This window comes from Bactrocera tryoni, chromosome 2 (genome assembly GCF_016617805.1).
Source record: "Bactrocera tryoni isolate S06 chromosome 2, CSIRO_BtryS06_freeze2, whole genome shotgun sequence".
Taxonomy (NCBI): domain Eukaryota; kingdom Metazoa; phylum Arthropoda; class Insecta; order Diptera; family Tephritidae; genus Bactrocera; species Bactrocera tryoni.
This window is the reverse complement of record NC_052500.1, coordinates 32,542,622-32,614,710: the sequence shown is the minus strand read 5'-3', so window position 1 is coordinate 32,614,710 and position 72,089 is coordinate 32,542,622. Positions and strand designations below refer to the sequence as shown.

General features: G+C 37.7%; 6 protein-coding genes across 6 annotated transcripts; 2 read left to right on the top strand and 4 right to left on the bottom strand.

Moving 5' to 3' along the window:
* The first annotated feature begins 3,072 nt into the window (after positions 1-3,072).
* LOC120768964 (seminal metalloprotease 1-like) lies at positions 3,073-7,595 on the top strand. Its single transcript, XM_040095758.1, has 2 exons — positions 3,073-3,373; positions 6,998-7,595. The coding sequence occupies exons 1-2, from the start codon at positions 3,118-3,120 to the stop codon at positions 7,537-7,539; spliced, it is 798 nt and encodes a 265-aa protein (XP_039951692.1). The 5' UTR covers positions 3,073-3,117; the 3' UTR covers positions 7,540-7,595.
* Positions 7,596-24,035: 16,440 nt separating this feature from the next.
* LOC120769401 (seminal metalloprotease 1-like) lies at positions 24,036-24,861 on the bottom strand. The gene is made up of 2 exons (XM_040096377.1): positions 24,651-24,861; positions 24,036-24,596 (listed from the first exon to the last, which is right to left on the bottom strand). Exons 1-2 carry the CDS (start codon positions 24,859-24,861, stop codon positions 24,040-24,042), a joined length of 768 nt encoding a protein of 255 aa, XP_039952311.1. The 3' UTR covers positions 24,036-24,039.
* A 5,518-nt stretch (positions 24,862-30,379) lies between these two features.
* On the bottom strand, positions 30,380-31,283 carry LOC120767753 (seminal metalloprotease 1-like). The gene is made up of 2 exons (XM_040093967.1): positions 31,014-31,283; positions 30,380-30,945 (listed from the first exon to the last, which is right to left on the bottom strand). Exons 1-2 carry the CDS (start codon positions 31,234-31,236, stop codon positions 30,380-30,382), a joined length of 789 nt encoding a protein of 262 aa, XP_039949901.1. The 5' UTR covers positions 31,237-31,283.
* Positions 31,284-34,444: 3,161 nt separating this feature from the next.
* LOC120768925 (seminal metalloprotease 1-like) lies at positions 34,445-35,474 on the bottom strand. The gene is made up of 2 exons (XM_040095705.1): positions 35,192-35,474; positions 34,445-35,115 (listed from the first exon to the last, which is right to left on the bottom strand). Exons 1-2 carry the CDS (start codon positions 35,403-35,405, stop codon positions 34,568-34,570), a joined length of 762 nt encoding a protein of 253 aa, XP_039951639.1. The 5' UTR covers positions 35,406-35,474; the 3' UTR covers positions 34,445-34,567.
* Positions 35,475-38,399: 2,925 nt separating this feature from the next.
* LOC120768474 (seminal metalloprotease 1-like) lies at positions 38,400-39,371 on the bottom strand. Its single transcript, XM_040095181.1, has 2 exons — positions 39,092-39,371; positions 38,400-39,010 (listed from the first exon to the last, which is right to left on the bottom strand). Exons 1-2 carry the CDS (start codon positions 39,303-39,305, stop codon positions 38,463-38,465), a joined length of 762 nt encoding a protein of 253 aa, XP_039951115.1. The 5' UTR covers positions 39,306-39,371; the 3' UTR covers positions 38,400-38,462.
* A 3,102-nt stretch (positions 39,372-42,473) lies between these two features.
* On the top strand, positions 42,474-43,451 carry LOC120768583 (seminal metalloprotease 1-like). The gene is made up of 2 exons (XM_040095340.1): positions 42,474-42,711; positions 42,775-43,451. The coding sequence occupies exons 1-2, from the start codon at positions 42,498-42,500 to the stop codon at positions 43,317-43,319; spliced, it is 759 nt and encodes a 252-aa protein (XP_039951274.1). The 5' UTR covers positions 42,474-42,497; the 3' UTR covers positions 43,320-43,451.
* The last annotated feature ends 28,638 nt before the right edge of the window (positions 43,452-72,089 follow it).

The window sequence follows — 72,089 nt, the reverse complement described above, 5'->3', positions numbered from 1 at the left end:
CGTCCTGTAATAAAGTAAGTGAAACAGAAAAAAATTTTAACTTAGGTTGCAACGAAGCCATAATACCCTTCACAATTACAAAAGTTTCGCTACAAGAACTTGATCGATCGTTCAGTTTGGATGGCAGCTATATACTATTAAGATCAGAACTGAACAATTTCTTCAGAGATTACACTACTGCCTTTGACAATAGCCCATGGAAAATGGCGTGAAGATATCTTCTGACACGAAAGAGTTGTCCCTATTAACACTTTGTTCCGATCGTTCAGCATATGCTATAGTGGTCCGATATCGGCGGTCCAGACACATGAGCGGCTTCATTGGAAGAAAAGGACGTATGCTCAAAGAGATACCTCAAAAATTGTGGGGCTAATTCGCATAAATACAGACAGCCGGAAAAACAGATAGGCTTGGCTAAAGCGACTCAGCATGTCGTGGTGATCATTTACATATAAATTTTATAGGGCCTCCGACGTTTCCTTGTATGTGTTACAAACTTCTTCACAAGCTATATACACCCTGTTTAAGGTATATTGAGTGATCAGTAAAAGAAACGTTTTGGAGGTGACAAAGGAAAAAACTTTAGAGGTCTGACACCAAGCGTAGTAGTGCTGTAATCAAGCCCCTACTTTCAAAAACACACGTAGATTGCAGCAATGTAACATTTCTAGATGAGTCCACTTTGGTGTTGCTCAACACCTTGCGACGTGCTGGGCTAAGAAAAAGCCAAACATTTATTCAAAGGAGTGTTAAGCATATTCAATATGTAAATGTTAATGGATGCTTCTCTGATCATGGTTTTGGGATTTTGGGGTGATTCACAGAAAAACTGAATGCTGTTATAATGATAAAATTTTATAAAATGCCTTACGGTAAAAATAACCGTATTTGGTTACTGCAAGAAAACAATAATTCAGAACGAGCAGACTCTGGACTCAATGAAAACAAGAAAACCATATAGTTACTTGAGATTGGCCAGTCACCAGACACCAATCCAATAGATAGTCTTTGGGCTTTAGTGGAGTCCAAAATATCAAGAAAACACTCAACGGCAACAACAAGTTTAATTCGGCTACTTCAACATACTTGATGGTTGCTTCCTGTGGAATTTGCGGTTAATTTAATTGCAAGTTGCCAACAAAGCTGTCAGTCGATAGTAGGCAACGTGAGCGGCTGGAGCAAGTATTGGAAAAAACTCAGCTTTAAAAAACAATCAATTTTCTATAAATATAACAGCTTTCTCAACAAACGCTACGTTGGAAAACTAAAACGTTACTGCCCTATTGTACTATTTCATATGCTAAATATTAATTCAATCGGTTGGTAGAAATATGGTAGTGACCTTGGCGCCGCACTCTATACTAAGTTAACCCAATGTAAAATATGTATAAAATTATATGGACATATAGACCCGGTCACATTTTTAATCACAACTCCGTCTCTACTCATCAAACACGAGCAGCTTTCAACTTCATGTTCCCAGAGCTTGTGCTGAGTTTTCCTCGCAATTTGGGATAAATCTAATTTTTGCAATTATAGTGCATGCAATTTCCCAACAGTTGTATATCTCAGAAATTACTAAGGTCCAGACCAAAAAGTAACTTTTCAACCATGTAAGATTTAAAATATCACCTTTAAGTGTAAAATCAGTAGTGGTCTAACGATGGGTCATCAAACTAGCGAAACTGTCGAAACCTCGAAACCTATAAAATTTGTAATGAATGAAATCACTTTTGCAAACGTTCCGATAATCTTACTTATCAATGATTTATGAGCTGAAGCTATTCAACATAAACTATGCTGCTACTTTATGCCAAGCTCTTAACCTGTATAGAAGTAAACTGTTTGAAGTTAGCAATCGCCTAGAAATGGTCTGTGCTGACCAATAAAAAAAGAATATTATTTCATTAGAACTACGCCAGGCCACACATGTTGCTAGGGACTCTCCAGAAGCACCGAGAGTTTGGTAAGGATGTTCTGGATGTGTTTATGTACACACCTTATAGTTTGTGTATGGAAAAAAGCGAATGATTTTGCTGGTGAAAAAGTTGTCTCAAAGGAAGCTGTCACAATGCTTTGCCTATAAGTTACTACAATCGTCTAACTGACTAAATAAATTTGCGCAGAAAGTTAAGCGAACTTACTAAGTGTATTGAAAGCTTATTAAGTGCCAATATTTGATAAGATGTAAGTTCATAAGCTTCCTGTTTAAAACATTTTCTTCTTGCGAACACTCTAAAAGTCGCGAAACGAACAATCAAGTGGCATAAACCCAAAGTTAATCTTGCATTCCAAACGTAGTCTCAGAAATATTTCAAAGCATTAAAAGAGTCTTTAATCAAAGAGACTTTATTGAGATATGTCTACACTTACAAGTACTGAAACAAGCTCGCTAATCAGCTAATTAGTCGCTTAACTAAACTTGTAATTATTGCTGTAAACTACATACATTGTACATTACGATTATACTACTACATTTTTTAATAGAACAAGGTAGTGCTTAAGTAAACAAAATGTACTTGATGTTAACTTAAGTACCACCTTTCAGATATAACATTTTACTATATCAAATGTTAGTTTTATTGATTTCCTTATGGTCCCCATTTAACCACCTGATTTTTACTGCCGCCGTACAGAAGTGACGTCTTTCGATAGCAGATACGAAGACACGAAACGTACACCATTAATAAGTTGGGGAATAGTGCTTCCCGAAAAATCGAACGCTTATCAAACTTTAAACTTTCAACCAAGCGCCAGATAATCAATGAATAGAACGCCGAGGTGCCGTCATATCAGGCGCTGTAAATAATTGCGTGAGGCATGTATTGCTCATATTGGCTCACATGAAATTAAAATATGATTATACTCGTAAATTTGAAAATCATTATCTGATATCTAATAAAAGTGTCGGCAGACATAAATACCAACAAATAAGCGTAACCGCACAATGCAAAGTGACCGCGGAATTGTGGCTATCTTATCTCCCCGATTTGCCTAGGAAATTTTACCAATTCGCAAATATGAATAGGCCAGCTAACGAATAGTAAAGACAGTTACTTTCGCGAGCTGCAAACAAACGCATTGCAAGTGTTAAAATTTAGCAAATCATTTGAAATCATGACGGTGGGACTTGTAAGACTTCTTATTTGGTCAATATTTGGTGTTCTGCTCAGCGCAAACCTCGCTTGTGGCAAGCCCGTATCAACATTGCTGGACGCTGAAGAGATAGCGGGCATGTTTGAAGGCGATATGATCTTAACTGCGGATCAAGAACGTTTGCTACGAAGTCCGCTGCAAGGCCGAAATGGTTTGGTTGACGAGACCAAGCGGTGGCCGAATCGTATTGTCTATTACAAAATTGTCGGCGATTTTGGTATGTGCAAAGAACTATAATGTGTTAAATGTATTTAGAAAGGATTAAGAAAGAGAAGTGCAAGACAGGGCCGTTCAGTAAACCTCGTAATTTTAAGTGGTCGCTCGTTCGATAACAAAAGTCCGTAATAACTTTGTGGACGCAATTTTACTATCAAGTGAACAGAGTTCAGTGACAACCCCAAGTATAGAGATTGGTGCTTTTGGCATAACAAAACAGGGAACTATCGATCTTTGAAGCCCCATACTTACAGGAATTATGCGTAATTTCAGTTCTACACAAATCAACGAAAAATTATATCATTATGTTTCTTAGAATTTACAATTTCGAACCAAATATGCGGGTAACCCAGTGAAATTTTTCAGAATTTGTGATTTTCATTGAAATGCGCATTTGCACCATCTTTGTAGATTCAATTGAAACTCATGTCAAATTCAAATTTTATTTTGACGCCAATGATGTTCACATATGAAAATCGTAAATTAAAATAACTCTCTCAATTTCTTAGTAGTGAATATTTATGGCGCCATATAACGCATTCATTTATGATCCCAACAATTTATATCGCATGGGTTTTGACAAATATTTAGACTTTGATATTGCCTAGTGGAGGGGTTAGAGTAAAGTAAAGATTGGCGATTATTTCATATGAAAATGGAGGCAATTTAGCAATGATTTCATTATAATCAATGGAACGCCGGTTTTTGAGGCTAAGAGAAACTCAAAGGAAAATATTTTTACTCGCAAATTGCTATTTCTTAATGAATTACAGTTGGCCCATCCACTATAAATTGAGCTCAGAAAAGCGCATATCGTACATTAATACATTCATTTATTATACCCTGAAGAGGGTATATTAAGTTTGTCACGAAGTTTGTCACCCCCAGAAGGAATCGTCGGAGACCCTATAAAGTATATATATAAATGATCAGTATGTCGAGCTGAGCCGATTTAGCAATGTCCGTCTGTCCGTCTGTCTGTATATATACGAACTAGTCTCTCAGTTTTTAAGATATCGATTTTGAAATTTTGCAAACGTCATTTTTTCTACAAGAAGCTGCTCATTTGTCGTAACGGTCGATATCGGACCACTATAACATATAGCTGCCATACAAACTGAACGATTGGAATCAAATGCTTGTAGGGAATACTTTCACATTTGACAAGATATACTAATGAAATTTGGTATATATTATTTTCTAAGGCAACAATGTAATCTCCGAAGAAATTGTTCAGATCGGATAACTATAGCATATAGCTTCCATACAAACTGAACACATAGTTACTAACAGAAATGCACTTGTGAAGGGTATTTAGCTTCGGTGCAACCGAACTAACGTTTTTTCTTGTTTTTACTTAAAATTATTTGAGAAATCAATAACTTTAACAACAGCTGGTCTACTGTGAATTGTTTTTGGACATATTTGTATCCACAATTCATGTCCAAGAGATTTACTCTCTTTTTTATTTTTAAATCTTTATTTCATTGTGTGTTACACAAATTAGAAACTTTAGAGAAAATAACAGATATAATTTTTAATATCAGTTTTGAAAAATGTGGATTCATTGAAGTGAACAGAGAGACCAATGTTGAAAACATACGTTATATCTCATTTAAAGCTTTTCGTTTATAATTCTCAAGTTGCAAATTTGTTTTTAAGTATCAGCATTAGTCTGCCAAAATGGGATACTCCCTACGACCTTGAGAACTATCTTCCGTCACTTTTAGATACATTGGAACCTCTCTCTCTCTGTTTCTCATAATAATTGTCTAAATTGTTGAGATACAAGGTAGTTTCCACAGTAAACAGGACAAAAAAAAAAAAACAGAACAAATGGTTTTTTCGGCAAAATCAATTTATTTTATTGAAAATAGTCTCCTTCTGCTTCAATACAGCTTTTTGCACGGTCCGAAAGCATGTCGAACGAGTGCTTTAGCTCGTTGGCCGGTATGACCGCCAGTATGCCGGTGCAAGCCTTTTGAATGGCCTCTACGTCTGCATAACGCTTTCCTTTCATGGGCAAATGCATTTTTCCGAAACGGAAAAAGTCGCACGGTGCCATGTCAGGTGGAGGTTAATAGTTAAAATGTGATTTTTGATCAAATAATCAATTAAAAGCGTCGATCGATGAGACGGATTTTGAGCAATTTTTGGTCGCCAGTCAATTTGTGCGGAACAAAATGTGCACACACCTTTCGTAAGCCCAAATGTTCGGCCAAAATGCGATAAATCGATGTTTTTGAGATGTTCAATTCCATTTCCATGAATTTCAATGATGACTTTTGATGAATTCACGCATAGTATTGAAGGAATTTGCGGTGATCACGGATTTTGATTGCCCCACATGTTGATCGTCATTTATGCCCTCACGGCCACTTCGAAAACGTTGAAACCACTCGTGCGCTCTGCTACTTGATAGGCAATCATCGCCATAAACTTGTTTCATCAATTGAAACCTTTCGGTAAAAGTTTTACCAATTTTAAAACAAAATTGAATGTTGGCTCTTTGTACAAAGCTCAAAATCAAAAAAAAACTTTGGTCCAAGTCTTTAATTGTATCTCAAAAACCTGTATAAAATTCCATGAAGATCAGTTGAGTAGTTCTCGAGAAATCTTGCCGACCGCTTTCAAAGCAACAATTTCGAGAAAAACGCGTTTAAAGACAGCGCACAAGGCTCAAAGCCAATATTCTAGACAGGTTGTAGAATTTATTAGACAATTATTTGACTTTTTGAAACCCGTAAACCCTTAAACCATTTTTATTACTAACTATAATAATAATATAAGAAATGCAAATATCATAAAACATGAGTAAATCCAATACTTTCATGAATAGATTCGTAATGTGCACACTCAAAGCCATCATAATTTGCTAAGATTTCTCGAGCAACAAAAAACAATAGATTCTTTTAGTAGAGCTGTGTAATCTATGCTCTCTTCAAAAAGTTTTAAAGGGAGAAAGTGTCTAAAGTCTGACGACATTACGTTCTTTAATGCCCATCTGTTGAATTGTCTCTCAGAATTTTTTTACGAATAAGAGGCATCGATATCCTGAATCCCAAGTCAGTGTGTAACTTTACTTCAAACCAAACCTCCTGCAGATCACCTCGGTACCACCTTCAAGTTTTACATCGCGAGAATGTTTGAGCAATGCTCATATGTTTATACTGGTTCAACCTCTGTTGGTCTCTGAATTCGCCGTGTTTATGGTGATCTGTTTCATTTTGGAGCTCTCTCCTTCGCTGCTATTCCTGAGCTCTTTGGGTAGTAAGGTTTGAAACAACTATATTTGGGTTAACTAAAATCTACCTCGCCATATCTACCTTCCATCTCCATCGTCTTTGCCAGCTCTTCACCGCCTTTCAGATGCTGAAATGCTGAGATGTTTCTCTTGAAATCAAAACCATCAAAACGGTTAAATTTAGAGACGGAAATTAGAAATTTAAGTATACTTACCTACAAATTATCTATACTATTTACAGCTTTTTTTTTTACTAAAGCTCATAAACCTATAGGTCCGTTTGGAAAACTATATATGTATTTTCAGAAAAAGCTTAGAATTCTATACTTACAGGGCATATTTTTTCAAATACGGTAATATATTTTTATACTTATATTTCAGACTTAATTCATCGCCAAGCCATTTCAGACGCCATAGAGGTTTTGGAAGAGCGTACCTGCTTAAAATTCCATGAAGCCAGCGAAACCTCCAAGCAATACGTGGCAATTTCTTCCATGGCGGGTGGATGCTACACCGCTGTTGGCTATCAGGCCAAAGTGCAGACAATGAACTTGGAGAATTATCCAATTGGTGAGGGCTGCTTCCGAGCGGGCACCATATTGCACGAGTTCATGCACGCGCTCGGCTTTTATCATCAGCAAAGTGATAGCAATCGTGATAAGTACATAGACGTTGTCTACGACAATATTGTGCCGGGTAAAGAGCCAAACTTTGAAAAATACGACGCGTCAGTTGTGACCGATTTCGATGTGGGTTACGACTATGATAGCTGTCTACATTATAGACCCGGCGCATTTTCGAAGAATGGTAAAGATACGATAGTGCCGTTGGACGCGACCGCGGTTATCGGTCAGCGAGAACATTTGAGTAAAAAGGATATAAACAAAATTAATATCATGTACAAGTGTCCCATACTGACCTAAAAGTGCATTACTCCAATAACAGATCAAAGAGACATATATTATAAGTGATACAACTAATGGATTATGTAAATATTTAACATATTTGTGATATCGACTTGCTATTAATTTATTTAGTTTTAAGTATAGTGGTAATTTTCCAATTAAATAACTTAAAATTAATAATACGACTTAAAATCAATACAAATATGTATTTACAGGAATGCTCTCTTATTATAAAGGAAATTGTGTTTCATATAGATCGAGAATCTAATAAAACGTTTTTCTTTCGGAGATATAAATTATCAGAGCGGATGTTTGCTAAGAAATTGGTTGGTGTAGGAGTGTCTGACCTCGCTGTAAATAGCATCGTGTGTCTTCTCTTTTGGCCTAAGACTGATCGCAGGCGATCTAGTGATCTTCTTTTCCTCAATAAGGCTAGCCTCTCCCTAGTTGTGGGGCTTTTAACAAGTCATTGCCCTAATGGGCGGTCATGCAATAAGGTTGAGAATCCTACCAGACACTGTTTGCAGAAGCTGTTTGGAAAAAGATGAGGTGGAAATAACTCAAAACTTCCTTCTTGCCGTCTCGCGTTTAGGAGGGAGTTGAAATTAAGCCCCTATGCAAACTTGTATTGGTTACTAAGCGTTTTGCCAATCTGTAAGTCCGAAATAGGAGTTCTTATTTTCTTTGGCTTCAGAAAGGACTGCATATACCAGTCCACGAACGATCATCGTTCAGCCAGCTAACCTTACCTAATCTAACCACATTTACTATGGATCTTTGTGAAACGTTTCTCGAATCGAATATACCATAAAAAAAGATAAGCAATCTAAGTATTAAATCCTTTTTTTTTTTTTGGAAAATACCAACTATCAAATTTCCTGCGTATCAAAGTTGCGGCACAGTTACGTGCCTCTTCTGTACAACAAAGTCTTAACTGAGCTAAATACAAAAGCTGCCAATCATTTTATTTGGATATCTGTAGACGAGACAAGAGACTCAGAGCAGCGACTAGTCAAAGTATTGGCAAGTGATTTACATGAACGAACAAAAAGTTATTTATTCAATGTTGCAGATATTGGTGCCGCCAATGCTATCGCTGGAGCCGTCTTTGTTAACGACAGTTTGCACTTACTTTGGCCAAACGGTGAGTTAAACTTTATATTCAATTTAGGACGTTCGGTTGCTAATTCATATACTTTCTATTTCGATCAACTTCAATCCAGGTATTCAGTATAACAAAGTCCTACTAATTGTTACGGATACAGACAGCATCATTTATGCTGGCTGCTGGTAATGCGCACTTGTCTTTCGCATGGATTACATAGACTAGCAGAGTTTGTGCGAACACAGTTTTCTACTTTCAACAGTTTCATTCAAGATTGCATTATTCTGATTACTTTAAAGTGATTTTCACCACTAGTTGATTCATTTAATAGCGACGATGTTGAGGCTATTCGATTGTCCCAGGAGTGTTTTAGTCGCACCGCTTATTTACAGACCTATATAAAGCAGAACTTTCCAGCCTTATAATGATATTGTAAGATTCGAAACCCGTAGTATAGAAATCAAATAATCTATTCACCTTGTCGAAGAAGTACGACCATCGATATGTACTAAAGGAAAATAAAGCATATTTTGAAAAGCTTAATGCCATTCTTAAATAAGGTATGAAAGCCACAAATTCATACTTAAAAAACCTTTCTTCAACGAAGCTGACTCTAATTTCATACTGACCCGTGTCATCTGCAGATGTCGAACGAAGTTACTCCGGATATGCAAGTATCTTAACTGAAAATCGAAAATCCTTTGTATTTGATAATTTAAAACACGATTTAATCATGTATTATAATCAATTAAGAATCAAGAAGACAATGCATTGTAAGAATAAAATACATATTTGAAAATTTTTTTTTGTATAACTGAATGCACATTTTTTCGTTTTATGGTCACATTATAAAAGATTGTTTTAATATTCGTGCATACTTGTGTATGTCGAAACTAAAAGAAAAAAGTGCCTAACGACACAAAAAGTATAGATAATTAACTGATATTCGGAGAAAAATATCAAGTGTCTAGAAAATTACAATATATAGTACCATACAAAAATACTGAATTCCATCCTTCTTGACAATTTCAAAAAAAAGATTCTCATAATTTCTTGCAGATACAGATACAATAAAATTCCAAAATAACATTTGACCAATGCAGAACAAAATAGAGTAAGTATTTTCAAAATAAACTGTACAGTTTGTGCGCTCCAAAAAAATGAGAATATTTTTAACACGCAAATATTTTAACTATCATCAAAGTTGCCGAGAATTGAAAATCATTTAAACGATGGTACAGTAGGATTGAGATACTTTTAAGAAGTAGGTCTATTTTATATATTACAGCAGTTGAGATTGCTAGAGGAGTAAAGCCATAGTTAATGGAAACGAATTAAAACGATTTCATAATCGCTAAATTCTCTTCAAGATTTCTTTTATAAGATCTTTAACATTTCTTTAATGGGAATGAAACAAATTATATACAAAAGTTGGCTAAGAACATAATCTCCAGATTTTGTTGAAAGCGTAAGTTGACGATATTGCCCACTACTAATATAATTTAAAATGACAACTAATGCAACAATACAGTAAGAAATATAAGAAAATCAGTTTTTTAATAAGTTTGCGCGAAAACATCCCCCAACACTTACGATCGTACAAAATATTATGGAAATTAAAATTATACATTTGGTAACTCAACTGACTTAATGAAAGGGCTGTATTAGAGGGCTTGTTATTAATCAACAGCAAAACTGTTCGCAGAAGGATTGGGCATTTGGGAACACAAGTACTTCGGAAACTATAGTAAAGCCAACCCAGATTGCACGCGATCTCGCAGCAAAATGATTGCTTCATAATGGAAATATATGTTACTCTGCAATGAATTAATAACTAAAGAGTCAGGATTACAAAACTGTCACACAAAAAAATAATCCGGAATTAAAAATTTCTTTATGAAATAAAATATATTATGGATATGTGCACAAAAATAATTTAGGGATCATCTGCAGTCATGTTCGACAGGGGTTTCATTACGACAATGAGCCAAACATCATTTTCAAACGCATTCATGAGCCTTAAGGATTAGTTTTAACGCCTTACAATGCCTCGAAGATAGGCTGCCGTTGTCAAGTGTAACTGATTCCCTATGTACTCTTTAGTGGCTTTAATTTACAGTTTTTGCTTAGAAAAAAGTTGTTTTAGTTTTGATTGAAAGAAATTTGGTTCAATTCTTATACTCTGAACAGGGTATATTAAGTTTGCCACGAGGTTTTTAACATGCAAAAGGAAACTTCCGAGACCCCATAAATTGCATATATAAGTAAACAGCATGACAAAGTGAGCCGATTAACCTTGTCCGTCTGTATATACACTAACTAGTCCCGTAGTTTTTGAGGTATTGATCTGATATTTTGCACACGTCCTTTGCTCAACAAGGCCTTTTGGATATATTCGGAACCGTAAATATCGAACACTCATCGCTTATAGCAGCTATACAGGGTTAGTCCGGAAAGTAATAAGACTGATTTTATTCCGCCGCGACTGTACTTCGCGCACCAACTGGCTTCAGTAGAGGGCATTCTTAGCTAACGCACGAATGGCTGGTCAGTTGTCTCCGAGCATCTGGAGAGTCAGGACAAACATTTTCACGCGACGTGTTTCTGTGAGTGGTACAAGCCGAAAATGCAGCGTTCGTTAGAGCAGAAGTACGCGGTTAAATTCTGTTTGAAATTGTAAATCTGCTACAGAGACGTTTGATATGATCAAGCAGGCTTACCCATATGTTGCTTTAGCAAGAAGTGGTGTGTTTCGGTGGCACCAGGCCTTTCTGGAGGGCCGGGAAGAGGCCGCAGTTGAAGACCGTACTGGGAGATCTACGACTTCGACAAATACCGACAAAGTGACTTTTGAACGCAAAATTGAGCTCAGACCGTCAACTAAGTATTCGTGAAATTGCTCAGTTGTTAAATTTATCAAAATCTGTGGTCCATGATTTTGTGACGGAGCACTTGAACATGCGTGAAAGTGAACCCTAATTATTGAATAACGTAATCACAGGTGGCGAGTCATGGATCTTTAAGTATGACCTCGAAACAAATGGGCAATCTTCCGAGTGGCACACGCCGGCTTCTCCTCGCCAAGCAGCATGCACCTCGGCTCTCAAGGCTATTCTGGAGAATGCCTTCCCTGACGCCTTCAATGCTTAAAAATCTCGTTGGCAGCGCTGAATCGATGCAGAAGGAGCCTATTTTGAAAGTTTTAAAGAATTGTAACTATTAGTTCAATATTTTTTTTTAATCGACTCAGTCCTATTACTTTCCGGACAAACCAAGTACAATCTGGCCGATGAAACTGAATTCCTTGTATAGAAAACTTTTCTGTTTGAAATGGTACCTTTACGAAATCCGGCATGAATTATTATCAAAGGCAATGCTACAATATCCAATTCAAGTCTTTTTAAGCCTTTTATGCTAAAAAATGCACCTGTAAATGCACTAAAGCTTAAGTGCAGCCGATGTTAACGTTTTTTCAGGTTTTTATTTAAAATATTATTTCAGATTTATATTTAATTCGCTCAAATGATTTCATGCAATTTTTAACCAAAATTTTTAAATCAGGGACCTTGCGTATTTCTCTCTAATATACCTATGTAGCTAAAACTGGCTTTCATAAGATCTAAGTGGCTGGGCGATGGCAGGGAGATTTCAAATGCGCCGCATGAAAACAATTGTTAAAGACGTTCATACCTCAATATCGCTGACATGTAACTGGTCTTTGTATGTGTGTATGTAGGTGCGTGCATTACACGCCGAAATGTATGAAATTTATGCGAAAACTGAATGTCTTATTTTCAATTTACAGTTAGAGACCGCAAAAATACAATAAGCCAGCGCATAGACGCTCGTAAATGTGTGAATTTACTAAAGTGCAAATATGGTAGTGCAACAACAAAAACGCACATAATCATACATACGAGTGTGTGACGCTTGTGTGAGTATTTGTTGGTGTGTTTAAACGCTTTTGCAGCTACTGTTGCATATATTTTATGTAAATATGAGCTTGCGTCGGCAACTTGCAACGTCAGCAGCAAACCCTATCTACACACACACACACACACACATGAACCATGCACATAAGTACTGCGGCATACTGTCTGATAGTGTGAGCGATTGTAGGGCGGTTGTGGAAAGAGCAAGAGCGCCGCAAATCCAGTGTTTTGTCGGCCCAACTTGAAGGCATTCATAAGCACTCTGTTTCAAACACACGCACACACACTCGCACACTCACACGCGCTTTGATGGCATATGTCAAGCCATAAATTGCCATAAATTTGATTTCAACTTCCGCTTCGACATGCTCCGAAATCGCATTCGCACTCATGGCCTCGGAGTGTCGGTGTGGCAAGCGGCAATGGCAATGGCAGTCGAGCTACGCTTTCTGCGGCTTTTATTATTTTGGTTTCTAAACTTTGTCTCAATCTGAATCGCAGTCGCACTTTTGCCTGACTTTGTGTGTTTTATGTAAAATTAAAATGTTCAAATATGTTGCGCCTGAGTTTCGCTTGGGGTAGCCCAATGGCAACGGGCGCATATTGGCTCTTGAAGTTGTTATGCAGCTTCGATGGCGCCTAAAAGTATGCTCAAAATGTTGGAGCACAGTGTGTCGCCATTTGTAAAATATTGAAGTTAATAAAATACCATTATTAATATAACAAAAATACTTAAAGTAACTAATTCTCACTCAAAGGCCATATTTTATTTTTACTCTCGAAGATATGTTGCTACAGAGTACAGTAGTTTTGTTCAACGAACTGTTGTTTGTACGAGTATCTCTGAAGAGTTTGCAAGGTCATCGCAAAAGAAACAGATTTTTTAAATATAACTGTTTTTGGTGACGCCACCTATTGGTGTGTATATGAAATAAAAAGTTTGTTCTCTTGTTGACATTTCTTAAAAATTTTAAGACAATTGGATAATCACAATCGATGTTATCGATCAAAAAGTGACAGCAGCTTTTGGTTATCGGTCGTGAAATACATTTTGAACAAAGAGCAAATATTACATTTTGTTTTAAACTTGGGAAAACTTTTACTGAAACATTTCAAATGATGAAAAAAGTTTATGGTGATCAGTGCCTATCCCGTAGTAATGTGCATGAGTGGTTTAAGCGATTCCAAGAAGGTCGTGAGGACCTCTGTGACGATCGGAAGTCGGCCGTTTTCAGAAGTCAAAAATAAAGACAATGCTGATTTGTTTTTACGATTCCGAGGGTATTGTACACCGAGAGTTCGTCCCACCTGGCCAAACGATTAATGCTGTGTTTTACCTTGATGTTATAAAGCGTCTTTTGTCACGCATTTGTCGTGCTCGACCACAATACCGTGAGGCAGGGTCCTAGCGCCAGTTGCACGATAATGCGCCGTGTCATCGGTCGACGCTTGTCAGATTTTTTGACAAAAAAACTCCATATTAACCATTAATCACTCATCCTACTCACCTGATCTGGCACCCTGTGATTTTTACCTATTTGGAAAACTTCATTTGCCCATGAAAGGACACTTGTTTCAGGACATTTCAGCTATCCAAAAGGCGACGACCGATATTCTCAAGAGCATTCCAAAAAATGACCTTAAACATTCATTTGAAATGCTAATTGACCGGGCTAAACGCTGTATCGAAGCACATGGAAACTACTTTGAATAAAAAAATATAACTTTTGAAAAATACTAATTTTTTGTTGTTTTTTAACAGTCCTGTTTCTCTTGCGACAGACCTTGTATATAGGTTTCCATATATACATCTATATATGAGCAGGATGACTTAACGAGTTGAATTGTGGGTGACTGTCTGCCCGTCCGTCTGTGCAATCGATAACTTAAGTAAAAATAACAATGCCACAAAACGTCATTAATTGAAAACCTTTAAAGAGTCATAACTGTGTTCCACAATGAGATGAAGAAACTGCTAATTGTAGTTGTTACAATGCAATTTTAAAAAAAGAGGGCATGGCCCTACCCCCTAGTAGATTTACTGTATATACCAACCAAACCATTCAAACCATATGACCCTTATTGTAAAGGAAATTTTTTTTTTCGCACCTCATGCAACAGGGTGTATAGGGGGGGCTATTAGCTGATGACCACACTTACTTCCCACATAACCGTTTTTATAAACGCCCCTTAAAGTACTATAAAAAAATTAAACAATAACCCTTTTCACCTTAATTCGGTACGTTACAGTATTTTAAATCTTTACGTCACATTGCGAAAATGCGCGAAATCGGACTGCAACCACACCTACTTCCCATATAACAGAACTTTAACGGGGTCCTGTTTTAAAATTTCTTAAAAAAAATCGATTTTTTTTATTGTACAAATCGAAGGCTTAAATTGTCTAGAATATGTTGGTAAAATGTTTTTTCGATCCATGAATTAGTTCCGCCGCAACACGACTTTGAACGGACCTATGTCCTGGGCATTGACGGACTATTTTCGAACTTTGACACGCGTTTCCTCAAAACAAGATTTTTCGAATCTGCGGGCATTCTCGTTTTTGAACCATTCAACCAATTATCTTTGCGTTTTGCCCGCCTAAAAGAAGACAAAATTTTCCGGCGCTGTAACCTAAAAAATCGCAATATTTTGATAACGAACGATTTTTTACAACAGGTCAAATTGGAAAAATCATGCAAAAGAACGATACTTTATTTTTCATAACTTTAAGGTGGGACGCCTCTACGGAATGTTGTCATTGGGATTCGTTTGATTTTCTGCTTGTAGACAACGAATTGCGACCTATATCGGGCCCGCAGATGATGTCGGTTTTCAAAACACCTTTTGCTGGAGCCACCATTTTGGACGCCATTTTTGACACCCGACACTCAAAAATTCTGATTCTTTAGATGAAACCTGAATAAACATATTGCAGAATAGCGCACATATGTAAGTCAGTTTACTTCTTCAAAAAAAATATCAAATATTAGGTACAAATCAAGCATCAATAAATATGTAGAGATTCAACTTTGCACAAATAGTGGCCTTTAGACTCCTGTTTGCGACACGATATTGGTTGAAAATTTGGCGAAAAACTCACAAAGAATCAAAACAGTATGCGACAAAGCATTATCGTTATGCAAAAACCTTGAGTTCTCGACCCATAATTCCGGCCTCTTTTGACAAATAGCGTCGCGCAAATGACGTATAAAACTCAAATAGTATTTCTTGTTGATAGTTTGGCCGGTCGGAGGGAATTCGAAGTGCACCAAATCTCGATAATCGTCGAAAACTATCAACATAACCTTAATTTTTTGACTATCATTGACCATCTGTTCCCGGGTCGTAAGCATAGATCCAAAACTTTGATTTTAGAACCAATTATGATCTTTCAAATTGGTTTTCACTGATCCTATTGATATTCCCAAGAAACCAGTTAATTGTCGATCCTCAAGCACCAATTCGTTTATTTTATTTGGCGTCATCAGTTAATGTAGTTGCGCCGTTCTGGACATGGTTTATCGTCAACACGTTCTCGACCCTCTTTGAATAAATTTTTCTAATCAAAAACATTGAGCGTTTCGGCACCAGAAGTTTAATACCGCACGCAAAGTTGAATGGAATTTCTTTGTTAATATACTTCAGAAAAACAAGCGTGCACTAAACGCTAATAACACTGGTCAACAAATTTGTAATTTTTTTTTGTCACACGAAAATTTATATCAAATTTTGAATATACTAGGGCCACCAAATAATAATATATGTATCAATGAAAAAAATGTACACATCATGTTTTCTTGTGACATCAAAACATATATTTTCGTAAAAATTACAAAATTCAGCCACACTTACAGAATTATTTCCTAATATCTAATAGATACTTATGATTTTCTTGAATATTTTGCTTCCGGTAGGTCCCTTTTAAGTCTCCAACAAGAGTCTGCTAGCATTCCTGAACTCCATTTCCCTTGATAACGCTTCTCCATTAAGGAAATTTCTTGATGGAACCTCTCACTTTGTTCGTCACTCACAGCACCCAAATTTGCCGGAAAGAGATCCAGATGAGAGTCCAGCATATGTATTTTCAAGGACATCTTACACTCCAAAGCTTGAAATGATATCATAAGTTCATTTATTAAATCTTTGTATTTTTCCGCTTTATGGCTACCTAGAAAATTTTGAACAACATTCACAAAACATTTCCAGGCGTGTTTTTCCTGATCATTCAGTGTTTCTTCAAAGCTCTTATCCTTCATCAATTGCCGTGTTTGTGGGCCTACAAATAATCCTCTTTGATTTTCGCCATGCTGAGTTTAGTGAATTTCTCTTTTAGATATAAAAATCTATTTCCATCTTTCGGACTAGAATTCTTACATTTTGATCGATTTGGAGGCATCGGCACAGGCAGTTCGACACTATGTAGGATGGGCCTCTTGGCCGAAGACAAGTTTGGATACTGGACAGTGTGTTTGGATTTGGTAGTAATACCTTTTGTTTGAGTCAAACAAAAATAACAATCACTTACAAATGTCTAGGTTCTTGTTTAGCCCAACCTAAAAGGATTTAAAGGATCTAACTAATGTAAATAAAATGTAATTCAGCAAACACAATAGTAACACAGGAAGTGACTAGCGTTGTATAAGAGTTATTCTATTTTCGCGCGGCTTTTCGAGCGGATTAACAGAGTATTTTAATTCACGTAAAAACATTGTTCTTAGATAAAATAAAAAGGTGGCACTAACTGATTTGCCTAGTTCTCATTTTTGTACATCTCTTGTTGATCTGATTCCAAAGTAAAATAGAATACAAGACGATAGTATCACCTCTGGCAGTGATATTTGAATTAATAAATGATGGCGTCGACCTTAAAAATAAAATAAAATATGTACGAGTATAACATATAATCAAGTTTAATTAGATTAGAACCAGCGGCGTAGTCGTTAATCTTTATTGATCGTAAGAAATCAGAGACGGCGCCACTGTGCCGACAGTGCTTTTACTAGAAATGAGCTACAATGAGCGCGTAAATTGCACTCACTGCAACAACAACACGGCCCTCTTCTCTGATTGTATGTACGTATATCTCTGCGAAAGGCACATATATTCATATATGAGACCCAAAGCAAAGCCATCGATGCTCTAATGCAACGCTTTTCATTTTCAGATAATTTATGTGGTGCAAATGTGCTTTGCCGCACTGCCAAACTCCTATTACTGTTGCTGCAGCAAGTCGACAAAGCAACGAAGAAAATTTCGCCACAGCCCTACAATACTGTGAAAACCATAAATTTTTGGCTGTGATAAAAAATAAATTCCAAATGGTAATTTCACTGGACAGCCATGCACATGCAGCCAACAGCTCACTTGCTCCCACACACACACACACTCACGCTCACAATTTCGCCTATATGCGAGTAATAAGGCCGACATATGTGTGAGGCTTATTGGCATCAAGTGCAAATGTGCGTAACGAAAAATATAATTTATTACTTGTGAATATTTTTCAATTGGAAAATATGGTTAAGCAGCTCTTACTTAGCATTCAGCACTCACTAGCACACATAGAAGAGTTCTGGAATAAAAATTGGCTTCTAACTAAGTTTTTGCATTGCAAAGTTGAGTGCGTTTTGCTGCAGTTTACATGTCTACCTCGGTTTTGCGGTGCCGCCACGCCTAATTCTCTCTGTGAGCTCTTGAAGAAAATATTTTCCCAAAATCTGTTTTGCTTTTAGCAGCAAGTACTGTTAATTTCCGAATATTTTCCACTGAAATTGTAAGCGTATTTATGTACAAAATAAAGTTGTCTGGAATTTCGAGCAATTATATTCCAACTGAGCAGGTTAGCACAAATTCAACGAACACAACACACCTCGTATTGTAAAGTAAGAAATGCTTTTGGAAATCTTATAGTTTTTATGGCAAATATAACAGGAATTTTAAGGAAAGTCACATGTTTTTGATAAAATTCGATTTTATAATTGAACTCTGTAGAGGCCATTGCAATTTGTAGTAATATTATATTTTACCTGAGTCTCTCTGTTCTGTTCATTGTCACTATATTTTTACTGACGAGCTATGTATGGAAGTGTGACAACAGGAGCTGTACATAGTACGAAATTTCTTCAAACCCCTTTATTTAAAGAGTCAGAATTAGTGTTACTCAATTTACTCTAACATAAAAGTAAAGAAATGTAAACAAGCTTCTTTTGGAAGCCGGACCCGCACTGTTAAACCATCGGGGCTATAATTGCTTCGCTCTATTATGTGCTCTCTTAACAGACCTGTGCTCCTGATGAAGTTCATCTATGCAAAAATATTTATATGTACAACTTTCAATAGTTGCGAATCTCTTCCTATACAAAGCATTGCATTAGCATCAACCAAAAGTCAACCAAACTCTATAGAGTCGTTTTCTTCATGCATTTCCATATACAGTTCAAAAATGGAAGAAATCGGATAATAACCACGCCCACCTCCCATACAAAGGTTATGTTGAAAATCACTAAAAGTGCGTTAACCGACTAACAAAAAACGTCAGAAACACTAAATTTTACGAAAGAAATTGCAGAAAGCTGCACCCAAGGTTTTTTTAAAAATTGAAAATGGGCGTGGCCTCGCCAACTTATGGACCAAAAACCATATCTCAGGAACTACTAGACCGATTTCAATGAAATTCGGTATATAATATTTTCTTAACACCCTGATGACATGTACGAAATATGGGTGAAATCGGTTAACAACCACGCCCTCTTCGAATATAACGCTATTTTGTATTCCATCTGATGCCTTTTCTGTATAATACGAGTATATATGTACTTTAGGAACCAATGATGATAGCGGAATAAAACTTTACAAAAATACGGTATTTGAAAAATATGTAAATGACATATAATGAAATATCGATTATCACTTTATCATGCGAGAGTATAAAATGTTCGGTGACACCCGAACTTAGCCCTTCCTTACTTGTTTCGCAATAATACGGTTGTTGTACGTGCTGTGTGGCATTTAGCCTTGCCATCTTGGAACTAAGTATTTTCAAGATCAACTTCTTCCCATTGCCGCCATAAGAAGTTGGTTATCATAGATCTTTTACCGCTTTTCATTGACAGTAACGGTGCCACCAGCTGCATTTCGAAGGAATTACGGACCGATGATTGCACTAGGCCAAAAGCCACAACAAACTGTCAAATTAGGTGGTTGTTCATGATAAATTGTGGATTTTCTTCGCACCAAAATCGGCAGTTTTTTATATTTACCGCGCCACTCAGATGAAAGTGAGCCTCAACGGAGAAGATGGTTCTCTTAAAAAAATCATTATCGTTTTTTGTTGCTCTAAGGCAAAATCAGCAAATTGACCAATATCTTCAGTCCAGTTTTTTTTTTTTTTTTTTTTGTAGGGGGAATCTTCCAAAGATACTGCCATTAGGTGAGCCTGGTAGCATGCACGATTCATATTATCCGGTAAAGTACACCTCATTCGCGACCACGTCCAGACAGTATTAAATAACTATACTGGACTTGCGAAAAAGTATGCCTATGTACTAAAGTCTTAACTCCGACTGCTGCAGCTTACATTTGGAATAGCGAAACCACCGTTAAGCACTACTTCGCAAGGCCAAGATGGGTGATAAATGTCTCTTCAGATCCTACCTCCTGGGTTATTCATGTGGTCTTCTCCGGTGCCTCTCTTCCATTCTAAGTTCTGGGAGCGCTATTGCGGCACACTCTTTCATTTTACTCCAAACCAGCTCTAATCGCAGAATGTGAATCGGGCGTCATCATTTCCCTTGTTAGCTTTTCTATGGCGTTTCTTTGCTCTACATACCTCGAGCAGGAGAAAAAGGTTCTAGTGTGATCTTTTTCTGCATTTCATTGCTTTTGCCACTCATCGAGACTTGTCTTTCTTTCCTTTTTGCGCTCTTCGGGCGGTTGGTCGTCTATTCATGGATTTCGTTTTCAGAGGCCATTATATTGGCATAAGACCAGATATAATAGCAATCGTTTCGTGCGACACCGTTCTAAACGCACAGGCAACTGCGAGACAACTGCGAAGTATTTCTTATCGCCATGCCTCCATCGGGTGCCCTTTATGGCTTTGGCCGCAATGCCTTTCACTTTTCTAACTGCGTCTAATGTGGACCGATGTCTTCTCTTTTTCTACTTGACATTCTTGACGTGTGCAAATCAATATTTCCAATATTTTGGCCAACATGTCGATCATGCAGAGTGGACGATACGCACTCGGCTCTCCCGCCGGTTTGTTTGGCTTTTGGAGAAGAGCCAGCCGATGTTGCTTCCGAAATTTCAGGAATAGTCAGCTAGAGCGCCCAAGTTCGATAGAACAGTTCACTCCGTTTGTAGCAGCTGCTTTCGTTGTGAGTGTATCTGAACGTACCGAAAGGTACGACTCGCGCACATACCTCCTCATCAGCAACGACACCCAAGCGGTCTATTAAAGCGTTATCACAGTGGAACATCCCACACCTCCTGCCAAATTGTTGGAATAGATCATCCAATTGGCCGCCGGATGGAACAATGTTCCCGTAACGGTCCTGAGTCAACCGATGTGGTGCTGCGCCGAATCGATTCGTGGGTTAAAAGTTCGCTGAACGACAGTTGGTCTGCTCAGTATCGCAGTCCTTAGCACAGGGACAGTCACCAGCACCTTTTTGGGAACTTTCATCATCAGTTCTTAAGTGAGAACAATTTTATACGGATGCAAGCCCAAATCCTTTCTCAAAATCCGTCCTTATTGTTGAGATCGGTCTTCAGCAACACTTGCGTGAACGGTGGCAATATTTTCATTACTTCTAACGGTTCTTTATTTTATTGGCACTTGAACATTATGCAAAGAAAATGTACGCTCGAAATGTTCAACAACTCGAGGAAAAGTAAGGACGACTATTACGACCATAAAATGGCAAAAGTGCAAGAAAAGTTGCAATTGGAGAACGATTATTTCGATAACAAAGTTGAATAATTTGTAAAAGTTGGTCTTATATCTTTCCACAGTGAAATTGTAAACATTACTGAACACAAAGAAAATAAAATTACTACCCAGCTTACCCTAAACATCGGACACCAACATTCCTATGATCCGACCGCGTCGAAACCGGACGTTTCCTGGACTTACCGTTAGATGACCTCGATGACAATTTATTTGAACCTTTCCATCCTAACAGAACGATGTAATAGTTACAACAACAACAAAACAATGTTACAGATCATGATTAAAAATGGCCGAAACGACATTTAGAAGTTACATCTTCCCTTTTAGAAAACCCGGTACTAGATGCTTTTCGCAGCTTTATACTATATATGGTTTATAGTGTATTTCTTTCCCTTTATTGGCCACTAAACCAATATACTTACATCATTTAGGCCCACAATCATTTTACAGGCATAAAGTGCTGTGGCTTCGTGCTTTACCCTAGCATTTAAATTTGGTCTCCAGAAAAGCTTCCTGTCTAAAATTAACCCCAAGCAGCATACTTTTTCTGCTACTGATAACCTCTGTCTTGCTAGCATTTATGTTTAGCCCGCACGAGCCCATCAATTTATGCCGTTTTATATTGTTTGCAAATAGTTAGCGAATGTATTTGAGAATTTACCTATAACCGAAATACAACTCAGTATACTTGGCTTGACTGACCATCGATCGAGGTGGCCTACGAATCAAAACTACTTAACTCAGAAATTTTAATAAAAGGTGATTGCATTTCGCCAAGGGGAATTCAATTTAATATGCATTAACAATCAATTTTGAGAGAACTCTATAATAAAATCTTCATAATATGGTCCACGCTCTTTAAATATGTGCTCAATGCCACCGAACCGTGAGTGCAAAGCGAATGGCTGAATGGCAAGGCCGAGCTGGCGTAAATACTTTGCAAAAATCATTTCGTTTCCGTTTGCTCCTGAACTTTGCCCAACATTATGTGAGTACGCGCATTTGCAATGCTTTCCTGTGCTTGCGTATTCAAGAGTTTGCATACACTTTGCAAAAATATCTTCCAGCGCTCTTGCTTTCGGATACATCAGTACGTAAGTATGTTTACGCAGGCTTTATGGGTTGGCTTAAATTAATGGATTTTTAATTGCTATCACTTGTTCATTTTCAGCTCACACAATCCTCGTCTTCGCTTTCATTTCATATACTTAATGAGCTTACGCGGACAACTTAATCAGCTTCGTATGGTCAGCGCATCAGAATTTCTCTCTTAATGGTCCCTGCTTTGGCACTCTCAACAAAGTTAAAACAACTTGTGACCTTGTGTTCTTTTAAAAATATGCCACCGAATTGTTTTACTTGTGGGATTCAAGTAATATGTGCGAGAAGTGCATATTTGAAAAAGCTTAAAATTATGCGAAAATTCTTAGCCGTTCAACGAAAGATGGAGCTGTAAAATCACTTTTCATGTAAAAAGAAGTATAAGGACTAAGTATAGCCGCTATATACGACAGATTAAGAGCAAGGGAGAGTAAGAAAACACAACACATCCCTTTCAATTGTACAAGCCTTACAAATTTATTCTGTAAAAAGAGTTGGAACGAGACTGCCATGATAGGTTGGGTTAAGTTAATCTGGTAGGCCAACAAGCCAAGCATAGACCAGTTTTGGTCCTTTTCAATACCAAATGGAGTTCAGTTGCTAGGTTTAAGAGGAGTAGTTATCCATTCGGATGCCGGCGCTTGACACGACTCTGCGGTTCACTATCGATACCTCCTCCCGTGTATCATACCATGGGGACCCCAGATGCTTTGGACATATCCTGCAATCTTCTCGATCTGTCAGGCCCTTCCTGCGGGCAGTGACCACTTAGTATTCCCATCATGTTCCTACAGTCTCTTCTATCGAGTGCCTTTGCACATAACATTTGCAGTTTTGCACCCAATTAGCTCATTCCATTGGGTTTTGATTTTCTTTAACATGCTTCTGCCGAGATCGTCGTATAGACGATTCTTGGATTTCCCAATGTTGATCACGTTTTCGGATGTTAACCGTACACCATTATTGGCAATTTCGTCCACTATTTCATTGCTCACGATGCCTTTGTGGCCTGGCACTCAGTAGAAGTGAAGTTCCTTGCTTTTGGCAATACTTTCCACTTCCGCCTTGCTTCCCAAGACACTTCTGCCCGATATGCGATACGAGGTTATTGTTTTGATTGCTTGGCTGTCTTCACGCACCAACTCCAAAGTTCATTTTCTAGCCATCCGTATAGATTTTTAGAGTGTTGCGCATAGCTAACATACCTTTACGCCAGCCATCTTTTTCTATGTTTACTTTGAATCTCGTTCTAGAACCTGGATGTTTTTGAACTACCATGCTATATTTCTGGATAATTTTTTACATTCAAATTAGAGATCTAGATTTTAAAATTGAAATTCCTACAGAAGCTTTTAACTAAAAGGTTTGGAACATATCGGTTTCATCTAGATATATAGTTATATATTATACGGATGTTCCAATTCTCATTCCTTCACTTGTAACTCAGGGCATTTATACATTTTGTTCAACTTGATTAAATCAACTGTACTTAAAACCTTGCGCTGACCCATTAAACCCTCCGGTATTTCTTGCAACGGCACTATAGTTTTTGCACCATTTGCCGAGAAGGCATGCGGCGAATAATGCATAATACTACCGTAGTCATATTTTTCACCGAAGTCTTCAACAAAGTCCTTGGAGTATTTTGTAAAGTCATGCACAAAGTTTGGCTCAACATTCTCATAGGCTATCCGAATATAGTCGTCCCGATCGTAAGTGCTCTGCATGTGATAGAAACCGAGTGCATGCAGCAATTCATGAATTATTTTACCGGTTCGATAGCAGCCCGTATTTAAGGCATGCTTCTGTAAATTTAATACAGAAATGTCCTCCACAAAACCAACAGTTGAATAACAGCCACCAGGATTTCCCGTTATATTGACAAAATACGGCTGGTCTTCGTCCGCTTCTTTGAAACGTATGCACGAACCTTCTTCAACAATGTTCATCGCTTTTCGTATGAAATCCTTTCGTACATCATCTGAATACAAACAGTGTTCATTATTCAATCAAAAAATAAACTGACTTGATATACCAAATCCTTCCCAAAACTTGTAGTAGACAATACCGTCTGGCCAATATTGAGTTGCATTGCTCATACAATTTCGGCTTTTCGGTCTCAAGACGATATCGCCTTCGAAGAAGCCTGGAGTCTGCTCAGGATCTTCTTCCCACTGTGCAACTGTTGGCAGAATATGGCTTCCACTAATCATCGCAAGCAGCGCCAGAATCAGAAATGTACTCATTTCACTTAATCAATATTTAAAATTTTCCAATATAGAGAAATGCAGGCTCGTATAGAGCTCAATGGATCAAAACTATATAAGCCAAAGTCCACATTTGCAGTGCTTTTTATACAAAATAAGTTTAGTCACTGATTTACTATTAAAAGTGGCTAAGTCCGAATTTCTTCAACTATATCTTTTGTCATAGATTTTAATATATGATCTTCAATTTTGAAACCAATAACAGAAACACTTTCCCTGCGAACTAGAACACCTAATGCGCAATAAACGCTTTTTGATCTTTGTAATGAGCTATCTCATATAGTCCCTAATTTTCTCATACGTTTTTTTAGAAAATTTGACTTTGGAGGTTTTTGAAATCTACCCACGGAAAATCAGCACACATTAGTTCCATTTCGAATTGCATGTGCCAACAAAATTTTCGTATGCCATATTAGCGATTTATAGATTTTCACAGCGAAAAGCATATCTTTAAATTAGTTACACTGTTCAATAGCATTTTTAAGCTTGGCTTAGCTTGTAAATACCTTATTCTTATTGCTTTCTTACCTTGAAATAAAAATAACAATAAAAAATTCTGCACTTTTATGTATAAAAATTGAAATATTTCACATTCTTCTTGGCCTTGTTCGAATAAGCTCCGATAATATCTTTGAATTTATCTAAATGAGAATATAATATGTACATCTTTAGAGACATTCTACATCCTTGCCATGGATACATTCATATTAATGTCAGTGATGAGCTCGTCATAATTATCAGCTCTATGGTATCCCAGAAAAGCAAGCACTACCGCATTAAAACTGTTCAAGGCTTTCATTCTTAGTGCTAAGTAACTTCAGAAAAATATCGCAAGGTATAATTTTTTTTGTTTGAGGACTTATGATTGCAGCTTTCACTTATTTTCACTTCTGAAAGTTTTGGAAAAAATGATCCACATGATTCCCTCCAAATTCTCGGCACTGCAAACTTCCTTCATTTTGTTTCACATCGGTACCCTACAATAAAACGTCACATATTAACTCTAATTAATGTTAACAGTAATTAAAAATTGTTATAATAAGTAAGCAAGGGCTAAGTTCGGGTGCAATCGGACAGTTTATACTCCTGCAACTTGCAAAAATCAAAGCAAAGGAAATACTTTAAAGTATAACACCAATCGTATAGGGTAAAGTTTGCCGGTTGTTCAAAAATCTTGATATTAGTTTTATAGCGGCTAGGCCAAATTTTCGACCAATCTATTTTAGGCACAAAGATACACTGCTATGAATAAAACACACTCTCCTATTTTCATTGGGATAACTCACATATTGACCGATATATGCGGTACAAAGATAACCCGAAGTTCGAAAATCTTTATATTAAGTACATAGATATATGTGGGCTAAGGGAAGTTTTGGTCCGATTCATACCATTTTCGACATACATTCATACCATTATAAGTAAGAGAAAGATTATCCCTTCATTTTAGTTATACATATCACACATTGACCGACATTTTCGATCAAAAGTCAACTATAGGTACCGGGGTCTAAATAATCAGTACCTAGGGGCTTGAACAGTATTTATTGGATTTAGACAATTTTTGTTCATAAGGTGGCATATACTATTCGTGCAAACTTTTATCACGTTATATTAATTGCTTCTTTATTTGTGTACTGGAAACTGAACAAATCAAGTGGAAGTTAAAATTGTGCTATATGGGAAGTAGACGTTGTTGCTATCCGTTTTTGTCCATTTTCACAATATGAAATAAAAATGTAAGAAGAATGCCACGTACTAAAAATTTGTCGAAACCGGTCAGTCCGGTCACGAGATATGGAGTTTCACCAAAAAGTGGGCGGTGCCACAACCATCGTTCAATTTTCACAATGAGCTCCTATAAAGCTCTTTCATATCATCTAAGTGGTAATATTTGAGGTTTTGGCGTTCTTAGTTATTGATTTATTGCGCTTTTAGTAGATTTTAGATTTTAACAGTACCGTTATATGTGGAGTGAACGGGGTTATCCTTCGAGTTCATACATTTCCACACTGTTGGTAGAAGGTCTCATAAGATTTGTACTCAGCAATTTTGGTTGTTGTAATTTAAGTTCGGAGATATTTATATTAAACTTTTTAAAGGTCGGGGCCACACCCACTTTTTCTAAAATCTTACCTTCAAGTTACAATATTTCTAATTGCGTAAGTACTAAATTTGCTGAACATGCTCCTCTCAAGCGTGCTATGCGTGAGTTTAACTCGATTTCCGATAAAGTTCTTCTTGATTTTTCTCACTCTGGGGTATCTTTCATTAATACCCTCAATTCTGTTTTTTAGTTTAAGTTATCTACTTGTGTAATTGAAATCTAATTATTTTAGAATTCAAATTTAAATCCTAATTCTCCATTAGTCTGTAAGAATTAATGTTCCTAGACTTAATTAAATAAATAAATGCAAGCAACTATAAAAATATAAACGAGACTTTCTATTTGTCTCTTTTAGATTAGCTCCGTCTGGAAGGAATATTATAATATAACCACATTTTTTACTCTCGGAAATTCTGAGCACCAAAGGCGGTGCAGCAATTTTAGGAGCTACTTCAGAACCAAGCAGGGACAATCATATACTATGTTACAGCCAATAAAAACAGGAGTACCCCAAGGAAGCGTCCTGTGGCCACTCATACATTTTGTTTACCAGCGACATGCCTACGCCGACAAACAGCACAATCGCCACATTTGCAGATGATACCTGCATCATTACTACTGGTAAAAATGTAGTAGAGTCGTCGAACAGAATGCAGTCTTCAATGAACCTAATTGTGGAATGGACACAAAAATGGAATATTACTCTCAACGAGTTGAAGTCAATACATATAAACTTCACTAACAAAACTGATACGTATATCCCCTTATATATTGGGAATGAAGTAATTTCGTACTCCACCTCGGCGAAATATCTTGGTTTAACGCTGGATTCAAAGTTAAAGTGGAAGGGGCATATACAAAGAAAAGTTGCAGAACTAAAACTAAAATACAACAAAAAAAATTGGTTAATCGGCAAGAAATCACCTCTAACAACCTCAAATAAAATTTTAGTCTACAATCAAACGTTAAAGCCCATTTGGACATACGGAATTCAGCTATCAGCGCTGCACCGTTATACATCGAAATGGTGCAAAGATTCCAAAATAAAGTCCTGTGAAAAATTGTAAATGCCCCGTGGTACATACGGAACTCAGATCTACATCGTGATCTTCACATAAAAATGGTTCGGGAAGTCATTCGCGAAATGGCATCGAAACATGCCACAAGGTTGCAAAACCACATAAACGCTGAAGCCCGACAACTAGGAGAGGCCAGAAATAGCAGGCGCAGATTGAAAAGAACAAAGTTCCATGCCCTTCTAAGCAAATAACAAATATTATAATATTTAGTGTTAATAAAAAGTCTAGTTTTGAAAAGGCTCTTAATAGAGCTTTTATTGTTTTACCGTATATGTTATGCAAAATATGCTTGTTAGTACATTTGTCACTAGTTGCAATTCGAATGAAATGTAAAACCATATCTTGTTACGTTTCAATAAAACAAAAAAAAAACAGCATACACTTGTACAAGCATACAATACTATATATAAAATGTTACAAGTGTATCCAAATTCATAATTAGTTATACCCTGAACAGGGTATCTTAAGTATGTCACGAAGTTTGTAACACCCAGAAGGAAGCGTCGGAGACCCTATAAAGTATATATATAAATGATCAGTATGTTGAGCTGAACCGATTTAGCCATGTCCGTCTGTCTGTCTGTATATATACGAACTAGTCCCTCAGTTTTTAAGATATCGTTTTGAAATTTTGCACACGTCATTTTCTCTTAAAGAAGCTGCTCATTTGTCGGAACGGCCTATATCGGACCACTATAACATATAGCTGCCATACAAACTGAATGATTGGAATCGAATTCTTGTATGGAAAACTTTCACATTTGACAATGTATCTTCCCAAAAGTTGTCACAGGTTATTTTCTAAGGCAGCAATGTAATCTCCGAAAAAATTTTTCAGATCGGGTTAATATAGCATATAGCTTCCATATAAACGAAACACATAGCTACCAAAAGAAATGCATCTGTGAAGGGTATATTAGCTTCGGTGCAGCCGAAGTTAATGTTTTTTCTTGTTTTATGAAAAGTTTTTCATCGAATATTAAGGAATATGAATTAACTTATTTTAACGGACTTAGACTCACTTGGATTCGTTACTATACCCTGCTTTGTGTTAACCATATTTATAACACTAAATCCTTATATGCCTCAAACGGTACGATGCCTTGAAAATTTAATATCCGATTTCGACAATTAGACATGGGATATCATATCTTGAAAACATTTTATTGCAAAGTTTTATATTAATAACTCCACTGGTGTTTGATTTGTACATATATTCGAAAGTCATATAATCAAAGGGAATTGAAAATTTTATTCCATGGAAAGTGGGGCGTTTCGCGCATTTTCTCCCCATAACATGAGAGTATTAGGATAATTTGTGGTGGCTTACCTATTGCAAGTTTTTATACCGATTTTAATGAACCCTTTAAGCATCAGCTCGACTATACAATTGAATTGTATGAGCTTTAATGGCTTATAAGATATTTGTATGAACCTTATTTGGGGCACACTTTTTAAAGAAGTTTTAAATATAGATGCCGCTCCGTACTTAGATAACCTATACCAAATTACAATTTTATATCTTAGTTTGCGGCTTCATTAAAGCAAATTATGGTTTCTCGCTATATGACATTTTGTGAGCGTGGCAATGTGCCACATACGCCTCGTAATTGTATTTCGTTCTTGCATGCCACAATGCAGTGGTAGACCCTGCTTTCCTCAGGTTTGAAGAAATTAGCTTTTGGTAAAAATTTCGGTTAGGACATTTGTCCTGCTGAATTGTATGCTAATTGTAAATCTAAATCATTTAAAAGAAATATAAAAATCTAGTTAATAGTTACACCTTTACAGGTATAGTAAAATATGAAGAGTGGCGGAACGGAGTCTTCAGCGGCGAAAAAAATTATATTTATGGTTATAAGAAGTATTGTCGCCATACATAAAACTGACCGGCTTTCCGCTGACTACACGGCTAAATTTGTGGGCTACCTTTTGTTATGAACTCCAAAGTGCTAAATATCGAGAGAAATGAATGCACTATATATTTAGACTTGCTCGATATTGAATTGATAGAATTTACAGATAATTGAACTTTTTAGCAAGATAATGTCCGAACCACAAACGAAGCCGAAAAAATTCTCATTTTAAGAATGCCAACAATATGTCCAGATTTAAATCTTATCGATGATCTGTGGTCAATATTACCAATTAGAGTTTTTTAATATGGATAGTTTCTAGCATTTTTGCAGAACTCTTACTTTCACATATGGCAAACATTTTTATTGAATTTCTGAGTAAATGTTACTGACATCGATAAAGAAAATTGCAAAAGAACTGTTATATCTATTATGTATAACACAGTATTTTGAAATCACTCATGTGTATACTTTTTCTTTTTCTTACTGCAGCCATACATTTTATTCAACTTTTTTTTATCAGATTCGCTAATACTATTGCGCTGCCCCAATACACCCTTCGATAATTTCTGCAATGGCACTAAAGTCTCTTCACCATTTATCGAAAATGCACGAGACGAATAGTGCATTATACTACCATAATCGTAGGCTTGACCAAAATTAGAAGACATTCTTCTGGGGTATTTTTTAAAGTTATGCTCATGGCCCTTTTTAATATTTTTCCGAACAACTCGAACATATTTACTACGATTATAAGCATTCTGCATGTGATAGAAGCCGAGAGAGTGTAACAATTCATGTACAATAGTGCCAGGGCGGTAGCAACCCTCACCGATTGGGTTAGGTTTTAGATTTAATGTTTGAACCTTGTTCCAAAAACCGACAGTTGAGTAACAACCGCGACTCATGGCCGTTATGTTGATGAAATATGGCTGGTCATCGTCGGCCTGTATAAAACGGATGCAGGAAGCTTCTTCAATGGTTTTCATGGCACCTCTAATAAATAGTTCTTGTTGTACCTCTGGATAAAAACGGTAAAATATTGAGTCGAAAAAATTAAATAAATGAAAATAGGATGAGATTATTTACCAAAAGATCCTTCGGAAAACTTAAAATAGACAATACCACGGGGCCAATGGTGTTCCTCACTGCGCAAACAATAACGCGACGAGAGTCTCAATACGATATCGCCTTCGAATAAGCCCGGGTTTTCTTCAGGATCTTGTTCCGTCGAGTTGATGTCCGAGTTTGCTGGTAAAGATCGACTTGTACTAAACACGGATAGCAGCACGAAATTCAGAAATGTCTTCATTGTTGCTTTTTAAAATGCTTGAACAAGTTTAATCCGTTTAGTAATGTTCCCCAGTACTCAACTCGAACTACTGCAGTGAGCGGCCACTTTTAGGTTGCTTTTTATACAAATTGAGCCGATGCAATTACGTAAGTGTAGTGTTAAAAGAAACCAAATATATTTGCAATAAACTAGAACTCTCAGCATCGGTTACAAATACATATACTTTTCTATATACTATATATTTACCACCTGCTTTCAAATTGCTAATATTTGTTTAACTTCTGCTTCGGAGTGTATTTGAGATCATTCGCAGTTGTTTTGGTTGGCTTAAGGTTAGGTTTACATGTGTATTCTAAAGGCATTTACGATTATTGAAGTATTTTCCGATTATTCTAATTATTTATTTATTCTCAGGCTAACATATGTTGAATAACTAATTATACTTTCGTCTGTTAAAATTTCGTGCCAATTCATGTTACGTAGGCCCAACTGCCATGACAACGACATAGAGTTCTCTATTCTGGTTTTTCCGTTGTGTGTTTTCTTAAGTCCGAGCAGCCAGAGACATTAGTATTTGAATCTTGATCCGAAAACCCACAGACGAACTCCGGTCAAGAGACTTGATCCTTATACCGAGGAAATGTGAATTGTCATCGTCGGCTTCTACAAACCTTATCCATGAAACATCTTCTATGGTTTTCATGGCACCTTTAAAAAAATTTTTGCGTTTAATCTGAATAGTTTGTGAGGTCCCACGCACAAATAAACGAGCTCAGTTCCGGGAAAATCCTTCAGCAAACTTGTAGTAGACAATACCGTTGTGTCAACAACGAGTTTTGTCACGGATACCATTTCGCTGTGACAATTCCAACACAGTGTCACCTTCGAAGAAGCTACATGTAGAAGTTAGTTCTGGATCTTCTTGAATCAGTGCTGTAAGAGCTGGGCTTGTGCCACAGTAAGCTGCACAAAAACAAAATTCCTACTTTTTTTCTGAGGCTTACCATATGATCTTCGAACAAGAGTTATCCATACTGTAATGATCTGTTCTACCTGCCCTGTTCTACGAATTTTAGTTTGTGTCTTTATACAAGTTAAATTTCGCATTAGAAGCTACTAATGCTGATATTTTTCATACAATCCCAACTTTTGACGTAGTTTGTGTTACAAATGGGAATATATCACGATTTGTTTTCCATTCGAGCTGGGAAACTGAGTGGGATTAAAATGTATATCTTCTTCGTCATTCATCCTCTGTTCATTTTATAATTGCTCTAAAAAATCATTACACAGTTATATATTTGGAAAAATAAAATAAAATATGTATACATATATAAGCTCAGAGAAAATCAGTATTTTCATTATATGCGAGATATCCACAGAAATAAATCGATATTTAAATGATAACATGATACGTATTTATATGTAGGGTGATCGACTTCGATGTTCTCTATTTTTTCAAAGAAAAACCACAAAAACTTCAAATTTAATGGGGAATTCGAAGGAACACCCTTTGGCATTTATTTTTGGAAGATTATCTCTTTCAAATGTTGGCCGCGGCTGCGTCTCAGATGATCCATTCGTTGAGTCCAACTATCGATGACTCGTTCGAGCATTTCGACTAGTAACTGACGAATGGCACTCGTGATGTTTTGCTCCAACGCCGGAATCAAAGCAGAATTGCCCCTAAAGACCTAAGACTTTACATATCCCCACTGGAAAAACTCTAACGGTGTGGTATCACACGATCTTGGTGGCAAATCGACCAGCCCAAAAAGTGAAATTCTTTGCCCACCGATGTATTCTCTCAATAAATATTTCCCTTCAGTTTGCTTACATAACCATTAAGCTAGAAATTGGCCTCATCGCTCAACAAAATTTGGCTCGAAAACATCGGATTGTACGCTTTCTGATTGATTGATTGATAAACGAGTAATGCAACGCAGGTCGCTTGGCTTAATCGGTAGCAGGTCTATTGTGCTTTCTCCGTAATCACAAAGACTCACCTAGCCCCAGCATATTGATAAAGTCCAATATTCTGCTAGGTGCTAGTGAAGTAATGTGATCTCTATTTGGAAACATGGATCCAAGGGCCTTTAACCAGCGTCTGCAGACAGACAGTTAGCAGGTGCTCTAGTGTTTCAGGCTCCCTGTCGTAGAACCGGCAATTTACGCAAGAAGCTAGGCTCATGTTGTGGAAGTGCTTCTTCAGCTTGCAGTGACCAGTGTAGAATGCGAGTTTATCGATAGAGAGGCTGATTGTATATTTAAACCTGCTGAGATTATAAAGCCTCCCCCCTCCTCTTTAACAACTTCGCATGCCGCATATCTGCCAATACCTCTCTCTGCCTACTCCTTCTTCTTTGCGGAATAGCTCCTTTATGGCATGGGGACCCACCACAGTGAAGGGTCCTACCATGTATGTGGTGCTGCGGAGCGGGCGAGCTCATCAGCCAATTCGTTCCCGGCATTCCTTTGCGACCGGGCAACCAGATGAGGTGCACTTGGTTATATTCCGCCAGGCTATTTGTTGTTATAGTTTTGGTAACTATATTTGAATTGCTTGAGAAGTCCCTATACTGCGTTTCAGTCTTTAGTAAGTAAGTTGCCCGTGTCTCAATCAAAATGTCTCCCTGTGCTAGTTGAGAACGAACTGGAGAGTAAGCGTGAATTAATTTAATTTTAAAATTTAAGTAGGTATAAATAATAGTGTATTAATAAGAATTCTTCACTTCAGAAAACAACTGTTTAGAAAGTAAGCATCCGCTTTTGGTGAATCGAAAATTGGATCGTGACACAACCTCCACAAGAGCAGTCTACAAATTGAAGTCTTGAAACAATTTTCTACAATTTTTACAGCATTTTCATGTTTCTTTACCATTCTCTGAATTAGTTTAAAATAATATAGAAGCTACAGAATACCTCAGTGGTAAGTGTGGTTCCGCTTATAGCAAAATTGACTTTAACAATAGCTGGATCGGCGCTTGTTCCAAATAGTTGTACTTTCCTGAATTTTTTTACTTCTTTACAGCATTTAGCTTTTTTTGTAACTCTTAATGGCGCTCAACAACACCACGGCTCTCTGGCATGGTATGCACTTCACAATACAATGGACATGAATTAAAAAGTTTAAAATAGATGCATACATTTTCAAATTTATTCTAAATAATTATAACAGTTATAAAATTGTTCAATATTTATCCAAAAAGTAATACAGTTATATAGATATTGCTAATATGGCGTAATATAATAAAACTTTATACTTATAACATATACATACTTATGTAATTATTATTTAAATCACCCATCACCCAGATTCATTTAGTTTTTAATGACCCTCATTCGCGTTTTAATCTTTCTCAGCACAGTTATACATCTTATTCAACTTGCTTATATCACCTTCACTTAAAGTCACACGCTGACCCATTATGCCCTCAGCTACTTCCTGCAACGGCTCTATAGTCTTTTCGCCATTTGCGGAGAAAGCAAGCGGCGAATAATGCAAAATGCTGCCGTAATCGTACGCTTCTCCAAAATCCTCAATCATGTCTTTGTCATATTTATTAAAATTTTGCAGATGTGACGGTTTAACATTTTCGAAGAGTATCTGAACATACTCGTCCCGATTAAAAGTGCTGTGCATGTGATAGAAACCGAGAGTGTGTAACATTTCGTGCATAATGGTGCCGATACGGAAGCAACCCTCATTTATGGGAAACGGTTCTAAATTATATTTTTGAATGTCGCCAGCAAAGCCAAGATACGAGTAACAGCCGCCAGGATTGCCTGTTATATTGACGAAATATGGCTGGTCATCGTCGGCCACTAAGAAACGAATGCATGACACATCTTCTATAAATTTCATGGCGCCTTTAATAATAGTTTCTTGTACTTGATCTGCATAAAATAGCAACATGAGAAAATGTTTAGTAAAAACCAAGTTTAATAAAGTAAAGTGAGTGAAATTCCTTACCGAAAAATCCTTCCCAAATTTTATAATACACAATACCGTTGGGCCAATGAAGACTTGTATTGTGCATGCCATTACGCGGCGCTACATCCAACACAATATCACCTTCGAAATAGCCAGCAGTTAGTTCGGGATCTTCTTCGCTCACTAGATCTACTGGTAGAGCTAAAGTTGTACCAAACACCAAAAGCACTACCAAACTCAGACATGTCCTCATTTCAACTGATAAATGTTTCGAATTGCCGAACAAGTGTTCTCCGTATTCCACTGTACCCTGTACTAACACTTCATCTGAACTGCTCGGGAAATAGCGCTTTTAGATTGCTTTATATACAACTTGAGCGTCATCTTTGGTTTAATATTAAAAGCAGCTAAATTCACTTTTCATTAAACCACTGCTTTCGACAAGGATGGAGTAAAGCCAGAGCTAGTAGTTGTTCTAAATTTTGTGTATATCTTCAACCTCTGTTTCGAAGTCGATATCAGTTATAATTTCAACGTGGACTTACACTTCATGGTAATTCTTCAATTTGTATTACGAAAATTATTTTTCAAAAACTTGATAATCGATGTTCTTCAGCACCAGCCGAGAAATATCAGCAAACAGCTGCGTGAATTAGCTTGGGTGTGGAAAACGATTTTCCAATAAAAGTTATTGCCTATAATATTTTTCCAATTACTTATATGGGCAAGTGTTATTGATTACAATTCACAATTTAAGAAAATAGTTTAAAAAAAAGTGTTGACCTAGAAAAAAACTTGTTCGCTGCAAAAGCAAAGCAACATAATTTATTTCTGAGCTCTGCAACGAAGTAGCACAGTTCGACTTTATTCAACTAGCGGAATTAGTAAATATAAAGGCAAAATTCTGTGTTTCAAACGGTAATGCGATCAAACCACACAGTCACCCATCTTAAAACCCAGCATTCATTATTGGATAATATTCGACCGAATAGACCACGTCCATCGCGCATTGAGGAAGATATAGCAGTCATAGCTAAGAGAGTACATGAAGACCGTGGAGAGTCGATTTTCCGCCGTTCGCAACAACTCGGACTGACATATGGAACGACTTGGCGCATTGTACGTCGAGATCTTAAAATGAAAACGTCCAACTGAAGCCGCTCGATCTTTCCAAGCAACATCGCTACGCTCTATGAGTTCCTGAAAAGTTCCAAGAACATCCGACTCTTTCAAGCCAGATTTTGTTCAGCGAGGAACCCCATTACTGGCTCAATGGGTATGTAAACAAGAAGTGCAACCTTAAGATATTCAAGAACTGCCATATCATCCAGAACAATATCCATATTTCTTCAAAAATGATAATTGATTCATGATAACCGACTATTTGATGCCTGCAATTTAAGCTCATGATCTCGGCAACATTTGGTTTCAAGAAGACCGCCGTCTTCCCACACATCGCATAAATCAAAGGGTTTATCGGGACAACCCTCGGTGAGCAGATAATTTCAAGTTTTGGGTCGGTCGTTTGCCTCCAATATCGTGTGATATCACACCGTTAGATATTTATACTCTCGCAACAATGTTGCTAACGAGAGTATTATAGTTTTGTTCACATAACGGTTGTTTGTAAGTCCTAAAACTAAAAGAGTCAGATATAGGGTTATATATACCTGTAAGCTGTATAAGCTGTAACTTGAGTAAAAATTGAGATATCATGATGAAACTTGGTACACGTAAACCTTGGCTCCATAAGAAGGTTAAGTTCGAAGATGGGCAAAATCGGCCCACTGCCACGCCCACAAAATGGCGGAAACCGAAAACCTATAAAGTGTCATAACTAATGGGGTTCAGTACTTGGTCGAAAATCATAAATAAAGATATTAAAGTGAAATTTGGCACAAAGGATCGCATTAGGGAGGGGCATATCTGGACGCAATTGTTTTGGAAAAGTGGGCGTGGCCCCGCCCCCTACTAAGCTTTTTGTACATATCTCGGAAACTACTATAGCTATGTCAACCAAACTCTATAGAGTCGTTTTCTTTAGGCATTTCCATATACAGTTCAAAAATGGAAGAAATCGGATAATAACCACGCCCACCTCCCATACAAAGGTTATGTTCAAAATCACTAAAAGTGCATTAACCGACTAACAAAAAACGTCAGAAACACTAAATTTTACGAAAGAAGTGGCAGAAGGAAGCTGCACCCAGGCTTTTTTTAAAAATTGAAAATAAGCGTGGCGCCGGCCACTTATGGACCAAGAACCATATCTCAGGAGCTACTAGACCGATTTCAATGAAATTCGGTATATAATACATTTTTAACACCCTGATGACATGTACGAAATATGGGTGAAATCGGTTCACAACCACGCCTTCTTCTAATATAAAGCTATTTTGAATTCCATCTGATGCCTTCTCTGTATAATACGAGTATAAACATTAGGAACCAATGATGACAGCGGAATAAAACTTTAAAAAAATACGGTATTTGAAAAATATGTAAATGACGTATTATGAAATCTCGATTATCACTTTACCATGCGAGAGTATAAAATGTTCGGTGACACCCGAACTTAGCCCTTCCTTACTTGTTTCCTTTGGGTATATGTAAAGTCTTAGGTTTATGCGGACAATCCCTCTTCGATTTAAGCCTTGAAACAAAGCATCATGCGTGTCATTCGCCAGTTACCAGTCGAAATGCTCAAGCGAGTCATCGAAAATTGGACTCGATGGATGGACCATTTGGGACGTAGGCGCGGTATTTGAAAAAGATAACCTTAAAAAAATAAATGGTTTTTCAAATGATAATTAAAAATTCCCATTAAATTTAAAGTTTCTCTTGAAAAAAGTATTGAAATACTTAACCAGCGTATGGAGCTGAGCGATTTAGCCATGACCTTCGGTCCATAAACATTTTAGGACATAAAACAGTAGCTGTCAAGCGCTCAATTATTCACATATTCCAAGCTTAACATGATTGACTTGGGTTACATTCTACATACATATATCTAAAATGAAATTCCTTTCTATAGAGGCTTATTCAGGTAAAACTTAATCAGGTACCATTTGATTTCTATAACACAAATCAAATGTCTCAAAAACATTGTATCCTTTAACCCTTAATACAAAATCATGCTTATTCAAACCTTAATTTTAACCGCTTACATTTGCATATCATTTACTCGCTCTACTAGACCCTGAACTTAAGTATGTGAACTCACCCAGAAGTTAAAAAAACAACGAAATTTCCGAAAGTTATTTAAAACTGTACTTTGCCTTTCATTGCAAAATTGTCTATAATATGAGTATTATACTTTCAAAGGACAACGGTACATAATATTCAACTTGTTTATATCACTTTGACTTAAGCTACGACGTTGACCCATGACACTGGCTTCTTCCTCTCTCAAAGGCACTATCGTCATTTTGCCGTTAGCAGAGAACGCATACGCCGAATAATGCAACACACTGCCGTAATCGTATTCCTCATCAAAATCATCGACGAAATCTTCGTCGTACTTATTAAAGTTGTGCTCCGTGCCAGCTTGAATGTTCTCCGTGTCAATGCGAACGTAGTCATCGCGATTCGCGGCACTCTGCATGTGATAGAAACCGAGCGTGTGCAAGAGCTCATGCACAATGGTACCGAGACGGAAGCAACCCGTATCCAAGGGATAAACCTGCAGATTATACGAACGAACGCCGTTCTGCCAACCGACGCTTGAGTAGCAGCCACCACTTAAGCCGGTGATGTTGATATAATAAGACTGATCCTCGGTAGCCTCCTGGAAACGGATGCATGATACTTCCTGCACGATCTCCATGCCGCGCAGTATATGATTCTTATGATCATTATCTAAGGGAAGAGTATAGAAACACGGTTACATATAAAGAATTTCCAGATTTATTAGCCGAAAAAGATTCTCTCATTACTTACCGAAGAATCCCTCACTGAATTTGTAGTAGACAAGATTATCTGGCCAACGCCTAGTTTCATTGCGCAAACCATTACGTTGGTTTGATTCCAAAACAATGTCACCTTCGAAGTAACCAGCCGTCAACTCAGGATCTTCCTCAACTGTTGATTGCAGCGGCAGAGCCAGAGCAGCGCCCAGCGCCGACAAAAGCACAAAACCCATAAGTAACTTCATTGTTCTTCAAAGACTACCAGATTTTCAAAAGAAACTTTTAACTATCACCTGTCCACACGCCTGCTAGCTGTCCAAATTATAACTGAATGATCATTTGGTAGTTACCTCTGGTCAAAATTGCTTAATGGCGTCATAAATATGTTTTCTATCAGTGCGTATTATATTGTGGTCGGCTTATCGCTTTGGCTGTGTGAATTTTGCACAAATTTAATGTTAAATTTTTAATCCAAGAATATTTATGACCTTTATCGATCAGCATCGTTATCGTGCCGTACTTGACGTTCCACTGACTGCGTGGATTTTCCACCAGTATACCATGTTCATTCAATACAATACAATACAATATACGGCATTTCTTCGTGTAATATAATGGTGAATAAAATTGTTGTAAATTGTAGTCAGTATTTATTGTTAATAGTAGTAATTATCTGATACGCGATAGGTGAAGATTCGATCAGCCAGTTTTAGAGATATGGTATCATCGACATAAATATGAGCGAAACGATAACTGTCATTAGGAGTAATGAGAAGCGTTGTTTAATAACAATATTAGGCTGATCCACTATTGCCAATTATTTAATTTATATAGGATTTGCATGACTGTATTCTATGTATATGGTACATAATACTGCATTGTATACCATAAAGTACCCCAAATAGGTCTTCTCTTTATTAGTAAGACTTTTTAAATTAATTTCGCGCGAAAACCCATTAAATTAATCATTTGTGTTTAGTATGCGCTTGTCTTTTTTTGAAGTATAGACAAATGAAAATAAGTATAAAGTGCATTCGACGATTTTTACGATGAGTGAAATTTTTCAACAAAGAAATTCCGTAAAATTTTGTGTGCGGAATCAGATCTCTGAAGCCGAAACGTTCAGAATGTTGGAAAGGACCTTCGGTGAAAATTTTTTGTCACGAACAAGTATTCTTAATTGGTACAAATTATTCAAAGAGGGACTAGATCGCGTTGACGATGAACCACGACCAGGACGGCCATCAACATCAACTGATGATGAACAAGTCAATATAATAAAGCAACTGGCGCTTGAGAATCGACGATTAACAGTCAGAGATCTTACTGGCATCGTTGGAATATCGGAAGGATTAGTGAAAACCCTTTTGAAATATCATTTGAGCCTTAGAAAATCAAAAGCACGATTGGTTTCAAAATCACTCAATTTCAATCTCAAAACAGCATCGCGTTAATATCTGCGAAGCAATGCTTTCCGACTACCAGTATGTCATGAAACATATTATTTCTGGCGATTGGTCTTGGATCTGTGCTTACGACCCAGAAACATACGCTCAATCTTCCGTATATTGTGGAGAAGGTAAGCCGAAGCCGAAAGAACCACGTCAAAGCAGGTCAAAAATCAAGGTTCTGTTGATAGTTTTCTTCGATTATTGAGGTGTAGTGCACTCCGAATTCTTTCCGACCGGCCAATCTTTCAACGAAGAACACTATTTGAGTGTAATGCATCTTTTGCGTAAAGTTCTTCGTGAAAGTATGCCAGAGTTATGGGATGCAAACACCGTATTTGCCTAATTCAACTCCGTGTGACTTCTGGCTATTCAGCTAACTCAACTAAACCCCTAGGGAAAACCGTTTTGAGTCAATCAAAGACATGTAACGTGAATCGCGCATTGAAGGATATTCTGGAAATTGACTTTAACAACTGTTTCAAGGATTGGAAAAAACCTTGGCACAAGTGTTTTGAAGCCAAAGAGAATTACTTTAAAGGGGATAACATAGATTTTGAAGCATTAATTAAGAATTTTAAAATTATAAACAAAGTGTTTGCTCATTTTAGTATATATACAGTTGAACTCCCAAAATTCGAACATCTATAACTCGAAGACTCTTGAATTGGCAATAAAGTAAAATTTCATACAAATTGGAAGGACAACTCGAAGTTTTTTGTGGATTATGCTAATTCGAGTTAGGGAAGTTCAACTGTATATCAATTGCTTGGATTGCTATCCTCTGGTTGACGGTTTGAAGCTTAAAGTATTTGCCTGGCTTGATTAATGCAAATTGCAAGAGTATAAAATGTGCGGTCGCACCCGAGCTTAGCCCTTCCTTACTTGTTTAACGAATATAACTATTAGGTAACGACTTCAGTGACTTAGACTATGCTCCGCGGAAGAAGTATATTATATGTCTTACGTAAATGTGAAAAGACTCAGGGAACCTTCAATTGTGCACATTTCGTCTCTTATCTTAGCAGAGGTCTCATATATTTGCCGAAACACAGAATTTTTGAGGTTTTATTTTTAGCCTCATCGAAAGCATTGTACCGCTTGATACTTGTATGACTTGACAAATATTTCTTAACATTTTTGCTTTTTTTTGTTATTGGTGCCGTAGAATAAATTCTTTTCAATAACCAACATTTCAATCTAGGTTTTCCATGGTAAAAATTATATATTTTGTTACTAACAAATATTTGTAAAAATTCATTAATCCTTTTCATAACTAAGTTAGTTGTGGGCTTAAATTTTAATCAAAACAAGAATCTCTAATGAACGAATATGTTATTTCTTATTACAAAAACGAAAAGTGACAGTCAAGCATCTAAATATTAAATTCCCGAATATACATATGCAAATAAAATAATAAAATTCTTCTTCAGAACTAACTGTTACTATCCATTTAGAATAAATTATATCATTAAATGATGAGCCCTGTCTATAAACGATGTGGGTAAATCACTAAAAAAATTCCCTTAAAATTGTATATGTTTCTTATAGTACCTTCTAAACATGTTTAAAAAACTGGCACCGAAAGAAATACCGTGACCTTTCATATATCACGGACTTTAAAATTGTATTAAAATAATTTAAGCGACATGCATTAAGAAAAAAACTGAACAAAAGAAACCCAAAACAACGAGGTCGAATGCTCAAAAGAGAATGAATTTTTCAAACTAACGATCCTACTTTTGATAGTCCTACCCCAGTTTCATTGATTTCCCTACAGAGCATGTATACGAGTTTCGGCAGCACATTGCCAAGAAGTAATATATTTTATTATCGCAGTAATTAAACAACAATAACTAACTGTATACTTGAACGTACTTAATCTAATGTTAATATTATTTATTGACTCACTAAATGTGTCGACGGAAACTAAAAAATAATTTCAATTCAAATTTGATTGTGGAGAAAAACGCACACGGACAGAAGATAATGAAGTTCTACGTCGGAATATTGCTGCTGGCGCTCACTACGAGTACACAAACTGCACCACTAAGCCAGTCTGACTATGATGATGCTGAACTAATAGCTGGCTACTTCCAGGGCGATATTGTCTTGGCACCTTCGCAGCGCAATGGTCACCGCAACGAAACGCTACGCTGGCCCAACAACACTGTCTACTACAAAATCAATGATGGATATTTCGGTAAAAGATTATAACATCGGATAGTTTCACTTACTTATCACACCAATAAATTTTGTTCCATAGACGAAGCGCATCGCAACCATATTTTACGCGGAATTGAAATCATAGAAGAGCTCTCATGCATTCGCTTTGAGGAAGCCACCGCAGATCAGAAGTATTATGTGAATATCACCGGTGAGGAGGGCGGCTGTTACTCGAGCATTGGCTGGTTGAACGGCGTACAGTATTACAATCTTCAGGATTATCCTCTGGACACGGGCTGCTTCCGACTCGGTACAATCGTGCATGAGTTTCTACACACGCTCGGCTTCTTTCACATGCAGAGTGCCGCGAATCGCGATGAATACGTGCGCATAGAATTCGATAATATTCAGGAGGGTATGGAGTTTAATTTCGAGAAATATGACGAGGATTACATCGACGATTACGATGAGGAATACGACTACGGTAGTATACTACACTACCATGCCTATTCGTTCTCGATAAATGGCGAAAAGACAATTATTCCATTGAAAGAGGAAGGTGAGATTATTGGCCAACGACGCGGCATGAGCAAAAGTGATATCAATAAGCTGAATACGATGTATCGTTGTCCAGTAACAGTTTAAGTGATTTAATCTTAAAATCGCCTCAGCATTTTAATAAGCAAAAGATTCGTGATTTGTGAAAATATGACAAAAAAAAACCTGTAGTTTTCTTCAAACTCTACAAAATAAACTTTTTGTAAGTCTGATAACACATAGGTATGCATTGGTTGAAACTGTCGTTTCCTCAACGACGAACGCCATAAACAGTTCGATTTATATTTCCCAACAATAAATAGCATAAGCTCATATACATACAACTTTATCGAGCAGTTTGTTGCCCTTCAATCATTTCAAGCTATATACTATACGAGTATTCAGGTCGAACTTGTTAATCTGGTAATTCGTTAATTGATACTTCGTTAAAACACTTAACTGTGAACATACTTTTTGCTCCACCTCAGTTGTGTGTGTAAATTTTTTTTTAAAACAGCTGATTCATTTGTATTAAATACTTACTTTTGAAAAATTTATCAAAAGCTATTTTGTAGTGGACAGCAAATGTATTTTTTCGCAATGAATCAAGTTAACTTTTGAAGCAATAACGCAAACCAAACACCCGAGTGATGTTACCAAGTAACGAAAAAACTATCCTGCTTGCTAGTCTAGTACTTCGTTACCCGGTAAAACGGCAAACTGTTAATTTTACAAAAACAAAACGCACGTAATAAACTGCCGAGTAACGACTAACGAATTAACAAAGCTGGTCTGAATACCCTTTATATGTTCCAGTCAAGAACCATGAATTTTAAGTATTTTTTCGAGCCCTCAGAAAAAAATAAATGTTATTCGTTCCCGTTTTAACAAAAAAAAATAATGGAAAAAGTTATTCAGAAATGTTACCAGCTGTGGAATGTTATAAGTCGTCACGATTGTAACTTTTCCAATGAGATCCAAAAGTAAACAGGACTTAAATAAAAACGAAACAAATGTTTTTTTCGACAAAATCAATTTATTTTATTCAAAATAGTCTCCTTCTGCTTCAATACAGCTTTTTGTACGATCCAAAAGCATGTTGAACGAGTGTTTTAGCTCTGATTTTTAGTCAAATAATCGTGGATTCTGAGCAATTTTTGGTCGACACTCAATTTGTGCGGAACAAACCGTGCACACACCTTTCGTAAGCCCAAATGTTCAGTCAAAATACCATAAATCGATGTTTTGGAGATGTTCAATTCCATTGCCATGAATTTCAATGATGATTTTGTCTGATTTTTGATGAATTTACAGTTTCGATGGAATTACCGGTGATCACGGATTTTGATTGGCTCACATGTTGGTCGACATTTATGTCCTCACGACCACTTTAAACACGTTGAAACCAATCGTGCACTCTGCTACTGGATAGGCAATCATCGTCAAATACTTGTTTCATCAACGTTTCTGTAAAAGTTTTACCAATGTTAAAACAAAATTTAATGTGGTCTCTTTGTTCGAAGCTCATTTTCGCACCGATAACACAAACATACTGACACTTGAAACGCGATAACTTCACTTCCAATCTATGAAATTTCATGAAAAATGTCTCACTGGACAATCGTTAAAGATAGCAGATTCTAACGCACCAGTCGACGTATAGATGGCGTCACCAGTGGCGCTAGATTCAACAGTTCTGTTTGTCTTGGAACACACCTTGTAGAATAACAAAAATATTTATGTAGATAAATGCAAGTAAGGTACTCGTTAAAAATAAAATACAAATTGTTGGCCTAAATTGCAGATATCAGAAAAAAATTTTAATTTTGTCCGAAAATTTTTTCACTTTTTTCAATTAAACAAGAGTTCCGTAGTAATATCCGTAAGAAGTATGCTAAGTTGATCAGATATCGGACGTTCCGACAAATGAGCATCAGGAAAAAAGAACATATGCAACATTTTAGATAATAACATATACATACACACACGGAAGAGAAGGACGACGTGAACAAAGATGAAACAACCCCAAATGGGTTGAGGCTGACCGACTTTGCCGGGAACCAAAATATGGTTGTCTGTAGTACTAAATTTCTTGATAGGAAAATTCAACAAGCTACCTTGTTATCTCCGCATCAAAATGCCTCCAACCAGGTTGATCATGTTGTAATAGACGAAAGACACGTCTCCACTGTTTTAGACGTGTGTTCGCTCCGCGGTTCTAACACACGCCAACAAACACATGGACAGTTCGATGTCGAGAAGCTGGAATCATAACAGAGAGCCGAACGATTTTCTACTCGATTTGCACTCATGTTCTGAGTACAAAGAGCTTGACAACTGACCGACAGGTATAATGCTCGGTAGCTCTTGTAGAACCCCCAGAGGTGATCTTGTGACTGATGCCCAGAGCATAAAGAAACTATGGAGGGAACACTTCTCCAACCTGCTGATTGACAGCGAAAGCATAACACCAGCAGATGGTGAACCTGATTCCCCAATCAATGATATTTGAGCATACGTTTCATCGCCCGACCATGAAGAAGTTCGATTAGTTACCTTTCTGAATAACAATAAAGCGGTGGGCCGATGGGTTGCCGGCCGAGCTATTCAAATATATAGTCGGAACAAAGTATACCCAACAATTGCAATTTAAATGTTCTCTGCCCAATCCACAATTGGGATACGCCTCTTCAACAACGAAGTAGAGTTCTATCGAGCGTAGTGTGTGAAAAGCTTAAGTCCAACGTCAACAAACTGATTGGATCTGATCGGTGTGTCTTCAGGCTTGGAAAATCAACCATTGATCGACACACACCACATTTTCGCTGATTTTAAAGCTGCTTTGACAGCACGAAATCTGCCTTCATGCCGCGATGTCTGAAGTTGGTATCCCCGCAAAACCAAAACGGCTATATAAACTGACATTGAGCAATACCAAAAGCTGCGTCAGAATCGTTTGATACCGAACGAGGTTTCAGACAAGAAGATCTGAATGGAGAAGGTACAATCTTCTACAAGAGTGTACAACTTTTGGTGTGCACCGATGATATCGTTATCATTGGCCCTAAACACCGCGAAGTTAGTTCTGCTTTCTCCACAATAGAAAAAGAAGCGAAGTAAATCTGGTCTAGTAATGTATGAGGGCAAGACGAAATATCTCCTGTCATCAAACAAACAGTTGTTACAGTCGCGACTAGGTTCTACGTCACTATTGACAGTCACAACTTCGAAGTCGTAGATAATTACGTCTTCCTTGGAACCAGTATTAACAGTAACAACAATGTCAGCCTTGAAATCCAACACAGAATAACTCTTGCCAACAGATGCTACTTTGGTCTGAGAAGGCAATGGAGAAGTAAAGTCCTCTCTTGACGAACAAAGACCAAACTCTATAAGTCACTCATAATTCCCGTCCTGCTATATGGTGCAGAGGCATGGGCGATCGCAACATCTGATTAGTCGGCTTTACGAGTATTCGAAAGAAAGATTTTGCGGAAGATATGTGGTCCTTTGCGCATTGCCAACGGCAAATACCGCAGTGGATGGAACGATTAGCTGTATTAGATATACATTGGCATAGTTTAGCGAATTAAGAGCCAGCGGCTGCGCTGTCGAAGCAGCACCCAGAAGCAGAGGAAAAAGAGGACCTCCACTCCGTTGGAAAGACCAGATGGAATCTCCAATTGGAGCCAAACAGCCAATAGGAAGAATGACTGGCGAGCTATTGTAAGCTCGGCTGTAACCGCGTAAGCGGTGTCTACGGCCATAAAGAAGATAATAAATTCATTGGTGAATAACCAGATACCACGAGAAACTTCTTCCGTTATTATTAAACAATATCCTTGAGATCATTCCAAAATAAACTTGTTTGTGCCACTTCTTGTTTCATACAAGTACAACTTTTGGCGTGACAACTATTATCCACGGCTTAATGCTAGCTAGTAACTATCATTGCAGTATGGATAACACTATCCTTCTTACTTGATATGTACTATTCTTTAGTTGGACCTAACCTAAAAAATTGCAATTTTCGATGCATTACTTTTAAAGTCTGAATCTGATCATCCAGTAAGTCCGCGCTATCAGTACATAACTCTTATATAATTTTGTGCCAAATTAAATTGAGTTAATTGCTAAGATCCACTGTCTATTCTCTCACTCCTTATCCAAGTAACCAAAGTTCTTATTATTTTACCATTAAGGTGAAGTGTGAATGCAAACTTTACTCTTAAACGCGCAAAATATAATAAGAATCTTCAAGCCTTCGTCCATTTAATAAATGACTTTTAAGTAAAATATAGATATATCTAAGAATTATTGATTTATAACACTTATTACTTGTAACATTCACACGGCATGTGATTTCTTTTTGCTTTTTTCGCTTTGGTGACAAAAAATATTAATTTCGGCAATATTCCCAAAAATGATTGTCATAAAGAAGAGGCGGCATTCAATGCAAATTTCAGACATTTATCATCGTTAGTGAAAGGCCATTCATTGGCCACAAGCCGAGCAAAGGAAAGTAAACAAATATGAAATGTATTTATACAACATACATACATACATACTCGTATATACCCTACACATACAAACATTCGCCGCACAGCTACAAGAACGGTTAATTTTGATTGACGGCCTACGGCTGACGAAGGAAAAAGCCCGAAGCGCCGTATGAAGAATGTGTCTTCATGCATACGCATACCAATACAAGCATTAAATATTTGCCGTTATTTCTCACACTTGCCGAGACACGAGGCTTCTTCATTTTGCCCCATTTATATATTGATGTCATAAATTTATTTTAGCAAGTAGTCTTAACAGTTGCTGCTTATACAAATCCTCATATTCATACACAATACATTCCTACATTCATACATACATATAATACAGAAATATGTATGTGTTCATATGTAGTGGGGTTTGCCTTTTGATTGCAGCCTTCGCTTCATATTTGTGTGATTAATTCAGTTGCATTAATTTTATTACGAATTGATTGCTTCTGTTCAAATTGCAATCAATCATATGTGTCTACGCGTGTGTCTACATGCAGCGCAGCGACGCTTCACAGACTCCTTCGCCAGTGTCACGCAGCATATTGAGACTGCTCGAAATGTTGAAATGTGTGCCACAATGATAATAACACACATGCCACTATTGTTTACACTTTATCAAGAGATAACAGTATATTTTTCCTCGTAGATATTCGTACGCTCGCAACTGGGCGGCCCTTCATGAAATTTCATCGCCATGCAATTCATTGTAAAGATTACCCTTTCTCTATATTGGATAGCAAAGCATAGCGAATAAGTCCGGTGTTGGTGTAGACACCGCTTACGCGATTATAGCCGAGTTAACAACAGCGCGCCAGTCGTTTCTTCTTTGCCCTAAGTGGCGCCAATTGGATATTCCAAGCGTAGCCAGGTCCTTCTCCACCTGGTTCTTCCAACGGAGTGGAGGTCTTCCTCTTCCTCTGGATAGGAGGATGGAGTCTTGTGTAGAAGTTCACGCAAGTGAGGAAAGTTCTCTGATCGCCATTCACTTGGGAGTGGCCAGAAACGACTCTTTTACATATGACTCAAGCAGTTCACAACTTCCGGTCTTTGACCAAGTATCCTCTGGGTAGCCTAAGAACATCCGTTCGAAGGCGAGCTAAAGTGAGAAGGCGAAACATCCTCTACATAGGGTTGTGCGCTAGGTTTAACGGTCAGCGGGTTCCCGGCTTGGCCCACACATCAATGTGGTTAGTCATAACTTTGAAATTGTAGAAAATTCCTTCTATGGTGAAACCGGCATTAATGTCGAAAGCGATGGTTTCTTTCAAATTTAACCTAAAATCACTTTCGGTGAAACTTATTCGAGAGCAAAAGTAACGCTTTATAAGTCTCCCGCCGTAACCATATAACGATGGGTAAAAATGTCGCAGAAAAGTAAACAATGATATCGTCCGTTATGACAGTTTTTGGAGTCTACAGAATTTATATATGTTGATAATGACGAACATTAGAGGGAATAATGTTCTATCATTCCTGGGCTATTAAAGATCTTGACTATCATGCTGATTTACATTTTCTGGTAGCGCTTTTAAGACTAACGCATTAATTCTTTCATAACCTGGTGATCTGCTTATTTACTTACTTCTATTGTATCACCTTCAGCGATTGGAAGTGGCATCTGACAAGCAGTGTCTAAATATTTTCTAACTTCCGCAATTGCAGAACAATCACTAAAATCGTTAAATGTAAAGCGGTTTTGAAAAAGCTCATCGGCATTTTCTACGTTGGCTTGGCACTAAAGATCTCTGCTGTTGATGATTAGTGCACATCTGAAAATCGGCTTTTAATTTCGACCAAACACGTTCCAAATATTGTTTTCTGGATCTCCTTGGTTGGTTGCAACCAGATACTTTTCTAGAGACTTGTTGCGCAGTTGCCAAAAACATTCTTCAGATCCTTTGTAGCACGGTGCAGTTCTGTTTTATTCCATACCATAAACGTCTCTTATTTCTGCTTCTTCTTTCTCACTTCATGCCATAAACGTTTATTCATTCTCCTTCTTCTTTCTTAATTCATTGGACTAAAGGTGTCTATTTCGCTTGTGGTTGCTCTGTGTGGATCTAGCACCAGGAATGTTCACTTGGACAGCATTATGTATGCTTCTGGTCAGAGCTTTCACATTATAGTGATCGAATCTACGAAACGAGATATTTTTGAAGTAGTTGGAAGCGAGATTTGAAGAAGATCGTGGAGCACCAAGCGAAAAAAATCGTTTTTTACCCACCCTAATATAGTATGTATGTACATATTACGAAGTTATGTACGACGGGATCTAAAAAGTTCAGATTATATAAGTACCGTGAACAATGAGCGCAGTTGAACTTCCTCTCACGGACAAAAACATCAAAAACATACAGAAAATTAGTTTAAAGATAATGGTTAGGAAGAAATCATTGAACTCTGACAAATTCGAAAATGAAAGAGAGATGGTCTTTAGAAGGCACACCTCGTGTGTTATTTCGAGAAAAAAAATTTATATTTTTTATATTTCGATACCTTTAGAAATAACATACTAATATTTCAAACCGAGATCTCAATCAGGTTCATCTGTTTATTTTGGAACGCGTTTTTCTCGAAGCAGCATTTTTTGAATTTCCTGCAATGATAACTCAAAGACAAAAGATTATACCATCATTCAGTTTTTTTCTGCGTAATCCGTACATAATTGTACGTACAAAACCTATTGGTTTTTGATTTGAGACCAAAAGTAATGGTAGGTCATTGTAGAGAGAATATTTTCTAGTTTAACCAGAATTTTTAGTTTTAGGTTTCATGAAAGGAGGAGGACGCCAGAGATGTCGTATAACTCAAAAAATATTTAATTTTTTGTACTACTTCGGGTGTCACCGAACATTTTATCGCATGATAAAGTGATAATAATTTACATATTTTTTTATTTTGCAGTAAAATTAATTAGATTAGATCAATTTGTGTACTTTGAGTATTGAATTGTATTTTCATTTCCTAATGTACTACATATATGTATATTATACAGAGAAGGCATCAGATGGAATTCAAAATAGCGTTATATTGGAAGAAGGCGTGGCTATGAACCGATTTCACCCATATTACGTACATGTCATCAGGGTGTTAAGAAAATATTATATACCGAATTTCATTGAAATCGGTTGAGTAGTTCCTGAGATATGGTTTTTGGTCCATAAGTAGGGGCCACGCCCATTTTCAATTTTAAAAAAAAACCTGGTTGCAGCTTCCTTCTGCCACTTCTTCCGTAAAATTTAGTGTTTCTGACGTTTTTTGTTAGTCGGTTAACGCACTTTTAGTGATTTTCAACATAACCTTTGTATGGGAGGTGGGCGTGGTTATTATCCGATTTCTTCCATTTTTGAACTGTATATGGAAATGCCTGAAGAAAACGACACGGTTGACATAGCTATAGTAGTTTCTGAGATATGTATAAAAAACTTAGTAGGGAGCGGGGCCACGCCCACTTTTCCAAAAAAATTGCGTCCAAATATGCCCCTCCCTAATGCGATCCTCTGTGCCAAATTTCACTTTAATATCTTTATTTATGGCTTAGTTATGACACTTTATAGGTTTTCGGTTTCCGCAATTTTGTGGGCGTGGCAGTAGGCCAATTTTGCCCATCTTCGAACTTAACCTTCTTATGGAGCCAAAATACGTGTACTAAGTTCCATCATGATATCTCAATTTTTACTCAAGTTACAGCTTGCACGGACGGACGGACGGACAGACGGACGGACGGACAGACAGACATCCGGATTTCAACTCTACTCGTCACCCTGATCACTTTGATATACATATATAACCCTTTACCTGACTCTTTTAGTTTTAGGATTTACAAACAACCGTTATGTGAACAAAACTATAATACTCTCCTTAGCAACTTTGTTGCGAGAGTATAAAAATTATATTTTTATCAACGGTTCTAACGAAACATGTATATACATTAGGGTGGATCAAAATTTTTTTTTTTTTCGTTTGGTACTTTGAAAAATAGGTTCCTAGACACCTCTAAGAAAGCCTCTCCAAGCATGAGTTCTTAGTTGTAACGGGAAGGTTCTCCTTCTTACAGTTTCCTATTTTTTCTTATTATCAGATAGAAAAATTTATATCTCGCTCTCAACTAGTTGAGAGTAGTAGATTTTGTAGGAAATTGAATGCTCTACAAAAAAGGTCTCCCACGATTTTTTCGTAAACCCAACCGTTTAAAAGATATTAACGGTTGAAGTTTGATTTTTTTTTGGGAAAAATTTGTATTTCTTATAAATTGTATAACTCAATGAAAAAAAAACATTATGAATGATGAAACTCATAGGTTTTTGGAAAGGCTTTCTCAGAGGTGTCTAGGAACCTATTTGTCAGAGTACCAAACGAAAAAAAATATATATTTTTTTTTTAACCACCCTAATATACTTACATTGAAACATTCCTTTTCGCTTTTAATTTATGATATGAGTTTCAACATTCTTGTATTTAATACTCGGTTACACGAATGGACCACCACATAAACAACAGGTTTTGGATTATAGAACATAACCAAATCCGCTTTAAATATTTCAACAACCTCAAAAAGCAACCAACCGACGCTGGAGGCCATTAGAGCGGCAAGGACAAAAGGATGTTAAGTAAGTGTGCGGCTTTGCCGTTGCACAATGCATTTGAAGTGACATAAAATATTAGAAGACGCACTCATTTCGTGTGCAAAGTGCGCGCGGCGCGGACCCCCAGGCAGGTCATTAATCAAATTATTGTGCTGCTCGCATAATGAGCATCAAGCGCACTGCAGCGCACACATCGCAGCACATTGCAACGCATGCGCCGTCTTGCCTTGGTGCGGCCAAGCAAACCGTAGTTGAGCAGCGCCGAGCAACCGCAAATGCATTCTCAAGCGCTCGCACTTCCGCGCTTGGCAGCGTTTCCGCTGGCGAATGCTCGCAGTTGGAAAAGCTTTTGTTGGCAGCTGTCAAAGACGCGTTCACGCAGACGCTGCAGCAGTGAAAGTTGCCAACGCCCGGGAGAAGTGAGACAAAGCGAACCGCACTTCAGCTGGAATATAAGAGCAAGGCCAACGCTGCGTTAGAAAAGGCGAAGACTGCAGTGGCGGCGCTTTCGTGTGTGCGCTGTGTGTTTTAAGTGCAATTAATTTAGAATTTTTAATTTAATGTGCTACTTTTCATTAAAGTTTATAATAAATATGTGCATATATACATTTACGTATCAAAATAGACTTTGTGGCACGAAAAATTTCTACAATTTTACCCCAAATTTGTTGAAGATTGGAAAGGTTTTCCACTTGATTCCGGTCGAAATTAACATATAGCATAGAAAAAACGCTCTTTCGATTGAAACGGTTGGAAAATGGATAAAGAACTTTGAGTGTAATGCAGACCTATCCACGATCCTATCGAAATGGAACTTAAAGAGATTCTGAAATTATTTTGCTGCGAAGTTACAGACTTTCATGGTTTTATTCACAATCATGATTTCTGTAGCTTAAGGCAGCCTTTCACATCTCTAACAACTTAGTAGAGTAATAGGGGAGAAGGTATTTCTAGATAAGACAAGAACATTTTATACTCTTGCAACTTGCGAAGCTCAACGCAGCGGATATACGAAAGTTTAGGAATGGTTTACAAGCAAATTTGTATCTTATTAATTTATTCTTTTTTATTTTATATCATAGAACCAAGTAGTTGTATAACTATATTTTTCTTCACGTCCGCGAAAATTATATTAAAATTATCTTCGAATAAGACTCATATATATGAAGTAAACTAAGTCAAATAGGCCAAATTTAATTTATTGAGTTCATGAAGAAATCGTCAACCAGAAGATCGGAATTCATTATGTTAGAGATATGAGGTTTGGACCTTTTCCTTACATATTCAACGTTAAAATATTAATATAATTTTTTATAAGGTATGTATATTGGGGACTGCTGACAATGCTTTAGAATATATGTATTTCTAAGCAATTATACTGAAATGTATATTTATATCACTAACTTATACACTTACCGACATATTCAGCATATGGTTTGTTAAAGTAACGAAAGTCAATGTATGAAGTAAGTATGTATATAGGAGCAGGTGTAATTCGTAGTTCGATTACACATATTTTCGATATTAAACGTACGTACGTACATATATACAATATGAAACGTTCATTAATTTTGTTAAGATATCTCACATATTGACCGATATACATATACTATATTATATAAAGTTAGCCTGAAGCATAGGGACTAAGACATTTATTGATCCGTCTCAACCCATTTGTAGGCTATTATAAGAAAGGGACTGTCTCCGAATTCATATAATATATCTCACAGATTGACAGATATTTTCGATAAAAAGTTCGTAATAGGAACTGCGGTCGACCCATTTGCACGTGGGGGCTTGAATAGTTTTGGTCCGACATAGACAACTTGGTCATTTAGTGGCACTCTTCAAAGGCACTAAATTCGTGGTTTCAGTTCGCACCATTTTCGCACTCTTAACATAGGACATTGTCACTTACCTAATTTGATTGAAATCGGTCCAACACGTTCCGAGAAATTCGCCAAAAAGTGGGCGGTGCCACGTCCATCGTGTAACATTTACCGCGCATTTATTTATGGATTTAACGCATATTTAGCAGTTTTTAATAAAAACTTCAAATGGTGACTGGACAGGATCATAATCCGATTTCATCCATTTTGATACTATCGATAGGACTTAATAAATGTACATGGTTATAATTGCTCATTTGAAGTAGGCGCCGCATAGGCGGCATTTATTACGGTACTTACAAGGTCTTTCGCAAAAGAAACAGAACTTTTTAAATATAACTGTCTCTGGTGGCGCCACCTATTGGTGGGTATATGAAATAAAAAGTTTTATCTCTTGTTGACATTTCGTGAAAATTTTAAGACAATTGGATAACCACAATCGATGTTATCGATCAAAAAGTGACAGCAGCTTTTGGTCATCGGTCGTGAAATACATTTTGAACAAAGAGCAAATATTACATTTTGTTGTAAACTTGAGAAAACGTTTACTGAAACATTTCAAATGATGAAAAAAGTTTATTGTGATCAGTGCCCATCCCGTAGTAATGTGTATGAGTGGTTTAAGCGATTCCAAGAAGGTCGTGAGGACCTCTGTGACGGTCAGAAGTCGGTCGTCTTCAGAAGTCAAAAATAAAGACAATGATGATTTGTTTTTACGATTCCGAAGGTATTGTACACCGAGAGTTCGTCCCACCTGGCCAAACGATTAATGCTGTGTTCTACCTTGGTGTTATGAAGCGTCTTTTGTCACGCATTCGTCGTGCTCGACCACAATACCGTGAGGCAAGGTCCTGGCGCCTGTTGCACGATAATGCGCCGTGTCATCGGTCGACGCTTGTCACTGATTTTTTGACAAAAAACTCCATGTTAACCATTAATCACTCACCCTACTCACCTGATCTGGCACCCTGTGATTTTTACCTATTTGGAACACTTCATTTGCCCATGAAAGCACACTGGTTTCAGGACATTTCAGCTATCCAAAAGGCAACGACCGATATTCTCAAGAGCATTCCGAAAAATGACCTTAAACACTCATTTCAAATTCTAATTGACCGGGCTAAACGCTGTATCGAAGCACAAGGAAACTACTTTGAATAAAAAAATATAACTTTTGAAAAATATTAATTTTTTGTTGTTTTTTTAACAGTCCTGTTCCTCTTGCGACAGACCTTGTAGGTAAATGCGCAAATAAGCATAATACCAGAAATATAGAAACTGTTAATGAGTGAAGTCTGATCATATTCCGCGAACTGATAAAGAATAGAACCATGAACTGTTAGGTTCTTTGAGATTAAAGAAAGAATGCGCGATAATTGGACGCTGCGTCCTCGCAGAGTCAGTTCCGAAAGCAGCATTGAGGCGAGCAGAACTTACTGTGTTTAAATAAAATAAATAAGTGTTAATTGTGAATCCATCCCCGAACAAATATCCGTCATTTAAATATAATTATGGCGTTAAAGCGTGACAATAAAGCTATTCCGTCCATTTCCGATACCAACCTTTACCACTCATAATAAGACGAAACATCCCTACCAAGTTTCATAAAGACATATCATTTTTTAATTAAGTTATCGCTTGCACGGACGGACAGACAGTCAACCGGATTTCAACTTTTCTCGTAATCCTGATCATTTATATATATAGTTTTAAACGAAAGAAACAACGGTTAGGTGAACCAAACTATTAAACTCTGTAGCAACATGTTGCAAGTGTATAATTACACATGGTTCATGATATCTCATGCATGCACCATTCGATATTATATCACTGTATAATAAATTATATTCCTTAGATTTTTATTCTCTCTTACAATTAGAAATTCCCCTATTCATAAATTATGACGTAACTTTCACTAGCAATATTGGTACTTTCCAAACAGAAGGTCAATAAACACAGCAATAATAACAGTAAAATATGTAGCGAAATTCTCTTTGGGAATACTGAGCACAGTATCAACATTCGGCGGGCCATAAAAGTAAAGACGAAGTAGTTATACATACATATGTATATGTATATACAGATTATAGTCTATGCACACATTACCCTGCAGAAACGCCGAGTATTACATGCATGCATGGGAAAAGTACTCCACAATGATCAGAGAGTTATCCATATTTCATGTAGAATTTTACATAAGATAGAAAGGTCAAAGTACTTCAAGGAGTACCCAGGAAAGATTACTCCTAGTCCGGTCAAAAAATAAGTTTGATTAGCCAGTTTGTTCAAACAGGATAAAAGTAACATACTAACACCTCCTCGTTGCGAGTTTTGGAAAAACTCATCATTCATAAATACTGAAAGTTTCCATTCACGAACTTAATAGTCCTTGGCCGGATAAAAATCCGGGTCCGTTCATGTTACGTAGACCCGACTGTCGTGGATCTTGTTTGTCGGTCGGTTTGTGTGGAAGCTATATGCTGCAGTGGCACGATTTGAAAATTTTCCGGAAATTACGACATTGACATGGAAAATAATCCGCAAGAACAGGCGGACCGTTGGATGGGTATCGCTAAATCGGTTCAGCCCTTCACGATGATCATTCATTTATATGCTTTATGGGGTCTCATCTATTTCCTTCTGCCTATTACAATCGTGGAAAGCATAATATACTTCGCTCAGATTATAAAAATAGTTCCGCTCTCCAAAAGCGTCTTAACAAACAGTCGATTACACATAGTGTCACTACTTCTTCTTCTTCTTTACTGGCGAAGACAGCGCATACGCGGTTATTGCCGAGCTAACAACAGCGCGCCAGTCGTTTCTTCTTTTTGCAATACGGCGCCAATTGGAGATTCCTTCTTCACCTGGTCTTTCCAATGAAGTGGAGGTCTTTCTCTTCCACAGTTTCCACCGGCGGGTACTGAATAGAATACCTTCAAAGCTGGAGTGTTCAATATGACCTAGCCAGTGCAGCCGATGCCTCTCGTTGTCGTATATCGCATACAGCTTATCGTTCCATTGAATGCAATATTCGCTGTTGCCAATTCGCAAAGATCCATAAATCTTCCGCGTAATTTTTCTTTCGAACACTCCTAAAACCGGATCATCAGATAATGTCATTGTACTTGCCGCCGCACTATATAGCAGGACGGGGATGACGAGTGACTTGTAGAATTTGGTCTTTATTCGTCGAGAGAGGACTTTACTTTTTAATTGCCTTCCCAGTTCGAAGTTTCAAGGGTGATTCTGCGTTCGATATTATTGAAGGCGTTGATGCTGGTTCCAAGATGGTCAAAATTATCTATAACTTCAAAGTTTTGACAGTCAACAGAGAAGTGTGCTTCCTTATCCTAACAGAGCTTTTGGTCTTGTCCGCTGTCACCTTATACAGCCATATAAGCTTTTCCCTGCAAGTACAGGCATAGTGTCATAGATGCAGTTCCTTTTCATGCTGTCGAAGTCGGTTTTAAAATGGACGAATAGGTAGTGTGTGTCGATCTGCCTTTCCTGGGTATTTTCTAAGACTTGGCGCATGGTCGATAGCAGATTTTCCAGGTCTAAAACCACACTGATAAGGTCCAACCAGTTAGTTGACGGTGGCCTTCAGTCTTTCACACTCTACCCTCGATAAGACTTTATAGGCGATATTTAGGAGGCTTATCCCACGTTAATTGGCGCAGATTGTGGGGTCCCCCTTTTTGTGGATTCGACAGAGCACACTTAAGCTCCAATGGGGTGACATGCATTCATCCGATCATATCTTGCAAAGATACTGGTGCATGCACCTTGTCAGTTCTTCGTTGACGTATTTGAATAGCCCAACCTGCTGCTTTGTTGTTCTTCAGGCGGGTAATTGCCATTCGAGCTTTCATAGTCGGGCAATCGAACATCTATTCCTCAACAAATGTTAAAACCCTAAGAAAGATCGCACAGCAAGCGATTATCTTTTGTAGAAACGCAAATTGGTCTACTACAGCATTTTATTGGAGCATTTGGTGGACTAATCCCATGTCTTATAAATGGACCACTTGTCCCAATAACTTCTATTTACAAAAACATTTGTGCATAAGTGTTTGTATGTGTGCACATCTGTGCGGTTGTTGAGGTTAAGTTTGTCTGAACGGACGCTTGTCTTTTGTATTTTACAGCCCTCAGGAGTAAAGTTTTTAGTATAACAACTTCCTGAGTCTGCAAATAAGAAACGGAACGATAAGAAGTGGCAACAAATGACAACCAAGGCAGTAGAAGGTGTCTTAAAAGGCTGTGGGCGGCCAACACTTGCCAAGCTTTGTTGTAATTTTTACTACATATAGGATTATGTGGTGATAAAGCAGAGGTTTGCTCATAAATAAACACGCACAAACATAGTAATATATGTTTTTCTGGTCATAAATATAAATAAACAAAGACAAAATGCACAAACACACACCTACATTCAAATGTGGGGTTTTCCATACATGAAGCGGCCGAAGGCAGAGAGAGCACGTTTGACCTAAAAAACAACCACAAAGTACTCATAAGGGTGTATGTGAGACTATGGATATAAATGAAACTATATATATATATATATGTATGAAGCTGCGCATGTAAATGTGTTTATAGTAAGTCAACAGCACGCCACATTTAGTTGGGAAGAAGGTAAAGGCGAATATTTTTTTCTAAAAGAGGCGCAGCTAGTCGACTAGCTGCAAGCCGAACAGTCAATCAAAGCGCGTAATAGAAACTGCTGTTCAAAGCAGGTGAAGATGGTGCACAGACATCACAATACCAGGGGTGAAGGTACAGCCCCTTAATAATACGGCAACGTGTGAGCACGAAACACCTTCGCATAAGTGCCGAGCAAGAGCCTTACCAAGGAGTGAAGGTAAGGACGACCATGTTGGAGTGCGCTATTTTCTTATTTTGTATTGCATGAAATAAATATATAGTTGGTGTTGTTCTTGTTGTTGTTGGTGGCGACCAAGTCAAAGCGCGAATAGGTGTTGCTGCGTCGCGTGTTCTGCGTGGCATGAAAGCTAAGGTGTGAAACGAACACTAGTACAGCAATTGCGCTCTCATGCCCAGACACACACACACACATACACTTTCAAAGCACACAATCCAATATACACACACTTAAGTTTACTAAGTGACTTAACTAAGCACGTGAGTAATTCGCTAAAGCAAGCAGCGGTGCAAAGTTCAAACGCACCCAGCGCAACAAGAACACACACACTCTCCCACGTATACAAGTATTTGTTGTTGTCAGCCGCAAGTGTGTTGTGTACACATATGTATGTATATATTTACCTCTTCACCGCCTCTGCATGCACACCTGCCGCTGCAGCGGGCACAAAGCTATTAAATACGCATTTAAAATTAATTAAGTACACAAAATCGGAAATGAATTTAAAGTTTTCGAAACAAATTAAAAACTTTGCTCGCTCAATAAAAGCAGAGCGCAGCAAGCCCGAGCGCAGAAAAAATGCAGCGAACGCACTTTTGCTACGTAATTCTAACTTTGGCGCTCACGTATTCCTGCAGCAGTCCATAATAGCTGTAATTTTCTGTTTTTCCATTCAACGCCACACACACACACTCACATACTCATACAGCTGTACATCCGCCAGTCGCGCGTGTGTATGTGCTTGCAGCTGCAATGTCGGTTTACGTTAAGTCAACGCTTTTAGTTGGCTAAACAGCGGAAGGTAAATTCAAACTTTTTACAACCAGCGTCAAATTGAAAATCCGCTCAGCCACACGCAGCACACACAGACATAGCTGTAAATACATATACTAGATATATGGGAACGCACTAAATAAATTAGCTAAGCTGGCACGAACTTTTGCCTCAACAATCGGAAAATGATTCAAGATAGGGCAAATGAGCGAGCGAAAGCGCTTCACACATACATACATACAGATCTCTTATACTTAGCAGCACACGTCGTTTAGCCACTTTCGCAGTAGCACAGAAAAACATACATACTACACACACATATATGTATATAAGCTCATATACAGATGGAAATTCAATTAAAGCGGAAATAGTTTGATTAGTTTAGTGAACTTTAAGAAGCGCTATTACCGTTAGGAGCAATAAAAGCTAAGCAAGTTTTTGTAAGACAGTCGGAGCTCAACTTTATTTATACAGGCGCTGCGTGTTGCACAGATGGTAGCATTGTTTTTACCAGCTAACGGTTGTTTATACCAGCTAAGATGCAATCTACATGGATTTCGAAACGTTCAGAATTCGGAGACAAATTTCTTTCCAAATAACTGTGCACCATTAAGCAATTAGTAACAGATTCTGAAGGATCGTATTGTGCATCCAAAATAAATTTTTTGCTTCTTTATGATCGCTACCGAGGACGGTACATCGGTGCCTCTAACTCTTTGATATTGTTTATGGGTTCAGATCTGTATTTTACCAAAATATACCTCAGTGACCTTATTTCTTGAGATCTGAACGTGGGAGAATGTCGCTAGCGACCAAATTCGCAGAAGACAGAAATTTTAAATAATTATAGAAAAACCATCCGACAACTGCCGCATAAAACTGTCATGCAAAGGTATGAATCTCGATCAGATTAAAGATATTTTTATGCTACAAAAATGGACCTGTGAATGCTATTATAACATCCAAAGTTTACATTTTCCTTGGTTTCATTGTTTTTGGACATGGCGAACTTATCAATTGTCAGTCCATGCGGCACTACTTTGCACAGAGCCTTCATATTTCCAAATATTTAACACTTACAGACGTCTGTCGTCGTTGCTTATACTACCACCTGTACGGGAATGGTTGCTTTGCCAGGTACAGAGCGCGGAAAAAACTCATCAAACACATTTTGTTTCAGCCACATTATCTCTTTAAAATATAACAATTCCAAGGCTGATCCGTTTCTTTGTTTTCTACTTTTTACAGAAATTTCAAGATTAATGGGGAATGTTTATTATCATTCCAAAGCACATTCTTTGGCATTTATTTTTTGAATATTATTGCCCTCAAATGTTAGCCGCAGCTACGTCACAGATGGTTCATCCATTCATCCAATTTTCGATGACTCTTTCGAACATTTCGACTGGTAACTAGTGAATAACACGCGTGATGTTTTGCTCCTAGGACGGAATCCAAGCGAGTTTGTCCGCATAAACTTTAGACTTTACATATCCCCACAGGAAATTGTCTAACGGTGTGATAACACGCGATCTTGGTTGCCAATCGGCCGGCCCAAAATGTGAAATTATCTGCTCACCGAAGTGTTCTCTCAATAAATTCATTGATTGATGCTATGTGTGGAAAATGGCGTCGTCTTGTTGAAATCAAATGTCGCCGAGGTCACGAGATTCAATTTCAAGCATCAAGTAATAGGTTACCAGACCGCGATAACGGTCGCCATTGACGGTTACGTTCTCAACGGCGTCATTTTTGAAGAAATGTGGATCAATGATTCCACCGGCTGACAAATCACACCAAACCGTTGTTTTTTCTGAATAAAATGGCAGATCTATAATCTTTTCAGGTTGTTCTTTTTAACAAATGTGCCATTTTTGCTGGTTTACATACCCATTGAGCCAGAACAATAAAGAACAATAAAATTTGACGTGAGGGCTGACATAATAAACAGCAATTTACCATGGCCTTAGTGTAAACCAGAAAACTAATGTCTCATAAGCAATCAGTAAACTGAAATCAAGTGAAGTCAACCTTATAGAATTGAAAACAGGTAAAATTGGAACACAAACATTTCTACTCCCATAGAAACTTTGGATCAAACCGTATCTTATTTTCCACTAACTAAGAGAAACTATTGATTTTCGTGCCCTTCATTGGCTTTATCTTTGAATTAATGAGACCAGTTCACTCTATATTATCTTCTCGCAAAATACTATTTATTTTAACATCTTAAAACATACAAGTTTGTATAACAGCCCGTGCCGAGCTTCCTTCTTACAACGTTTTGAACTTTATGCCTCAGTCGAAGTTGCAAATAGGTTGAGCGTTTAGATAGATTGTCCAAAATGTTTATAACTTTTACAGGAAATAAATATAACTAATTCGAAGGAGTTAAATTTTTATACGGATATATACTCGTGTATGCACATATTTATGAAATAGTATATATCGCACTTGTTACGTTAAAGTGTAACAACTCAAAATTTGAACATTTTCAGTAGAGATGAAAAACTGTTGAATCGAAAGAAGTCATTCTGAAAACAAAGAGAGAGTCATAACGGTTTTTTTAACGATAGACTAGACAAATCACTGATCGATTTTTACAGTGGGTACAGTGGGGCGATTTTAGTCCAATAGGTACTCTAAAGGTGTGCTACTTATTGGATATATTTTTCATGTCTGAAATAGTCTCCAAACCAGGAATAATGATTACTTCAATATATTTTTAAGGTATCAAATTTAAGTAGTGGATAATGCTCCCACTGAAGTAATTAAAAATATTAGTAACTGCAAATCGAATATTAATAACATAAACTCTCCCAGAAATAACACATATTTCTAACTAATAAATATAGAAGAGAATTTTATTTTCAAGCTCACCACCACATGGGTTTTTTAAGATATGTGGTTTCTAAGAATAATTATTATATATTTAGGTATATTCTATAAATGATTTCGGGAAAGTATTCCAGCCATTAGGTCCATGTCAGCAATAACGCGCCAATCTTCTCTTCCAAAAAATTTGCTAGCGGTGTAAAATCGCATGTTCTTGGGGACCACGCCAAAGGCCCTCGACGCGGGATAATGAGCTCACCAAAAGTTTCCTTCAATAACATAATTGTTTCATTGGCTGCATGACATTTAGCGCCAACTTGTTGGAAACAAAGCTCGTGCACGTCAACGTTCTCAATTCTGGCAAGAAAAAGTAGTTTGTCAGGGCTCTATAGACTGTAACATTATGACCAGCTTCATTTTTGATTCATTCTCTTTGACCACTCCACTAGCATAAACATGGTTGAAACCCAAACCTTGGTTGCTCGAATTATCAACTCTGCTAGGCGATTACATCGGTCGTAGTCTGCTCATTCTGAAATTGTAAACCCAAGTATAAGTATAAATCAACTAATAGCTATCAAAACAACCAACTCCAAAATTATTGTCTAATTGAAAACCACAAGTCTAAAAATTGATCGATGTATGTAGCGTTTATTAAGAAAGCTCTTGCAATTATTGAAAATATATTGCTTTTTTAGCTGACGTTTATTTAATACTTACTCAAGTCTACTTCGTATTCTGTTATAGCCTGACAGCTTGATGGCAACTTGCAACTAACTTTTCCCCACATTCCACAGAAAACGACCTTCAGGTATGTTGGAGTAGCCGAATGAAATTTGTAGCGGCCGTTGAATATTTTCTTGATACTTTGGACGTCAATAAAGCCCAAACATTCTCTATTGAATTGGCGTTTGACGGCCGTGATGGCCAATCTAAAGTAACAATATGGGTTACTTGTTTCCATTAAGTCCAGAGTCTGCACCTATGTTTCGGATAATTGTCTTCTTGCAGTATCCAATCATGTTTATTTTAGCATAACGGATTTCAAAAACAGTTTTTAATTAGATCTCCTTTCTCTTGCGCTGAATTTGTTTTTCCAGTTTAACTTTCCAAAAATATATTATTACAAGCAACTAAGTATAACTCAGAAAACTTATATGGATAGTCGAAACCGTAAATCAAAATGTTAGTTTTAATTATAATTATGTGAGTTAGCGATAATGTGTAATTTAGAAGCTAGAATCGAACTTATACCGCATTTAATTTTGTTGCGTAAATAGTAGCAGTTTATTAACAGAGATAAAAGTTTGCTGGAGAACTACAACAACAAAACTGTTACACACACGTCATTAGCCAATGCGAATGCAAGCACCAGCAACAACAAAAGGTAATCAGTTTCGAAATAACATTGCGCATAACTGTAATGTAGCTGCTGCAAAAGGCATTAATTAAAATTCTAGAATCCGCCGAAGACAAATGCGCTACACTGCTGGCTGCATACAGTTGTTGTTTTAATACAGAACTGATACGCTATTGCTGCGCTCATTTTGGCGCCAAATTCTATTTAAACGCACCAACAGCTAAATAAAAGTTCGCCATAAAAGCTGAAAAACAAAGTGAAGTTACAAAAGTTACTCATACGCCCTGGCACCGCCACAAACACGCCAGCGCGTACAGCGGCTTGGCGAAAATTCACTTTGTCCTCCGCGCCACTTCAACGCCACTCGCTTCGCTTCACTTAACACGCAAGAATGTAGAAGGAATTAAAGCGTGAGGACGCGGTGCGTTGGCATGGGGCGCAGGCGTAAGCAACTGTGTTGCTGACATCAGCAACCACATCTGCAGCACTACGCATAGCAGTCACAATGCCCCTAATGATAATTACACGCAAAAGTTTTGCATTAATTTTTCGTCTAACGGCGTTCTGTGTCGCTGCCAACGTCACGCCAGTAGCTTTTCCAATTGGATTCCCCGGCAACACCTCTTCTCCTGGCACTTTTTCCACTCGAATTTCGATATTTTTTCCATTTTCATGCGTCTGCTGATTTTTGGCTGCTTCCAAAGTCGTAAAAGCGACACTAAGCATGGTACCTCGTAGAGGGGACGCCGACTGCCGAGGGGCGCGCGCTGACAGTTCAATGCGCTTGACTGTGTTCGACTGCCTTTGAGACGATAAATTTCTTAATGAAGTGCAAATGGTGAGTGTGACAGACGCAGGTTTAATTATCAGTGAATATTAACAAAGCCCCACCCTGTCGTTCACTCTCTCTGTCCCTGCTTCCGGTCTAAGTCGCTCACGCCTCAACACTTAGCGCGAAGACTTGCTCACTTGCTCTTTCCACTCAATTTACGACATTCAGACGCTACGACAGTATTGATGAATTGGTTCGACATTAAATGACCCTACACAGCACCCTTCTGCCTCTGAGGGCATTGAAAGCAACCGTTAATGACAACAACAAGTGACTACGTGAAGTTATACTTGTAATCGCGGATAAGTGAAACTTTCTGTTGATATGTGTATATGTGTGTATAGTTGTGTGTAGAAATATAATATATAATATAATTTATATGTATGTGTGTTTGCACAAGTTTAGCGCCAGCGGCCGCAATGGTTTATGCGAAAAGTTTTGCACATTTCATTGCGTACGCGCCGCAGAGCGATATTAATTTTCGGAGCGCTAGTGTAGATAGCAGCGCTTGGGTTGGGCGCGCATGATGAGCAAATGCGCAGATTTATTGCATACTTTTTGGCGCAACTTCCTGCTCAAGTGTAGCTCACGCCCATATATGGTATAAGTGTGCGTATATTTTATACCAGCCAAGATTTATGCGAGTTGGCCGTGTCGTTGTTGCTGCCGTTTCTGCCGCTTCTGCTTGAATAAATCCAAACAAGTATGAGCGCGAGAAATATTTCCTAATAAATAAATAAAATAATAATATGGCAATATCCAATCGCCTCGGCGCGCAAGCGAACTGTACATTGCGCCCATATTGTGATTTATTCATGTATAAATTCTATTCAATGCAGATTTATTTCAATTTTAGATTTTCGGCTTTTTACAGGAAATACTCGTAAATTAGAAATTTCAGTTGGAGTAAATATTTAAGCAAAATTAAACTTGAAGGGAGACTTGATAGTTAAATGTTCACTCGAGAACCCGTTTTTTGTGTTTATGCCGTATAGGGATGAGTGAGTGAGGTACCCCAACACTTCTCCCTTTTATGCTAGACTTTTCAACTGCCCATTTTCCTCTAGACTTTCGGTACAAAGTTTTCGAGGCTTGTTTTCTGAAATAGCCATGGTATGCGTCGTATAATGGTTAGTGGAGGTCTTTCTGTTTTCCCATGTCGTACACGTATTTTCGAACGTAACTGTTATCGAAAAGCATCTGTGTTAAGTAGCAGTGTACCTCACAATTGTGCCAGATGCGCTCCTTTAACCACCGATCTCGCCAGACTATTTGCTGTGAACATGTTTAAAAGGAGCATTCCAAAGTAAACAGGACTTTTTGAATCTAGCGCTCCCTGGTAGCGCCATCTATATGTCGACTGATGCGTTAGAATCTGCTATCTTTATCGATTGTCCGGTGAGAGTTAATGATATTTCATTGATTGGAAGTGAAGTTATTGCGTTTTAAGTGTCAGTATGTTTGTGTTATCGGTGCGAAAATGAGCTTCGAACCAAGAACCAACATTAAATTTTGTTTCCAAATTGATAAAACTTTTACCGAAACGTTTCAATTAATGAAACAAGTTAATGGCGATGATTGCCTATCCCGTAGCAGAGTGCATGAATAGTTTCAACGTTTTCAAAGTGGTCGTGAGGACATAAATGACGACCAACATGTAGGCCAATCAAAATCCGTGATCTCCGGAAACTCCATCGAAACTCTGCATGAATTCATCAAAAATCGGTCAAAATCATCATTGAAATTCACGGAAATGGAATTGAACATCTCCAAAACATCGCTTCATCGCATTTTGATCGAACATTTGGGCTTACGAAAGGTGTGCACGGTTTGTTCCGCACAAATTGACTGACGAACAAAAATTGCTCAGAATCCGTCTCATAGATCGACGCTTGTGACCGATTATTTGACCAAAAATCACATTTTAACCATTAACCACTCCCGTATTCACCTGATATGGTACCGTGCGACTTCTTTCTTTTCGGAAAAATGCATTTGGCCATGAAAGAAAAGCGTTATGCCGACGTAGAGGCCATTCCAAAAGCTTGCACCGGCATACTGGCGGGCATACCGGCTGACGAGCTAAAACACTCCTTCAACATGCTTTTGGAGCGTGCAAAAAGCTGTTTTGAAACACAAAGAGACTATTTTGAATAAAATAAATTGCTTTTGCCGAAAAAACCATTTGTTCTATTTTTTTAAGTCCTGTTTACTTTGGAACTACCCTTGTACTTCATTCTATGCCATTCTTCTTCCAAGACCAGAGCTTTCTTATCTTCTTTGCGCGTAAATTTATTGTAATAATGTCACTTATCCCCGGCACTGTGTAATAGCATTGACTGTGCTGCGTCCACTGCTCATGGACTTTCCTCCTTCTACTTGTAAGCGGGTAAGGTATAACATGGAATAACAATCTGGTGTAGTGGGCTCAAATTCAGCATGCTGCTAAAAACTCAGCCAAGCACGGGTCTTCGATATTTTCCAAAAGTCTTAATAGGAATTATGGAAAATATCGAAGGCCCGTGCTTGGCTGAGTTTTTAGCAGCATGCTGAATTTGAGCCCACCACACCAGATTGTTATTCCATGTTATACCTTAGCATTTTAGGGTTTTCGTCGTTTGGATAGTTTCTGTATGAACTTGCATATTCACCTCTAGGGAGATGTGTTTGCCAATAAGCGGCATCAGGTCCCTTTTTTCCATGGCGATGTCGTCTGCATGGCGAACTAGTTAACATTCTTCTAGAATTTCAACGACCATAGATCTGGTTCAATTACGGATCCCTGCGGTGATTTACATCGGCTTTCTAGTGCGCCTATCATATTGTGACAGAAAATTCTTCTTTCAAAAGCGCTTCCTCCATGCTAAGTACAACGTGGATCTCACTGCGGAGTTTCAATAATCTTTCGAGCAGCTTTCCTGTCACATCAAGAATTAGTAAGCCTCATGTTAGCCTTGAATTATATATGATTGTTGAGAAGCTTTGAAAATACCGTTTTTGAGTCAAACAATGTCTGGACGTCTGGTATCAAAGAAGGTGCCAATGCCTAGCGCAGACCTACAGATATGAGTGCTTGATTGATGTTATAGTCGAAAAATTGTTAAAGAATATATATAGAGTTTAATAGATTTGTTCATCTAACGGTTATATGTATCACCTAAAACTAAGCCGAGATAATTTGAAATCCGGGTGAATGTCTATCTGTCCGTTCGTCCGTCTGTCCATCCAAGATGTAGATTCCAGCACAAGAAGATACATCAAGCTACCTGATCGATCATGTTGTGATAGACGGAAGGCACGTCTCCAGTGTTCTAGACGTGCGTACGCTCCAAGGTCCTAACATCGACTCAGATCACTATCTCGTTGCTGCCAAGAGTCGCACCCGCCTCTGTGCAGCAAAAAACGCACGTCAAAAAACACAAGGGAGGTTCGACGTCGAAAAGCTGCAATCACAACAGACAGCCGAACGATTTTCTACTCGGCTTGCACTCCTGCTCTCTGAGAGCACTCGTCAACAACTCGGTATAAGAGAACTGTGGAACGGCATTTCAAACTGCTTACGTACGGCTGCAACCGAAACCATTGGTTTTAGGAAAGTGCAAAAGAACAGCTGGTACGACGAGGAGTGCCGTGTCGCAGCGGAGAGAAAACAGGCGGCCTACCTCGCAACGTTACGATCGACCACAACACGTGCGGGATGGGATAGATACCGAGAGTTGAAGAGGGAAGCGAGACGCATCTGCAGACAGAAAAAGAAAGAGGCCGAAATGCGTGAGTACGAAGAGCTTGATAAGCTGGCCGACAGGGGTAATGCTCGAAAATTCTACGAAAAAATGCGGCGGCTTACAGAAGGTTTCAAGACCGGAGCATACTCTAGTAGAACCCCCAGAGGTGATCTAGTCACTGATGCCTAGAGCATACTTAAATTATGGAGGGAACACTTCTCCAGCCTGCTGAATGGCAGTGAACGCACAACACCAGGAGAAGGAGAACCCGATTCCCCAATCGATGACGATGGAGCAGACGTTCCATTACCCCACCATGAAGAAGTTCGAATAGCAATTGCCCGTCTGAAGAACAACAAAGCGGCAGGAGCCGACGGATTGCCGGCCGAGCTATTCAAACACGGCGGCGAAGAACTGATAAGGAGCATGCATCAGCTCCTTTGTAAAATATGGTCGGACGAAAGCATGCCCAACGATTAAAATTTAAGTGTGCTATGCCCAATCCATAAAAAAGGAGAGCCCACAATCTGCGCCAACTACCGTGGGATTAGCCTCCTCAACATCGCATACAAGGTTCTATCGAGCGTATTGTGTGAAAGATTAAAGCCCACCGTCAACAAACTGATTGGACCTTATCAGTGTGGCTTTAGACCTGGAAAATCAACAACCGACCAGATATTCACCATGCGCCAAATCTTGGAAAAGACCCGTGAAAGGAGAATCGACACACACCACCTCTTCGCCTATTTCAAAGCTGCTTTCGACAGCACGAAAAGGAGCTGCCTTTATGCCGCGATGTCTGGCGCCACGTAGCGAAAAAAAGAAATGACTGGCGCGCTGTTGTTAACTCGGCTATAATCGCGTAAGCGGTGTCTACGCCAATTAAGAAGAAGTATAGGATATATAATTGAATTTCAGAGAAAATCTTCTTTTGATAAAAGTATCTCTGTGTATTAAAAATGGGTTGAATCGGGTCAATACTTTCCTGTGGCCCCATATATTTAATACATATAATGTGTTTTGAACTTCCGGGTAACTTTATACCACATATATGTATCAGCCAATATGTGAGTTACCTCAATGAAAGTGGGAGAGCGTGTTTTACTGCTAATACTGTATCTTTGTGCCTAAAATAGATAAAATTGGCCGAAAACTTGACCTAGCCCTTATAACACTAATCTCAGAATTTTTGAACATCCGGCTGACTTTACTTCATATGCTTGGTGATTGTATGTGAGATATCCTAATGAAACCCAAGGAACATTTTATTAGTATATAACATAGTAATTGTAAGTGTTACTGGCAAAATAGATAAAATCAGGCCAATACTACCCCTAGCTGTCATATTTTCCGAAAGGAATTTCTAGAACTTTGATTCTTGCAGGAATATTGGCTCCAAGCCTATGCTTTTGCATTAACCTTTCATATTGCTCAGATATATTTCCTCGTAACTTTGTGAAGGTAATTCACACAATGACCGACATATTCCCATAATATGTATGAGTCGAAGTAATTCATAGACTAAATTCACAACCCTCGCCATTAAACTTTATTAAATCCAATAATATATGCTCATTTTTTTTTTGCTTCGGTATTTTACATGTTTATTGAGGGAGATTTGAAAATGTATTATCAGACATATGGGAAATAATTTTGGAAATACCACACATTACTAACTGAAGAACATGGTTTGTAGGCTTCATTAGGGACCCCCACATATTAACAACATAATACATATCAAAATCCTGCATATCAGTTGCATATGGGCTAGAGTCCTTTACACAAAAAGTTAATATTGAATTCAAATACTTAGACTTTACATTTTACAAAAATGGCCTTACTCACTTAACCTCACTTTTTATTAAAGTTGAGAGTACCTAGTATACATATTCCGCCGTGTACATGTTTTGCAGCACTCATAAAGGAATTATAATGAAGAAGTGCTCTTAAGTGCACTTTGTAGACGTAAAGCTATCAATTTAATTCAATTATCATCTGAATTATGGTCTTTTAATTTTCGTTGCTGAACTGAGCTGGTTATTAGTAGCACACGGAAGCAAGGCAATGCTCGCAGCTGCTTCAACGTCCGACCGAGCACAGCTGCAATTTGACATTATTGGTTTATTAAAATGAAATTATTCAGCCATTTAACTTGTCGTTTGTCTTACATTATTGGCTGCGATAATGGCGAAGGACACAGTGCCACTCAAGCAAGTGTATTTAAGGACACACACACATACACTCATAAGAGACCTACCGACGGGCATGCAGATGCCACATAATGGCTTTCGTCGCACATACATACCCACAGAGAGTGAGAGTGAGAGAGCATATGTGACACCTTCGGAGTAAACGACTGTAAAAACACACATTGCTTTCATTATCGGCAATTGTGCGCCTGTGTGCGTACGTTACAAGGCATGACCGTTATCCTTACAAGCATCGCTATCAGCAGGAATTTGTCACTTGTGGCACATTAAACGACGCGTTATTGAATTACCCACACTAAAGCCATAAAGCGTCAATTGGTTAGCCATTATAGGGATTCCGTCGATTTGCGCAAAAATTACATCGGTTCTGTTGTCTGGCGCCATAAAATGCTTCCTACCGACCTGTAAATGTACGAAGGTAAAAGCTCGTGAAGAAGCACATATCAACTGCGTAAGCATACGTAAAACATTCATCGAATTGAATTAAAAGATCTTACCTTACTGCGGGTGCGATTTCCGAGTAACAAGCAATACACGTCCTGCTTTACACCTGATCAATGCTACAACCTTTCTGCAGATTAAAGAATTTCTACAAAATAATTTTAACTCAATTACTCTCACTTAAAACCCACTAAACGCCTGCAATGAAGCTAATTATATAATTATTAGCACTATTTTATAATGATTAGCTCAGAAATGTGAGGTGAAATCCATAAAATGCACAAATTCCATAAATTTTAAGAAAACTTCAGGGATTCCATTTCACATTTGTAATTCGAAATTAGACTTTTCTGAGTTTTTAATTATTTTGACTTGATCTACAGCCCTTTGAACAACTTGAAATGAATTTGAAATAACTGAACCACAATAGAGGTCTGCTTTTCAGCTAAAGCTTTCACTCACTTTAAAACTTTGTAACTGTGAAAACTAAAAAAACATCTTTGATCTGACAGATAACTCGCCACAAACAAACAATGCAGCCTTTCTCAGAAGATATCTGAGTTTCGCTCTGTCGAACCGGTATTGAAATGTTGGAGAACTCTTACAATAAATGAAAAACTCAGCTGGAAATGACAACTTTAAGCTCTGATTCCCAAGGCTCCATGGATGAAATTGAGGATATAACTAGTCTTCTGTCGTCTCTATTTTTGTTTGGATAAGATTGCGTTCACACTCTTCTGGTGCCGCTCATTACGTTAATACGAGGGACAGGAATCCGACAACTT

Bases quoted from the DNA above. Each gene is read 5' to 3' on its own strand.
- LOC120768964 (XM_040095758.1), top strand. From the start codon at position 3,118: ATGACGGTGGGACTTGTAAGACTTCTTATTTGGTCAATATTTGGTGTT. The intron at 3,374-6,997 runs GTATGTGCAAAG...CTTATATTTCAG, and splicing joins CAAAATTGTCGGCGATTTTG to ACTTAATTCATCGCCAAGCC.
- LOC120769401 (XM_040096377.1), bottom strand. From the start codon at position 24,861: ATGAGTACATTTCTGATTCTGGCGCTGCTTGCGATGATTAGTGGAAGC. The intron at 24,597-24,650 runs GTATATCAAGTC...GTTTGTATTCAG, and splicing joins CAAGTTTTGGGAAGGATTTG to ATGATGTACGAAAGGATTTC.
- LOC120767753 (XM_040093967.1), bottom strand. From the start codon at position 31,236: ATGAAGACATTTCTGAATTTCGTGCTGCTATCCGTGTTTAGTACAAGT. The intron at 30,946-31,013 runs GTAAATAATCTC...GTTTTTATCCAG, and splicing joins GTTTTCCGAAGGATCTTTTG to AGGTACAACAAGAACTATTT.
- LOC120768925 (XM_040095705.1), bottom strand. From the start codon at position 35,405: ATGAGGACATGTCTGAGTTTGGTAGTGCTTTTGGTGTTTGGTACAACT. The intron at 35,116-35,191 runs GTAAGGAATTTC...TATTTTATGCAG, and splicing joins AATTTGGGAAGGATTTTTCG to ATCAAGTACAAGAAACTATT.
- LOC120768474 (XM_040095181.1), bottom strand. From the start codon at position 39,305: ATGAAGTTACTTATGGGTTTTGTGCTTTTGTCGGCGCTGGGCGCTGCT. The intron at 39,011-39,091 runs GTAAGTAATGAG...CTCTTCCCTTAG, and splicing joins ATTCAGTGAGGGATTCTTCG to ATAATGATCATAAGAATCAT.
- LOC120768583 (XM_040095340.1), top strand. From the start codon at position 42,498: ATGAAGTTCTACGTCGGAATATTGCTGCTGGCGCTCACTACGAGTACA. The intron at 42,712-42,774 runs GTAAAAGATTAT...TTTGTTCCATAG, and splicing joins AATCAATGATGGATATTTCG to ACGAAGCGCATCGCAACCAT.